The following is a 70,489-nucleotide window of genomic DNA, read 5'->3' as shown; positions in this document are numbered from 1 at the left end:
GGCAGGGGCGGCCAGGAACAGGCTGCCTGGGGAGCAGGATGGAGGGAGAGAGGCAGGGAGCCAGGGAGGGATTGAGGGAGGGAGGGAAAGCGAGAGAGAGGGATGGAGAGAGGGATGGAGAGAAGGATGGAGAGAAGGATGGAGGGGTGGGGAGAAGGATGGAGAGAGGGATTGAGGGGTGGAGAGAAGGATGGAGGGATGGAGAGAAGGATGGAGAGAAGGATGGAGAGAAGAGAAGGATGGAGAGAGGGATGGAGAGAAGGATGGAGGGGTGGGGAGAAGGATGGTGAGAGGGACTGAGGGATGGAGAGAAGGATGGAGGGATGCGGAGAGGGATGGAGAGAAGGATGGAGAGAAGGATGGAGAGAAGGATGGAGAGAAGGAGAGAAGGATGGAGAGAAGGACGGAGGGTTGGAGAGGGGGCTACACAGTCAGGCAGAGGCGAAGAGGGAGGCACATGAAATCTCAAAGCCTGGCTTGTGTGACACACATGTTACGGCCTGTGGGCTGAAATAATTAAATTCTCCCCCAAGTTCAAGTTCGCAGCGCTATCGTGCAGCCATCGGGGGTTTGCTAAATAGGATTGCGGTCCTGGTCTCTGCGGATTAGATGGTGATCGGTTATGTTTCTAGAGATGGCCTTTTTTTTTTTGTAAACACCGTGCCTGGTGATATTATTTGCACATCCATCCCCTGGTGACCTAAAATCAACCAGATAACAAAATCTATATCTGACTAATTAAAAATCATTAACTTCATAAAGTCTTATTAGTTTCATGAATACTGGTTTGTCTTTCTTGGCTCTCGTGAGCAAATCAGAAATGTTTGGGGTCTAATTCTCGCTTGCCCCATGGCCCATTTACTCCCTGCTGGAGAAATAAATCAGAGTCAGAAGGAGAGCACGGTAGGGCTGCACCCATTTCTAGACCTTTTCCACTCCCAGCGTGGCTCAGGGAAATTTTGGTGTAGATTTAAAACCCATTCTTGAATACGTAATGCTGTGCGATAGGCTGGGTCCTGCAAACTGCCTGAGAAAGCATTTCTGCCGACGTCAGTTATTGTGTTTTTTGTTTTTTGTTTTTTTCTTCTTTTTTTTTCTTCTTTTTTTTTTTTTCTGCAAACCGCTTGCTGCTCCGGGTCCATTGCGACAATTAGTGATAAATCACTGCTGGGAGTTTGGGCCGCCGGCTGGAAAGCTCCCAACAGCCAGTTACCAGGAGAGCGTGAGGACACACAGCGGCGTCATGCCTCATATTCTCCCTGGCTTTAATGACGGGGGGAGGAGGGCCTGGCTTTAGTTCCGCATATTCCGTGTCAGGGTGAAATAACGCTCCTCGCTGGCAGCACTGGATCAGCACGCATCCCAAATTTGCCTCCTTCCGCTGCACGTGCTGCCCCCATGGAAATCAGTGAAAGCCTCACACAGGCATACGAGGGCAGGATTTAGCCCATAAATCACAACCCAGATCATAAATACATGTTTGAACCCTCTCTTAATATGATTCATTAAGAAGGAGCTTTTACGGTCGGGGTGGTTTTAATTATCGTTGTGTAATTTTATTGTTATTGTTTCCATTAAACATTAACAAACGCTCCTTATTTTTGGTTAACAAAGATCTTTCTTAGATTGCACAGTAGTTAATGAAAACCACATAAACACATGCAGAAAGATACCAGGACTCTCATTCAATTATATATAAAACTTAAAGTAGAAGATCTATAAAAATCCAGATTGTAATGAATCATAAATAAATATGGAAAAACTAACAACTGCCTTGGGTAGAGTAGTAAATTTATAGCCCAAAGATTTGCATTTTTAAGGTCTGCATCACTGTCTGCATTATGTTCTCTCTCACTCACAGAAGATGCACGTTCTCAGCAGCCTGATCTCATTTTCTTCTCTTCTCCATACGAGCTCTGCAGCTGCCACCGCAGCAAGACTGAAGTCCACCTTTGCCCAGCATGGTCTCCAAGTCTCTGAAAGAGGAACTGAAACCACTTTTTAACTGAGGAGGGAGAAGTCAGAGGCATGGGTTTCCCAGGTTTTTGGCCACCGGCCACTGGCCCACCTCACCCAGTGCATTTCAAAGCCCCCCAGTGCCACCCATGGCAGCCAGAGGAGCCAAGGCTGTGAACGATGGGTTTCTCTCCAGCTGGGGAGATGCCTCAGCCCATAGGTACCTCTTTGGAAAACCTCTCCGGTTACACGCTGGGTATCAGCCCTGCAAGTGCTTGGTGACCTTCACCTGATGGTATTTTACCAAAAAAAAAGGCTGAGGATGACTCCAGGCTTGTTGGCCCACTGCGGCCAAGCAGGTGTGCAGCAGCTCATCAGGCCGAGGCTGCCCTGCTTTTTCAGACTGGTCTGGAAACAAATTGGCTGTGACTTCCAGCCAGTCGTTGACACCTGATGGAAAAGAGATGGATAAAAGGCAGCTTCGGCTGCTGATACGCAGTCCCCAACTCCATCATATACCCAAATTTTTTAACTTCACAAGTATGATCAAGAAGTTGGGAACTCTTCCAGTGTTAGCCCAATAAAAGCAAAGCAAATGGTTTGTTCTACAGCCCAGAGGTTTTGCTGGAAGCAGGGGGATGTCAGCAGTCAAGGAGTTAAAGGGTGAGCGAAGTGGAAGGATTTGTTAATGGCGAAAACTCGGAGGCATCTGCTCCAGCGCCACGGGTGTGTGTCAGTCCGTCTGACACCACCGTTGCCATGGTGGCAGAGTTCTCCCAAAATCGCACAGGGCGGACGAGGAGGATGATTGCCGGAGCACGACACGGGAGATGGGAGGTCGCTGCAGCTGGGGGCAATTTGGCCTTCGGGCTGGGGCTGGGTGCTGTTAGCGGCGGCCAGATGATGTAAAAATGAATCTCGTGAGGCCCGCGGTCTCCTCCAGCTGGACAGATGTTCCAGGGGCTGGAGCCAGCTGCTAGAAGACACGGAAATCCCTGGGAGTTTCACCCAACCTAACCTCATCTCCGACGCTTCCAGGAGCGCGGCGCGGTGCAGCGAGCCCGTCCCTGCAGCACGGCCAGGAATGAGCCTTGGGAAGCACGGCTTTCCCAGGCAGCACCGGAGTTCAAAACCCACGTCCGCGTGTCCAACGCAGCTGTCTGGGCGGGCAGGAGGCTGGATGTGGCTGCTACGGCAGGGACGCCCCTCGGCAGCCTGGGGAGGGAAGGGCTGGGAGCCCCGGGCATGCCAGGAGATCGGGCAGGATGGGAGCAGGGAGCCCGGGAGCTGACAGGGAGGCTGTGGAGCCTGCAAACGGGGAACAGCGAGCTGCAGGCAGGACCGAGGAGCCCATCTCCCGGCTCTACGGCGGGAGCAAACCCGCAAACCTCTGCGGGCTGAGGCTGGCCCGGCTGCAGCGCCCGGCGCCAGCAGAGGGGCTGACGCATCGCAGTGCGGCTAGCGAGGATTGCAGAACAAGGCACAAGTATGCTCGGCAAACCACAGGCTTAAAAATAAGGGGAAACACATTTCCTCTCGTCAGGAAGGTGTGAGATGATGGCGCTGTCCCGAGTGTTTCTTTCCTGGCATGGTGAGGATGGGACCGAGGTGCACCTGATGGCCAGGACAGAGGGACACCAAGCATCTTGGCACACCTGCCACGTTGTGGCAACTGATGCACCTCTATCACTCTTTTCCACAGAAGAAAACATCCTCCGCTCTTCTAGCCTTCGACCAGATGAAATAATTTCCTAGTCCTGCTGGTTTCCTATTGCACACGGAGTTAATAAAAGTTGACTCAAATAGGCGTGCTTTAACCCTCTGTTTTCTGTTTTTAATCCAGACCGCCAGCACCAAAAGGGGACAACATAAAGTAGACGCTGATTTATACACCAAGAGTCTTTTTAGTTTTAATTAATAGACTATTCATTTTTGAAGGATCATTTACAGGTTATTTATTGTGGTCTCCAGTGTCCAACTTCAGTATCAGAAAGATGGACTGCAAACCCTTAGTTATACTTGCATGTCCTGCATGTGTGAAGAACCCATAAAACAAAGCACATGCACGCTTCGGGCTTGTAATAGTTTGATGAAGATTTCTAAATTTTTCAAGCTGCCAGTTCATTGCAAAAGATGGATTACTTCTCCTAGGATTTCATCTATCTAATTATTTCTGTCCTGATTACGTAACTGCCCCATATTTCTCATCCTCCTGCTGCACCCTAGCTGTACCCAAGGTACTTTTTAGCATGCGGTTGGTATGTAGAAATGGCTGGGCTACGCTTGCAGAAGTTGCTCTTGGGGAGGGTACGTGGTGACTAACTGCAGGGGCAGCAGCACTGTTGTTTCTGCACGGGGCAGGAAGGTGAGAGCACACAAAAAAAGCAGGCGTTCAGTAAAGTGGTTTTGTACCCGATCTCTTTGCAACCCAAAGCTGCCAAGTGACAGGAGGGACAAAACCATCACACGACGGTGCCTACCACTCTGCTGGCATGCCTACAGGAGAAGACCAAGGAGCGCCCAGCTGGAGAAGAGCCAGCTCAGGACTGCCCTCGGTGCTGGTGTCCCGGTGCCACTGCTTCCCAGCTGGAGTGACCGTCAGCATTTCAGACTAGGCTCAGAAGCAGAAAGCTGAAGATGGTTTCCAGCCAGCCAGAAAGCTGCAGGACTGTCCGGGAGAGACCTCCTCTGCAGCACGGCACGGCACGGCACGGCACGGCACAGCACGGCTCCCTTGCGAACAAAGCCGCAGTGTGCGCTGAGCGGCGTGTACAGCTGGCAGCCTCCTGCCCAGGGCTGGAGGACACACATCGCTGTGTGTCTACAAGGAAGGTTTTGTCTGAGCCGAGGGGAGGACGAATGCTTTCTCGGCTGGAGCCTCAGAGATATGCATGGCTAAGGGACAGGAATTTCTGCCCCCAGGCTTCAGCTAGCAGCCAGGCTCCCTGCATACCGCACTGTAATCCACCCACTGAAGTTTTCGCATCGTAAAGTAAAATAAGACAGTAAGCAAGCTTTCTAGCAGTATGACGCTGCAATTGAGATTTCAAGTGTTGATAAACATAGGTAGGGCTCTTATTACTTTCCGCGAGCAGAAAAATTACCCCAAGCTTCAGCGTTTTTTTCCTTGCGAGGTGGGCACGCCATGTACTGAGCAACACGAGACGGTGCTCTGAGTTCCTTCTCCTCCCCTTCCCTGCTGGCTGCTAGCGCATGGCCTTTATCAGCACCACGGCTGGGTGATTCCCACAGCTCGGTAAAAACACCTGCCTTTCGCTCTCCGTGGACGGCAGAGGGTTGGAAACCCTGCAGTACCATGGCCGTGACACCCCCTGCCCCGTGCCACCATCCTCATGGGGGTGCCGGGGTCCCCCCGTGCCACCCGCAGCGCGAGCTGCCCAGGGGCAGGGGAAGGGGCTCCGGGCACAGTGGGGCAGGAGGCGGAGGCACGCTGCCCGCTGGCTGATCCCTCAGCCTGGAGGAGAGCCAGGACCTCCTCTCCGGGGCTTTGCAGAGCGCTCCCTTCCCAGCACGGGCAGCCTTTTCTTAACCCGGCAGCCCCGGGAGGCAGCTGTCCCCGTGGCAGGGCAGGAGGGAGACACGAGGAGGGCACCCCCCAAGCACGTGGCCCCGGGTCCCTGCTGGAGAGAGGCATCCGTCTGCAGCCGATGGCTGGGAGACAGCCGTCAGCGCACCTGTGGCGATCGTTTTTCATATATTTCACATCTCCCTCGCACGATCTATTTGTGTATTTCCCTGCCTGCTGCGGGCTGAGGCTGGGGCATGGGGAGCAGGGCCGTCTGGGGAGGCTTTGCAGGGAGGCTGATGATCCAATTAAGTCAACAAAGAGCCGCCGCGACGCGATCCGAGGGGTTCAGGAGCTGGGAGCAAGCAGGGAACCGCGGCAGAAGGCAAAGCCAAGCAGACATATGGAACAAGTTACGGCGGAGACGGCGGAGGCAAAGTGCGTAAATGAGTTCAAGAGATGCCTGGGCTTTTCTCGGGAGAAGGGAAGGACTCGAGGGGTCTGCTTGGAAAAGCAGGAAGGAGGGATTAAGATAAAGCCCAAAGATGGAGGCCTGCTGTGCTGACTGGCCTCTGCTTGTTCCTGGCTTTATTTATTTATTTATTTATTCGTTTGACTGTAACAGATATTAATGTAATTAAAGGATATGGGAACTACTGGAGAGATCTGCAGTGAGTTGAGGGAGAGCAGAAGGGAGTAGGAGTGGGAGCTACCTAGCAACCAACGTGCGGAAGCCAATAAAATGCACAGATAGGCAAAATTCAGGAAAAAAAAAAAAGAAAGAAAAAAAAAAGACCCAGGATAATGAAAGAAGAGCTCAAGCATCTCATCCCCAAAGTGAGCCAGGGGATGCAACACCAGCCCCTGGCTGCTGGGACAGATTCCCACCTGCCCCCGTCCGTCTGTCCCTGCGCCTTAGGCAATGACCTGGCCACCCTCGAGCCCTGGGCACCCCTCCAGTCACACTGGGTTTAGGGGCAGAGAAAGCTCAAGCAAGGCCTGGAAGCCCAACAGCACCTTTCTATAAGTATCTGTGACATTTCTTTTGCTCTGTAACCCCCTGGGACAGCAGCTTCCCCGGCTGGGAGCAGTTCCCAAACCCCTCCGGGGTGTGGGTCAGCTGCACCCCTTGCCCAAGGAGGAGAGGTCCGCAAGAGGTCCCTGCCGTGCTTTGACCTGCTTAAGAGCCTTTTGTACAGCTTGTTTGTAGATAAAGCTGTGCGATTTCTTATTTCTGGAACTGTGATATAATTTCCTTCTCAAGGACTCTGGTGTTACAGAAAATGGCACGGGGGGAGAGCTTGTCCACTGCCTGCGCTTTCTGAAAAGGCAATAGCCCTTCTCCAGCAGGCAGACGCGCAGTTTCCATTTTGAACCTTGCCCCCACAATGTCATGGGATGCAAAACTCATTTTGGCTTCAAATGGTGGAAGGAACATGGAGAATTTTCCCAGAAGTCTGAGCAAAATTGGACACATCGTCTTTTAAATTACCAGGTGATAAAAATAAATAAGCAAATAAATAAATAAATCTACCAAGATTTGAAATTTGCCTTGTGCGTCCTTGCTTTAAGGGGTGACTTTACTTACTAAACTGCTGTTGATACATAGCCACGCTTCCCACGTAGGCAAAAAGTGTTGACAAGACATTTCTGAGGAAATATGGCATCATTAAGGACTATATGACATAATTAAGGGTAGGAGGGTGAAAGAAGCTTTTGCCCTCTCGTGGCTGGTCGCAGTTAATGTCACCAGTGGTGTCACACACATCACCTTGCCATGCACTTTCCCCCAGGCCCTGGGCAGACGAAGCCATGGGACTGAGCTCTGCTGAGCACTTCAGGGCTGGACCTGAGCCTTGTATTTCCTTGCACCCCACCCTTGCACGACGCTTGGTGCTAACGCCTGTAGCTTCTGCTGTGGCTTCCCTGGGTGCACACGGATGGCTAGAAGTAAGCACATTCATGCTTGCAGGAGCAAGGGCTTGTTTTGCAGTAATGGATTTGTTGCAGAATTATAGCTAACTAGCTGTGTCTTCTGAAAAAAAAAAATAAAAATAAAAATTGGTTATGCTGGTTTTTGAGTTTCAGGCCATTAAAAATTACCCAGAATGTACAGTCACTCAGTAGCAGCTTCGTAGATAAGGATTTAATTATAAGCCCTGCACTCACTTATACTCTTTGAATACCAAATGTATTTTGTGATTGCTTTCAGAGCACGCTATTTTTTTTTCCCCAGAAATTTGAAGGCAATTGAGCAATTTTACAGTCTAGAGTCCTGATTCAGCAGCCTTCCCTGTTCAGCAAAGAAATGATGTGCTTAACTCCAATGGGACTTGGGCATATGCTTAATTGGGACCAACGTTTAAGATCACATTAAAATTAAAATCTTAATTCTTGTGCCATTTTCGAGCCTCTGTGCGGAACACAATTTTGTTCCATGATGCAAACTTTTATGCAAAGAGGTCTCAGTAAAATCTCTGCTTTGCGGCGGAGAGTCGTGTGTGCACTGCACAAAGCCCAGAAGGTTTAGCAGAAAGTTTACATGCGGTTTGTATGGAAAACACTTTGAATAAAATGCATGTATTACAATATATGGACGTTTGTATTGCATTTGAATACAATGTCTGCATTCAAAGAAGGAGGAAGAGAAAAGGAAACTTTGGAGATCCCCCTTGGGGGGTTAGCTGAGTAGTTCAGAGTGAGAATAGCTGAGAGTAGGCTCGTAGCTGAAAATCTTCCTCGTCCGATGACAGCTTCCAGTTTCGTTGTTATGTTTTTTTTTGTTTTGTTTTTTTTCAGCCTTTCTCGATGCTTTTTATTTTATTTTATTTTTTTCCTTCCCCATCCCACACTCAGATTCTTGGAGAAGTAGATACTTCGTGACAGCTTTGCATCACTGAGCTGGCCCAACACATCCATTTACTGCATTGGAGACCCAGGTTCAGGTACAAGCTCTGCTCATCTGGAAGATTTGTACTCAGTATTTTCCTCATCCTAATCTTTGGCTGATGGCCAGGCAGGGCTGATACTATATCCTCCTCCAAATTCTGGCTTTCAGGAGAAATTCCATCTTTTTTTTTTTTCCCTGTGAAGGTTTATACAGCAGCTGCTTGCTCCTGGGGAAAAAATCAGCCCTGATGAGCATGCATTGTCTCACGGAAAAGTCATTTTATTCAAAAATTTCTAATCAAGCCACAGCCAGCACGCAGGGCTTTGTCCCGTCCATCTGAGGGAGGCGTGATCCGTCTGCAGGCGCTGGGGACCGTGCTGAGCTGCTGAGACCTGGAGACCTGGGGGTGATGGAGAGCCAGAGCCCCACACCTGGGATCCATCCTCTGCTTGGGTTCTCATCCAGGGAGATGGGAGAAGGTGTTTGTAAGCGGGCCCTGGAGCATATGTGGGGCATCGTGATCACTTAGCTGGCGTGGGTTAACCCAGAGTGAATGCACTGAGCCCCCAGGGCAGCTGGCGAGGGTTTAGAGGCCCTAAGGGAAACATGCGGAACATGTTCCAGGCCCCCACTCTCACATCCTTCCTGAGCACCCTACTGTTGGGACCCCAAAAGTCAGAGAGCATCCTGAGCACCTGATCAGATCAGGAGAGTATTAATATCACCTCCCTCCGAGGACATCAAGCTCTGATGGGCTGCACTGGTCCACAGGGAAGGTGGGAAGCACCCGAGGGAGCCACATCACCCTTCCTGACAGCCCATTTGGGGACAATAATAGGTGGCAGCACAGTTTTGCTTTGGGAAGGTTCCTTCCAGCACGTTGCACTCCACTGTGCTGCGAGGTAGTGTCTGGATATTAAATAAGGAGCGCAGAGGTTTTCCTCGCCATTATAATAACACCGCAAACTGATGTGTTATTTATTGTCCTATCATTTTTGCCAAGGGCTTTAGCTTGTCTATTGGTCATTAGAAGCAGAAGCATTTGCAGAACAGTTTAAGAAACATCTTGCACTGTTATTCCTCAGCTTCCATTTCCAGGCGATCCACCTCGGGAAAGCGGTGAAGCTGCCTGCGCGCAAAGCGCTGCCAGATGTAGAAGCCAAACGAGCTGAGAAAACGAAACGCTTTTTGTCATTTCTTTCAGCTACAGTAATCGTACGTGTTACTTGTAACAATTGCAGGAATTAAATTTTCAGGGGGAAGCGGGATCTAGGTGAATTTCAAATCCCTTTTTGCCTGTTTTTTTTTGTTTGTTTGTTTGTTTGTTTTTCCCATCAGATCTAGAGCCTGTAACTGTGTCCAGGACTGGTTGGGACTCCCAATGACATGTCCAACCCCAAGATCCAGGCCGTGCCTGTCCCCTGCAGCCGCCTGTGCCGCGGCCACCGTGCTGCACGCCGGGGCCGAGAGCAAACAACCTCTGAGCACCGGGGGCTTGTGGCTTTTTCGGCTTGTGGCTTTTTCTTTCTCCCCCCTTGCCCATGGAGGTGTGCCAGCAGAATTCCCAGAGGCAGGGCAGGAAGGGAGGTCAGGGCCCATAGCCCTCCTGCCCAACGCTGGTACATGGCCCTGGCCACAGCAGCGAATGCTGCGCTTTGCAGCCCCTCCGTCTGTAACCACTGGCTACCGGCTTTTGTCATTCAGAGGCTGATGTCCCCCTGTCTGCACCATTATCGGGCTCTTAATATTTAGCAGCCTGTCGGGCAGCCGTAATTAGCTTCTCTCCCCAGCTCGCTGCGCTTTGGAGGGCTGCAGAAGGCATTTGCGAAGGTTCAAATGCGAGGCAGCTCAGGCTTAAATGTGCAGCGGTTAGGAGGAGGGTGAGAAACGTGCCCTTTGCGATGTGCCTGCCAGCAGCTATGAATGTTGGTGGCTGACCTGGGGCACAGCACGCCAGCAGAGCCCCCCCAGCCTCCCCAGCCATGCTCTGTACCTATGCTTGCTCCCCTCTGCCCGCTTCTTGCAGCGGCGCTGGGAACAGCGAGGACGACAACCCCATTCCCAGCTGCCTTAATTTCATCTGTCCCCAGCCAACCCAAAAGTTTGCCTCCCTTTCTCCCCCAGCCCTCGATTTCCCATCTGCTGTAGACCACCAGCGCTGGGGGGTGGCCATGAGCTTGTGCCTGATGTGGGAGCGTCGCGCCGTGACCAGGGGCAGACCCGCCTGCCAGGAACAACAACTGCGGGTATTTTAAGCAGCCGGCGGAGACTGGCTGAGATAAAATATCGCGCGGGGCATTCCCTGCCAGTACAAACAATATGAATCACAGAATTAGTAACACAAAGCTTCGGAGCCGTTCCCAAAACAGGCTGGGGCTCTGCAGTCTAAAAGCAGCGCAGGGCGGTTCGAGAAGGGCGAGACCGGCGGAGGAGGAGGAGCGCGGCCGAAAGAATCCAATTAGTGGTTTCGTCTGTGGGTTTTGCAGCGCTTTATGACCTCCCTGGATGTGTCTATCCTCCGAAGGGTGGCCTGACCCGGACCGCTGGGATGCTGGTGTTAATTTCGTTTCTATCTGACACAAGCCAGAGAGGCCAGCCCGGCGTGTGGACATGGGCTCTGAAGGCAGCGCGTGGCCTGGTTCAGCCATTTTTAAAATGAAGGCAAGCCTCCAGTGCCCGCAGCAGCCTGGCACATCAGATGTTGAATATCTGGAGAAAAACACCCTGAAATGCTCCCGATTTGCCCGTGTTTGCCAGCCCGTGCTGGCCCCAGCACCACTCTGCGGAGCAGCCTGCTGCAGCCTTACTTCCCCGGGCAGCTGAGGTGAGAGCTGCACGGATATTTAATGGTAATAACCCTCCCATTCAAGCACTCTGCAGACATTTACTGCAGGCAGCAATATCTCTGTTCTACAGATTGGGATTTTAAGAGAGACAGGGATAACCTGAATTGCCCGCGGTCCCAAAGGAGAAGCACGGTATATCAGGACGGCAGGCCTCGCATCCGTGCCTTGCAGACCTGTGCAAAGCCTGTTAGACAAAGCCTCTCTGAGCTAAAAGAAGTCTTTGAGGAGACCACTGATGTGACTCCCATCCTCCATACATTTGGCAAATCGCTTCTGACAGTCCCTGTGCTGCTTTTGAAACCTGTCCCAAACCCCTGCAACTCCAAATGCTTCTCGTCTGCCACAGGTGACCCCCAAACCTCTCATTAGGGATCAGAAGCGTTCTTAAAACTAGACACAAATGAGTCATTTATTTTGAAAATGCTGTCCCATAATGTTCTACAGGATCAATAACATTCACATAAAGAGACTTCTGCAGGTGATCAGCTCGGTGATGCATCATTTTGATAAAAAGATCTCCCTCCTGTGTTTGGTAAGAGGCAGCCAACGTTACTCCTGTCTGCCTGAGGTTGTTGAAAAAGGGAAATGTTGAGGAGGGGGCGATTTCCTCTACTTCTGGTTCAATTCAGGTGGTTTCCTGATGACCTGTTTGCAAGATCGCAGGCCTGGGACGGATGCAGTGCCTGCCACTGACTGCCTTTATGCCCTTGGGCTTATCACTTAGCCCACATCTCCTCACACTCATTAATTTAGGCTTAAGGGTGACTGGCAAAGGCCCCTCTGGCTGTGGGGTCTGCAGTGTGCTGGGCTTCCCCACGAGTTCCCCAGGTCCCCCACGCAGAGGCAGGCAGGGGGACCCAGTCGTGAAGAGTTAGCAGAGAATTGCACCGGGTTGTGGTCCAGAGCCCACGGTCAGCAGCTTGGGGGTGACCACGCTGGCACCACATAATGGGGTGTTAATTCAGGGAGGGAAGGAGCTGGCTGGAGCCTGGGAAGGCTGCTGGCAGCACGGGAAGGCACGGATGCAGCCCCCAGTCTGCTCTGCGGAGAGCTGAGATGTGGTTTGGGGTGTAAAGCCGTGCTAGTGTGCCGAGTGCTGCTTGGCTCGCACAGCAATCCTTTGTGTCCCTAATGAAGGGAAGGAACGGGGCTTTATTCCCAGGCTTTGTGTATAATCAGATGCCATGTCGTAAGGCTCTGGAAAACACACCAGAAATAATAATTGGGAAGAAATAAAAGGTTCAGTTCAAAACAGTGTGTGATTTAAATACGGAGCGAAAAGAAAGTGTGCAGGATGCGAGCATCCCGAGAAGGAACTTTTAATCCATTCGCGCCGAGCCTGCAGGGGGAGGGGCAGCATTTAAACCCGCATGAAAAACTAGTTTAGATGTAAATGAGAGATAATGGTCTCGGGGAAGGAAATAAGCAGGGGGATGAACTTTGTCCGCCAGGAGCCCGCCGCAAGCCCTGGCGTCGGCGGCGGAGCTGGAAGCCCCCGCTGCAGTAATTAGCGACGGGCTCACAGCCCTCGGCACCCGCGGAACAAAGGGGCATGGGCGCCGAGCTGGGAGAAGGGGAGGTGAGCTGGCACACCGCGAGGGATCATTACCCAGGACGCGAGGCTGCAGCCTGGGGCAGGCATAAAAGCCAGCTGGGGTTTGTGGGGTTTAATAGTTTCCAGAGCCCTGGCGGGTTTGGCTGGAAACTTCCCTCGGCGGCTGAGCCAAAGGGGTTGGGATCTCTGTCCCGCAATGCCCGTGAAGACAAGTGCTGCTGTTCTTTAACTCTCCGAGGCTCAGCTCATGCATCAGGAACAGGGAGACAGGCTGCTGGAGGGGTGCAATTTGCCCTGGGTGTGAAACCCTTTCCACCCCACATGCCTGTGCTCGCCTCCTGGAGAAGGAGGGGATGCGGGAAGCCCCAGGGTCCCCTGCCTCATTGAGGGTTTGATTGATCTGCTCATTGCTATCAGGCTACTATGTTTTAATTGCTCCCAGAGAACAGCTGCTCAGGACCGTGGCGTTGGATCCTGCTGAGGCCATCGTGGCTGAAATACCCCCAGACGGGACGGCAGCTTCTGGCGTGGCAGCTCCCCTGCTCCTGCCTGTGCCATGCAAAAACCTGCCAGCGCTCCTCTCCCCCATGCACGGTGCAGAGACATTTGCTGCGGGTACGCCTGATGAGTACCGTATGTTGCCACCTCTCAGTGGCCGCAGACAGATTTGTTGTAGATTTACATGCCGAGTGACCTGCTTTCTGGATCCTGTCGGAAAAAAAATAACTCCGCTGTCAGCCGAGTGATGCATGGGGCAGGCAGCCCTCAGGTCAGCACAAGCTTTAGGTTCCCAGGCCAAGGAATGCGATTTGGCCTCCTGCTTTTGTGCCTCGACAGCACCAAAATACTGCTGGAGGGTCCGAAAACTTTGCAGCACTGCTGAGCCAGTCTTCACCCCTCGCTCCGGGCTCTCATCAGGCTACACCAGCAGCTGCCTAGTGCCTGGTGAGACCCCAGAGGAGGCAGCATCCTGCTGCTGGGGCTCAGGGCTGGGGTCTCAAGCTTAGCCCCATCCCCATCCAGCCATACCAAAGCAGTCCTGTCCTTCTGCCCACATCCCCATGCAGAGCTGTGAGAGGCTCTGCGAGGGATGCACGGGGAGGAAAGCATGCCTCCTCCAGTGATCCTCTCCCCGTCTGGGCTGCAGCGATTTGGAAAGCAGGCAGCAAGTCTGCTCCTGCTCTGCTCAAGCCCTATTTTTATTAGTTTTGTCCAGCGTGTGCCAGGGAAAGTCCTGAAGCTGGCCACAAGGATCATTTATTTCTCCTCCTGCCTCCCCCAGGCTGATGCTGCCTGGCTGCCTGTGCTGCCCTGCTCTCCTGCTGCTCCTGCCCTGCAGCACAACCCATGCACACGTGTGTGTGTGTGCGCAGGGAAGGCAAACAGCCTCAGGCTTTCTGCGGTCACCTGCAGCTTCCCAGCGCCTCAGGCAGCTCTGCCTTTGTGGATGTCTGCCCCCGTCCGCCTGCCTGAACCCACGCTGAGCTCCGGGGTGGTGGCAGCGAGCCCAGGGCTGCAGCCCCACCGTCAGGACGCGGAGAAAGGAGGGCTGTGCTGGTGGCTTTGGGAGAGCCTGGGGCTGCGGCCTTGGGAAAGATGCAAATGGTCCTAAAAGAGCTGGGTGCTGCTCCTCCAGACACCCGGTCCCTGCTCCGATGCAGCGTGTCCCATTGCAAAGTATCCCATGAGGTAGAAGAGGCCCCTGGCTTTTGGGGACAGAAGCATCCTTGTTTCAGTGCAGGCCTTCATAGCAGGCTGTCCGATAGCTTGGAGGGGACCACAAGTTCAGAAAGGGATGGAGAAACCTGTGTGCCTCCTACAAACAGCAAAGTGCTAACGTGGGCAGCCACCGCCTGCCCGTGGCGAGCACACGCCGCTGGAGTTGCGGGGGGCGCAGCTCTGCTGGGCTCTGCCGGCTGTGGGTGGGTTTTTTTTTTCCAACTTCTTTCATGAAGAAGAAACAGCAGAAATCCCCAGCTAGATTCTCCTCTGACATCGCCCTAGCCACGTCGCTAGAAGGATGCCAGGAGCAGATTCTGCTCCGGGACTCTACTGGCTCTGAAACATGAGCAGCACCGGGAAAAGCCTCTCCGCCAGCATCCTCCCGGTGCTGCTGCAGCCAGGGGGAGCGAAATGCAGCAGAGGGGGAGAGGAGGATCGTGCATCCTACAGAGCTATTCTCATAATGACTCCTAAAAACCCAGGCTTAGCCTTGCACCCGGTGCTGTGCTGTGCAAACCAGGGCTCCAGGTGTTCCCGTGTCTGCCACACGAAGCTCCGCTAATTGCTGCTGAAGGCAGCATTACGGCTGGCTTTATTTTCCTTTCTTCTTTTCCATTAAAAGAAGCCTGGATGAGCAGCCCTGGTTTACACAACATCCCCTGCCCTTCCTCGTGTCATTTTGGGGAGTGCAGGCAAGTTTCAGCGGGGGAGCCAGGCCGCCCCGGCAGACACCCCAAAAATTCCTGAGCCCCAAAGCCCAGCACTCGAGCACAGGAGAAGCGTGCACCAGGATGGGATGAGCTGTGTTTGCAGTCCCTATCCCCCCTCCTGGTCCTCTCACTGTTTCACGCTAGCACAGGGGCATCCATAAAGCATCGCTTTGGGGCACTCCCTGCTCCTCGCTTTTTACCCAGCACTGACAGCTGCTGCGCCGTGCCAGAGCAAGCCCCAGGAACCGCTGGCCTTAAGCTGGCTCCTGGGGAGACCTCCCAGCCAGTAAATCTTCCGGCTGAGCGTGTCCCGGTGGAGGGGATGCTCACAAATCAACACCGCGGCGCGCTCCCTGCTCCCTGCTCGCGGCACGAGGAACGCTTCAGACAGATGGGGAGAGGAGGGCAGGGGATTTCCCCCGTGCTCTCGGTTTGCCACCCCACGTCTTTGATGGCTCTCTGAGTGTGGCTGTTATCGCCGTGCCCCTTCCAGAGGCAATTAGCCTGCTTCCCCCGCTGCTTGCACGGGCTGGGCACGCAGCAACGGGGCAGGCGAAAGGACGGCAAGTTCGCCCTGCTTGCAGAGCCACAAAATCCACGAGATAACCATCGCCCTTTTTGCTCCAGTTACCCAAATCGTCAGGGGGAGGCCAGCACAGCCCGCCCTGAAGGTCAGAGCTGCCGGGACGTTCCCGGCTCCCCTTGCCAAAAGCACCGCTGCTGAAATTGCACGGCTGCAAATAAACCCATCTTCTGGCTAATTACTAGGGAGCGGTTTAACCTCTATTTTTAGACAGGCTTGCAAGCTCGCATTGAAGATTTTTTTTCTCTTTCTTCCTCGCACACATTGTGAGTGGTGCTGGACCGAGCTCGGCTTCCAGCAGGGTCAGGGAGCGGAGGACAGCAACGTGCTTGCGTGCCAAAAACACTTAGTGATTGTAAAGACATCAGAAATGTTAGCCTCAGCGCTGCAGAGAGGGAGCGGCATTTTTCCGAGCCAGGAGCCTGTCCCCAGCTCCCCATGCCCACACCACGGCCGGTCCCCAGCCTGGGACCCGCTCCCACAGCCTGAATGCTCTCCTCGGGTTGTCCCTCCGGGTTTAGCACCGTTCCTGAGGCAAGGCAGAATAATAAAGAGGAAAAAAATAAAAAAAAAAAGAGTGAGATCTGGGTCAGGACATAGCTGCGTGCATTGTAAACCCTGCACGCCCCTTGCAGCCGCTGCACCCCAGGGCAGGGAGTCTCAGCTGCCTGCCGAGCACCTCGGAGGTCTCGGGGCTGTCTCAGGATGGCAGCCCTCCCCGAGAAGGACCTGAGAGGGCACGGCCTCCCCGCAGCAGGGTCAGCACCTTCAAAGGAGCCAGAAGCCCGCGGGCACGGCCCCCTCCCCATGCAGAAGGCAGAGCCCCCCGCCAGGAGTACGCCCCGTCCTGCTCGGAGGGTTAACCTCAGTCCCCAAAGCCGGTTAGGCAAATTAGCACGGTGTTTTCCCCAAGCTAATTAACTTCCCTTGCAGCAGGGCTAATTAGCTGCAGCACGGTGCTTGGCTGTGGCAGCTAGCCGGCCCCCAGGCGAGGGGCAGCCCCCGGGGTTAGCAGCCGGGAGACTGCTCATCATCCCGTGCCACCTCCACCCTGGGGTGCAGGGAGCTGAGACCCCCCCTCTGGCCATGGAGGCCACGAGAGGCTCTGGGATGCTCCTCAGGGCCAGGCTGCGCTTGTGTGCCTGCGGGAGTCCCTGGCTGGTTTTCCATCGGTTTCAGCGGCCAGAGAGGAGAAATGCCTTCAGTATTCTCCTCCTCCCCTCCCATCCCAGCAAACCGCATTTATTTTACCCTCCACTCCACTCTTCCGGGGATCGATGGGTCGTCAGGATGATGAGTTAGTGCCTGTAGTGACACTGGCACTTTCCATTACTGCTGATATACCTGGGGGACACCCGTCTCCCAAAGACTCGTCAAGGCTAGGAAATTCAGCAGAGGCTACCACCGTCGCTTGCAATGAAGCCACCCCAAATCCCTGGTCCTGCAGCACGGGCAGAGCCTCCCCAGACCTGCCAAGGCTCTCGGGGCACCAGCACAGCATTGCAAACGTGGAGCACACTGCAGGCTTGGACCTCGCTCACTGCTGCCTTTTTTCCTCCTCCCTCTCTTTCCACTTAGTGATTTCCTCGCTGAGAGCCATTTGGATAAACATGCCTAGCTGGGGAATGATTTCTTTCCCTGCATATCTTTCATAACTAGCAGGCACCAGGTTGGTGGTTAGTTTTTTTTTCTTTTGAGGTTGCATTATTATGACATTTTAATTGGCTCAGGACTACTCGAGTCTCAAAGCCAATTTGGCCCCGGCGTTTGCGAGCAGAACTGTTTTCTGTCTCCATTTTGATAGATACCTTGCGCTGGCCAAAATGGCCTCACACTAAATAAACCAAAACCTCCTCTTGTTTTACAGCTCATTGCCGAGCCAGTGCCTTCCCTTCCCGGCTCCCTTTCAGCCCGAAACCCGAACCGTGCCTGCTTCCCCGCGCTGCCTCTTCCCTCTCGCCTTTGTTTCGCCACCGCGCAGGAGCCGGGGACGAGGCAGCGCACTGCATAATTGTGGTATTTCAGGAGAAGAGGAGGCTGCACGTCACAAAACACTAATGAGCGGGTTGATGGGGATATCGGCGAGGGATGTGGGGCCAGCGGTGTGACAGCCAGCCCCGTGGCGTGGGCAGGGGCTGCTCCGCTCCGGTGCAGCCGGAGGACGTGTCGGGGATGTGCCGCACGCCTTGCAGGCAGCGAGGCGGCGTGTCCCTGCGTGTGGCAGCACTGATCTTTAATTTGTCACCCTCGCAAGGAGCTGGCCTTGATTCTGCTTGATGTTCCGGTGCTCGCCCCTGCATCGGTGCACCCCAGCACCCCCAGGAGCCGCCCCGCCACCGTGTGCCTTCCTCCCACCATGTGCCTTCTTCCCTCCCGCTGCTGGGATTTCCCCTCAGCACACCGCTGCTAATTGCCAGGCGTTATCAGCAGTGCCCAAGGAGACAGCGTAAATGAGGAACACGGCACCCACCCGCCTGCCCCAGCCCTTCCCATAGCCAGCCCCGCTCCCCAGCGCATCTCCATGTGCTCCGGGATCGCTGCTGGAGGGCTTTTGATTAGCGACGGCCAAAACAGCCCGTTCCAACCACCCCGATGGCTCTGATCCAGCCGCGCAGCACACATCAGCACCAGCACACCAGGGACATGCATAATTTATCCAGCCCACCGCTCCGGGCCTGGCTCACACAATTGCCGTCAGCAATAGCGAGGCGGCAGTGCGCCTCGCTGCGCGGCGGAGGCGAAAAGCTGCAAGCTACCTCCACGCTGATACCCAAACCGTGCGTTTTTCCCCCCGCCTGCCCCAGCCGTGCCCGGTTTGGAAGTGTTCTCGGTGAAAAAAAGGTGCCAGGTCCCCAGTCTGAGCTATATTTTTGGGGCTCCAGGAGGGGGAACACACACACAGCAGGGGAGGTGGGCGAGCCCTGCCGCGGGCTTGGGTGGGACCTGCATGTTGATGTCTGTGATGTATCGCCCCAGGATCTTGTGTCAACATCTCCCCCAGCATTTCTTCCTTGTTTTTTAAACAACCTGCCAGGTGTTGCTGCAGTTCATGACCTGAGATACTTTTTTTTTTTTACTTTTTTTTTTTTCCCCTTCTTGACTTCATGCTTTCAATATGATTTACAAAAATTGCTTATAATAAGGCTCATTCAGCAGCTGGATAATGGTTGTCAGGAGTTAAGAGACACCGTGGCATGTTTAGCACAGAAGCATATTGTGTATCTGGGTCCCAAAGCACTGGGGTTTTAAGGCAGTTTTTATTAAAGATGGGATATGCAAGAGTACCTACGTGGAGAGGGCTCTCGGGGTGCCAAAAAGGGCTTTTCTCGCAAGTGACATGGGCTGGAAGATGAAGGAGGGGCAGTAAATGGCCTCAGCAGCCAGTACACGGCTATAAATCCAGATTAGGGGAAGAGTTCAAGGTCTCAGAAAGGCTGCGTTAATCCCTTCATCACCTTGGCCTTAAATGCTTGAACCATCAGCTTGCTCCCCATGCCCTCTTTGGCAGCTACTGGCTGCTGAGTGGGGATGGGGATGGGGATGGGGATGGGGACAGGGATGGGGACAAGGATAGGGACAGGGATGGGGATGAGAACCAGGACCAGGAAGGATGCAGCAGCTGGGGGAGCGCAGATAACAGGCAGGATGAAGGGGTGACATTTCCAGCAGCACCAATGGGGAGGTTTTGGCCAGGGCCAAGAGGACAGGGCAGGTGCCACATCCTGCACATAGGGCATGGAGAGCTGCACCTTCCCTTCTGCTCCCTGCTTCCTCCTGGCAACACATCAGCCCCTGCTGCTCCTTTGGGGTGGTTTTATTTATTTTTGTTACACTAGGAAGAAGTGATGCTTTTGTGGCCAGCAGCACTCGGGTTTGCCCTTCTGCCAGACTCGCCGTGCATAAGCCAGCGCTAAGCCTGTGGGCTAATTGGCTTTATTTATTGTCTCTTTTGTATTGTGCACGGGTTTATTTGTTACTGCTGCTCCTTTACTTATTTGTTCGGGGCAGGCTTTTTGTTTTTTTGTTTGCCTTCCTTTCGGGAGCCTCTGCAATTGTCCCTCTCAGCATGAGCACGGGGCTGGGTGGTGATTTTGGGCACTGCCCGAGCTTGGGATGTGGCCAGGGGAGGCTGTGGGCAGCCTGGTTTTCCAGGGTACCCCGGGGGGCTACCTGCTTTTACAGGGAGCCCCTGGGGATGCTTGAGGGGGCCAGGCACCATGGGGCTGTGCTCTGGGGTTTTGCAAGCAGGGCTGCCGGAGGCTTGTGGTCCTGCTGGAGCTCGGCTGCACAGACTGCTGCGTAATCTGCAGTAGGAGCTTTTCCTCCTGGCAGGAGAGCTGGTGGATGCCAGCCACATGAGCGTGTCATCCCTGCAGGCCTCTGCTTCTCTTCCCAAACTCAAAATCCCTAACAATTTTGCAAATCATTTTTTTTCCTTCATGTTTTGTTATTATATATTTTTATTTATCTGTTACTAGCAGAATCCTCTTGTGTTTTTTTTCTTCCTTTTTCCAAAAAGTGAAAAGAATGTTTCATGTCTCCTGAAAAAAAAAAAAAAATATATATATATATATGGTCCTGTTGTTTTTTCTTTTTCTTGTTTCCCCCCAAATGGGGGTTTCCATTGCAGCTGTCCCATGGCTTCTTGTTCTCCCCAGGGGGCAGAGGTGCGGATGGAGCTACCCTCCCAGAAGGCTGTACGAGGAGCAGCATGCCCAGCCCCACCATTACACTCGCACAGAAGTATCGCCCAAGCCCTTCCCGAAGTCTCTCTCATCCAAAAGTAAGAAATACGCTCACGTCAGTCAGATGTCTTCCCTTTCATCCTCCGCTGCAGCATCTTTTCAGAAAACTGGGGTAATTAACACGGCTCTGCCTGGTCCTGGCTATCACTTTGCACTGTGCTTTCTACACGCCAACAGCCTTCTGCCTGCTTTCTGTAGAAGGAAGGGGAAGAGTGAAGCAAGGAAGAGCAAAAGTAGAGGTACCCTAAAAGCCCCTGCCAGCCCAGGGCTCAGCAGGGTACTCGGGGCTGTCTGCCCTGGCAGCCAAATCCCGGGAGCCAAGTGATGGGATTAAGGAGTCAGCCAGAAGCACCGTCCTCTGGGCATGATCAGCCCATGCTAACGCGTTCCCTAATCCCAGGCACAGCTGAAATAATCTAAGCAGGGATTAGCCAGGTCCATCTGGAGTTAAACTCCCCACTCCCCATTTATTTTTGGTAGGAGGGGGTGAAGAGACCTCTGCTGCTCCAGCGCCCCATCTGATGTCCCCACACCAAACCTCTTTGGGGATTCCCTCTTACGACTGTCCCACCACCCTCTTTTGGGTGTCCCATCATGCTTTGGCCTCAAATCCTCTCTGCAGCACCTCGCTGAGTCCTCAGAGACCTGGACAGGTGATTGGGATGCAGAAATTCAGCTTAGCAGATGCACCTGCCAACAGTTCCCAAATGTTCTGGGTTTAGGACAAGTTTAGCAACATAGGGTGGCATTTTTTCCCATAACAGCATAGCAAGCTATTTTTCCACTTCCATCAAAAAAAAAAATTAAATTCTGACCCTCAAAGTGCAAAGAAAACAATATCAAATTGTCTTTAAGAAATCTCTTCCCTAGGATTTCTTGGTTTAACCTAAATTTTCATTGGGGTAAATCAGTGACTAGCTGAGGGAACAACCTTTGTGAGCCTTTCACGCAGCAATATTTGATGGACTTGAAAAGCTACAGGGTTTGAGGAGCAAAGAAATAGTTTATTTCATATGTCCCCTTTTTACTTTCTCAGTTTAATGCTCACACATGGTGGGTTTGGACACAGCACTGAAGGCAGCTTCGTTTAAGGGACTAGTTGCTGCCGCATCTGGATTTCTTTAAGTGAAACTATCAGTGAAGTCTTGTTGGGTTTGCAAAGCTATGATAATGTTCCCATTATTCTTAGATACTGTGAAAGTTTGTTTTTAAAAAATATTTTTTTTTCTTCCCAAAATTTCATAGTCTACCTTTAAATAAGAAAGGAACGGAAGAGCATAGGGAATGTTAAAAGTTTAAGCAAGCATTCCCAGACCTTTGGAACAGCTGTTGCATTTTTTCTTAAAGAGAAGAAACATCTAATTTTCAGCCTCTCAAACATTTTTGGATCATTTTAATAGCAACAGCACCGTGGCAATGACTCACCTTATTGCATTTGGATACCTCTCTTTGTCACCTCTAATACAACGCGCTCTGCGTTTTGGCTGAAATATGACATTATCACAGCCCCATATCTGCATGCATGGATCTGCCTCCCTGCACAGAAGTCATACACTGCCAGAAAAACCTGGGCAACGGGATCCCTGGGAGCTGCTGTCTCCCTGGGCCACCCCAGTGGTTATGGGGCAACTTCAAAGGGGGCTGGGAGGTGGCAATAGGCAGGAGCAGGTGCTGTTGGCCCCTCGTGGGTACCTGGGCACCATTAACCCCACAGGAGCCTCGTCTTTCCCTCTCTCCACCTTTGTTTCATGATGCTGGCAGCCGTCCAGGCTTGTCTTATTGCTTCATCATTAATTTCCCACTGCAACAGGCTGGTTAGGTGAGTGGGCACCTCTCCCTTTAATGAGGAGCCGCGTTTCCATGCTGCATCCCAGAAACTTCTGCGTAGGCTATAAAAACAGGGATGGGTTGGAGAGATTGATTTATTTTCCCCTAGAAAGGCCACTGTGCCACTGGGCTGCAAAATGATTGATCAAATGACCTTTTTTTCCCATTTACTGCCCTTCCCAGAGACCCGTCGTGTCCGTGCACCACGAAAACTGCCGACGGAGACTGGAGCAGCTGTGCCTTGCCTGCGTGCGAATGCTGTGAGCCTCCAATTGGTGATGCTTTCAATCCATCTGTGTGGATGAAGGGCAGGGTTTAAATACTCCCTGATCTTCAGCCCATCCATGTGCATGAAGGTTTAAACACTCCCCGGTCTTTGGCAGCTGTCGAGAGGGAGGAGGCAGGGTTGGAAACCCCTCCGGGTGCAGCCTCCCCTCGTTCCGTCCCCTCCCCAGCATCCCAGGGGATGAAGTGGGGCACCCGATCCGGGAACAAAATGCCCCTGGGTTTTCCAGGTGGTGCCTTCCCACCCTGGGGAGCATGGTTATTAACGAGACGCGCCTGAAGGATGCTCTAAAATAAATGAAGAGGGCTGTTCCGCTCCCACAGCTGATTACAGACGTGCTTTTTTTTCAGACAGTGGGAAAAATAAAATAAAATAAAATAAAATAAAATAAAATAAAACACTTGGAAAAAATTCTCTAATTTCGCCCTTTTTGCCAAAGCAAGCCTCTGTGTAATAACACAAACACGGTGCTCGTTGCTCACCCCTCTCTTTGGGACACAGAAACTCAGCAAAAGTGCGTAAATCAATGGGGGCCCGAGGTGGGAGTGCAGCTGTCCTGACCCACCATCCTCCCCACATCCCCTCCACAGCCTCAGCACCGTACAGGCGGGGGACACGCGGGCCCAGAGGTAAGCCCTGCTGGGAGCTAAAGCGGCACAGCATCCCGCGGGTCACCCGTTAAGCATTTCAGCCCGGAGCAGATCTCGCCTAAGCCACTTTTTTGGAGATAAGCTTATCTAGACCTGACAGCTGAATTTAACCCTGAACTTTTGATCTTGATTTTTAGCCTCGGCAAGACTATCCATTTCCTTGAAATTATACGCACCGGATTTCGGCCCCCCCACCGCCGTGGTGGCTCAGCCACCCCTGTGAGGGGGACCCATGCGTGGCAGCATCACCCGGTAATGCCCGTGGTTTCACAGCCCTGCCTGGGAGGCAGACAGGCCCCCAGCCGTGGAAAGCCTTCAATTAATGACAGTGGGTCTCCAGCGGGAGAGGAGCTGGGATTTTACACTCCTGGCGATAACACGTCTGAAGGTAACGTTGTACGGGAGTGGATTATAACCCGGGCACTTTGCTATGCAGGCGTTTGGAAATTTGTTTTCAGTACGTAGAAGCAGCTCAAAATGCTCCTTCTCCCCACATGAAAAATGCGCTTGGTAATAGCATTTCTATTGCTGGACAAGCTCGCTGCCTCCGTGCTGTCAGCGCCGTGACATACTAGCCAGGAAGGGTTGTGCTAATCAGTTCTCCTAGCATCAAATCAGCGTCTGCTATATATGATCAAGGAAATTGAGGAATCTCAATGTTTTTGCAATATTGCTTAGTTGGCCATGAAATATGGGTGGTTCCGTGAGGAATGGCTCGCTTCCCTCTTGCCGAGATAAAGCAACTTTGGCTAACGATGAAGCATTGCTGCATGATGAAGCCAGCTAATAGCAGCGGCCTGATGAGGGCAGATAAACAGCAGCACCCCGGCAGAAGGGAAGGGATGCATAAACAGCTTTGCAAATAAGACATTATTAATATGGTTGAACTACAGAGGGCAGAAGGGATTTCTTTCCTCCTCCTTCACTCCGAAAGCAATATTCATAAAATGTCTAGATTCCCACGTTCAGCCAAGAAATTAAATTATTAGAAATTTCACTGGATGTTTTCCAGCTCAATCTTTGTTCAGCTAGCACACCCGGCCAGTCTTCCCGGGCATCGCGGCTGTCTGGGACTGCCAAGCAGATCGCTGGGGACAAGGGGCGGATAATAGGGCAGGGAGAGCACACCCAGCGCTGGCGGAGCAGGGCTGAGCCATCTGATGGCTCAGAGGGGCAAGGACAGCCTATTTTCTGGCAGCCCTGAGGTTTTTAGGGCAACCACAGGGCGGTCAGCTTAGATCCATGCAGAAAAGTGCAAACCTGTCCCCGGGACCAAAGCACATAAGCCGTTTTCATGTAACGGCCCTGTGATATAAGCGGCAGCCGGGGATTTATGCTGTCTTTGAAGTAAATTGCATCCCGGTGCACCATAGCATGAAAGTTAAGATTTACCATTGCTGGGACACCGAAGACCCCGGTGGAAGCAAGCGAATAAATAGCGCAGCGCTCTGCTCGCTGGCTTCTGCCGCACAAATCGACTTCACAGACCTCCCTCGCCTCCTCGCCCCCGCTTCCCCTCGCATTGTGTCGGGGAAGCAAATTGGTCACATCTGCATCTGGCCGGGGAGGAACAAATGTGCTGGCGAGGCAGCGAGGAGCTTTTTGAGGGGGGATGCCTCAAAGTAAAATGAAAGGCTAGCCATCAAAGGTAGAAAACAGGCCAGCGGATGAAAGGGATCCTTTGCTTAGCTTTGGTAAGACTACGAGGTATAAAAAAAAAATAAAAAGGCACACAAAAAAAAAACTGGGGCATCTGGAGATGCATCCTCCCCCCTTTTATCCCCCCTTTTCCTTTGCTCCTCGGAGGGGAGGGACGGGCACGCGGCCGCGGTACCTAGGAGCCTGGTTTCGTGCAGCAGGGAAGCACGTGCCCAGGTCCCGTGGAAGATCCCCGCCATCGTTACCGTTAATCACGTCCAGTTAATCACGTCCAGGGGCGGGCGAGCGCTCGGCTGATTTGCTGAATCATGACACACGGGCAATTACCCTAAATCAGAGCAGTGTCTTCCGTCCCCGAAAGGCTCTGTTATGCTTTACCAACTCCTGGAGGGAAGGGGAAAAAACCCCAAGCGGCCGCACCGCGGTGTCGGCAGGAGGAAGCAGCCAGGTGTTCCTCTGCCTGCTCCCCAGCGCTCTTCCAACCTTGTGAAAAGCCCTGCGAGCTCTGTAAATCGAGGCTGCTGAGATTTACAGCTCCAGGCCCTGCAGGCAGCTCGCTGAATTTACCCGGGTTTTCTCCGAGCCGGCTGCTTTGAGCCTCATGGACAAAGCCTCGCAGGGGCTTACAGGCCAGGCACTATTTGTCCTTCTCCTCCTCTCTGAATGCAAACACGTGTACTCCCCTCCCCTGAGCACCCCAGTCCTTCCTGCACGCTCTGCTGAAGCAAAGTCCTGCTGCCACCCTTTATGGCCTGGGGAACACCAGCCTTTGCCCCTGCCCGGCACGGGATAGCCCTGTAGCACCAACGTGGCAAGGGATGCTCCCCTTGCCCACCGGTGAAGATCCAGAGATGCTGCCTATGGGATCAGCAGAAACCCTTGCTGTGCTGCTCTCCAGTCCAAAGCCTTTCCCAGACCACTGCTTATTAGGAAAACGCCCCAAAATAAGGGGTTCTGTGGGGATGGGATGGATGGAACAACATCTGGGCAAAGGGAAAGAAGAGCCCCTTCTGCTCTGGTTACGCCTGCTCCAAAACAGGCGGTCCTGCCCCAGGAACAGCATCCATTTACAGGATTACAATGTTATCACACATCAAGAGGCAGGCTAAGGCCTATTTTTCACATATGCACAGGGGAAAAGGCAAGGCGGGGGGAGGCCCTGAGTCTTCTTGTTTAGGAGCCAAAGACTAATGTGCCCAGCAAAGCAAAATTAACCCAAATACCGTGATTATGCAGAAAAAAAAATCCTGCCTGAGAATGTCATCTCACCAGCGGTACCCTGCAGTTTTCCGCCAGTGAGAGTTCGAGAGGTGGCATGGTAACAGAGTGCATCAGGGCAGGCATTTGACTGGAAGCATTAAATACCTCTGAAAGGTGAATGGCCAAGGTCTTCCGGATAATTAAAATGTGTGCAGTCTTCATAGACCAAGGAAGGGACAGAGCTATTGTTTAAACAGGTAATTAGAGCTGTATTTTAAGCAAACTCGGGGCGGTAACGAGCTGTCTCAGATGGGAGCAGCAGCTCTTCTGCTCCCAGTTCCAGCATGAATAACTATTTCCCCCCACAATCACTGCTGGGGGTGGCGGCAGGGTCCCAGCCCCACTCCGGGTGATGGCATCGGCTTGGAAAAAAAAAACTCTTACGTGATTTCACATTTTTCACTCCCTGTCTCCTTCCTTCTGCGTTCAGGTTCAGGAGAATTGGCCGAGCCACTTTTTTTATTACAGTAGTAGCAGCAAGAAACAAAACGGGACCCAGCCGAGCCCCAAAGGAAGGGAGGAAAGAGCATGGGGCAGTGCTCCCACACCCCCCCCCCCCCATCCTCACAGGAACAGCAACAGGGCACTGATGGGGTAGATGTGCTACAGTCTCTTTTTGGATGGATGCATGCCCTTCTGCTGGGCTGAATCCATGCCAAAGTAGGCAAGGAGAGATGCAAACCCTCCTCCGTGCCGAGGACGGAGCCTGGGAGCCGTGCTCACCTCGCTCTCCCTCTCCATGCTCTTCCCTGCCCTACCCCAATCTCACTGCTCATCCGGCTTCCACACCTGCTGGGGAGGGGGGGGGAGAGATGCCGACTTCTAATTAACCCCCTTGTATACAAAACCAGAGAAAACAATCAGACCCGAGGGAAGGCAAGGAGGCGCCTTTGCATGATCAGCACAGCCTTCCATGAAAAATATATAAGGGATAGACACCAGCGATGGGGAAATGGGAAAGTACAAAGAGCTGCGCTCGGCTGCCCGGCTCCGCAGCCCGCATTACCTACCTTGCTCTGACAGGCCAGAGAAAGCCTAAAACAAAACACTTTGAACTGCGATGGGCGGTGGGAGATGCCTGAAAATTGGGCTTGCGGGTAGTGGTGGGGTGGGTGCACGGTGCTCCAGCACTGTGAACCCACTGGGAAGCCAACTGGGAACAGCTCCAGGCCACGTGTTGGGCACGGTGATGTTCTTGTGCTCCTTGTGTTGGCTTCAGGAGGCAAGGACGGGGTTCTGTAAGGAAAACTCAGGGTGAATTTTTGGTCTTTTGCTGTAGATAAGCGATAGTGTTGCTCCAGAGCATAAGACTGGTGCTGGCGAATGAGGAAGGGCCAGCCTGTTTTGAACTTTGCATCCCTCGCCCCTCTGGAAGCAGAGCTGGAAGACAAGGGACAACACAGTAAAGAAGGGCATCCTCACTCACCCTTGAACCAGTCACAGCACTCATTTACCCAAAGTCACCTCTTTCACAGCCCAGGGGGGCTTTGGCTGAGCCCCCAGAGTAGATTTGTTTGCTTACTGATTTTCTTAAATGACAAGTTGACTTACAACGATGGCCATACCTGCAACATGTAGAAATCTTTCTCCTTTCTGTTAGAAAGGGTGAGGAATGAAATGAGTGAGGGTACCTTATTGCTGTTTTTGACTCTACACACAGCACTGCTTGAGGTTCAGAAATCATTTATATTTCTTGTGAGTCCTCGGGATATTGGGTGTTTTTGCTACAGTCCCAGCTCCTGGAGTCCTGGGATGATGTGAAATCTCAGTGTCCTCTTCTCCAGCCCTCCTTCTTGGCAGAAAGCTGTTAAAATGCTAATGATGGAGTGAAAGCATGGGGAAAAAAAAACTCATCTGCATGGTCTTTTGTTAAGGCAGGGTGACCTGTCCCCAAGGACTGGGGCTGCTTGCCCAGGACACCAACAGGACCCACGGTGAGGGTGAGAGCCCGCCAGGACACCAAGAAGTGAGAAAGGACGCGGGGTCAGGCCAGTCCTGCAGGAAACGCCCCATCTCCTCCCTTGGGAGCATCCCTTGGAGCTGCCTGGTGCCTGCGGCAAGCCTCAGAGGCAGCGGGTGCCCGCGGTGGCTGCCGGAGCCACCTCCAGCCGCGGCAGCCTGCCAGGAGGGGAGCCAAGCACGGCGCAGGCAGGTCACACCGCCAAAGCATCCCCTTCCTCTGCCCCCGCAGAGCCGGGCAGGGCTTTTCCCCAGAGGGAGACAGCGAGGAGTAAAACATTTCCATCCCCTGACCTCCGCCGTGTGCTGCCTGCTAAACAGCGCAGAGCGCGGGCAGGAGCGCGGCGCACCGGTGACTCATGCTGCGAAACCTTTTTTCTTTTTTTTTTTTTATTTTTTTTTTATTATTATTTTTAAAGCAGGAGCACTGATCCATCAGTCAATTACTTGAAGAGCCACTCTAATTTGGCACCCAATTGTTTCCCCAGCTGCCGCTGCGCCTGATCGCTGCCGGCGGCGGCAGGAGCAGAATGCCTGCGAAGGGGAAAAAGCGCAGAGGCGCCGGATAAAGGAGGCAGGAGAGGAGCAGGCGGCTGCCTGAACGGCCTCGCCGAGAAAATAAGCACTAAACACGTCTGCAGCAAAACCATCTCGGGGTCGCAGGCGATTGCTGGATAATCAAAACGATGTCGGGAGGCGGGGGCCACCCCTGGCCGTGCAGCCGGAGGGACGGCGATGGGAGGGACGCGTCCTGCGGCGCAGCAGCAGCCTGCTGGGGCTGGCCTGGGCGCCGTGGCTTTCTGCCAGCCACGGCCCTAGCAGCCACGGCTCGGCGGGGAGCGTGGTGTGGCATTTGCAGCTTTTTCCGCCGTGGGTCTCAAATTGCTCCACAAAGGTTGCTTAATGGCACTGTCCCCTTCCCCTCTTCCTCTTTCCTCAGTTTAATACAAAAAAAAAAAGGAGTGATTTGCCTCAAATCACGCAAGAAGTCAGCGGCAAAGCAAGTTCCCCAACCTCTTTTTCCTGTCCTTTAAGCCCCTACGAGCACTCCCTTTTTCCAAGAAATCCAATAATAGGAACCGTACCAAAACATCTGTTTTTGTGTCAGGGAGGAGTTTCGACTGAAAAAGAGGAGCCTCGATTTCAGCCGGTGCAGTGCCAAGACGCCCCTCTGCTCTCCTCCTGATGCCTTTACAGGCTGGGACGGGGATGAGAACAGCTCCAGCTGAGGGCAAAGCAGTGGTCTGCTTGTCTGGAGCAAGCCCATCCGCCCTGCGTGCACTGCAGAAGAGACATCTCTGGAAGGAGAGGCTGTGGCAAGAGGGCAGAGGACGGGCACAATATTCATGCCCTTTTCTAGACCAGGTCTTGGGCTGACACCAGCTCTGCAGGGTTTTGAGCCTCTCCCCAGAGGGCATAGACTTAGTTATGGCACACGGCTCTCTTCTGCTTCTTGGGGGGGAAAATAAGCACGTGTGCATCTATACATGTGTACGTGCACCACTGCTACCTATAGCAATGCACCAGGCTCTCAAAAGTCATTCCCACGAGTTTCCTCCACCTGGACCAGGCTGAACGTTTCCTTCTTGCTCTGCCAGGACATTGTTTAGACCTGGGACTTGTGATTCCCCAGGGCAGATCACCCCACATGCTGTTGCTCGAAGGCATCGTGCTCCCTATCAGCGGGCATCTCCTGAGGGTAGAGGGATCCCTGCTGGAGGGGAGCAGAGGCAGACCTGGACTGCAGAGGCTGGTCACTCTCCACCAGGACAGGAGAGAGATTCCCAGCCAGATGGAGCCAGCAGACAGCACTGTGAAGTTGTTGGCCAACTTAGGATACGATGTTGGCTTCACAGGGAAGCTACTTGGCTGCCTCTCCCTGAATCAAGATTCAGTGATGCCAGGAGACAAGCACAGCGGGGAAACTGAAAGCAAAAAATGGCAGAGTGGATGGCAACTCGACATTAATTCATTTTTACCATATGTCTGACTATTCATTACACTCCGCCATCCTGTTCTACAAGACTCCTGGGGGCCTTCCATGCCATTTTATGGTTAGTGGGGTTTTTCCTAGCTCGCGGCGCAGCGCTGCCACGCCGCCTCTCCCAGGCTCATCGCTCGGCGGGTCCTGCAGCCGATGCAGCTCCATCCTGGGCAGGGACAGCCACGGGATCCGATGTGCTCCATGCTCACAGCCCTTCCCTGCACACCCAGCCTGCCAGCTCGCCTGGCACAGGGGAGCCGTCCCCCGGGGGTGGCACCTGCTGTAAATACGCTCTGGCACCTGCCTCGAGACCCCGCCGTGCAGCAACGATTTTTTTTTTTTTTATGGATTTGCAAATTATCCTGCTTTTCTCCGCGGTCTCCCCCCGGAGCATGCTGCTGGCACGGGACCAAGGCCCGGCTCCGGCAGCCAGCGTGAGTCACCCCGGCACGCCTGGATCCTGCCCGGCTGGGAAGCAAGCAGCACGGCTTCTCCACACACGCTGCTTGCAGCGGCGGCGGCGGCAGCTGTTTCTCCTTGTAGGTAGGAGGGTTGATTCAGCATCCCCATTGCCTGCATCCAGCTGTCCAGCCCCCCTCGCCCCCCTCCCCATCCCCGCCGTCGCGGCTTCCCACCCTCGCTCCCGTCACACGCACGGAGCGGCAGCGAGCTGCCTACACGGCTGCCTGCACTCTGCACACAGCATCTCACGGGCTGAGCTCTCCTCCAGAGCCTTAATGGGACCCTGTTACGCTGCGAGCCCCTGAACAGCCCCTCCTGGGTCAGCATCTTCCCTCTGCGGGAATCCAAGAGTGTTCGGCACGGGGGTCTCTATATACATCGGTAAGAAAGCACAACAGCAGGTAGCATAATAATAAAATCACCCTATTACTAAGATAAAACAAGGAGAGGAATGTAGGCAATGAGTAGTTCTTACATCCCTCCAGATGCTGGAAGCCCATTTTCATGCAGCATCCTACATACCCCAGGTGAACAGCCACAGCACGCTGCCAAGATCCCGTCGTGGAGGGTTTTGGTCTCCCACCTACACCATGGTGCTTTTTACCTCAGGCAACAAAAAAAATCCTCTCTCTTCTGACACCAACCAGCATGAGGCACTTCGACACATTCTCTTATGCCCCTGTGCACATGGGTCAACACATGAGCTTCTCCAGCCCAAGTATGGTGCCCAGCAGGGCAGGCACAGCTTGCCCGAGACTCCTCCAAAACCACGTCCTCCACCAGGTGCCCAGTACACCTCACCCCTTGCTCTCGAGCACAGCCGTGCTTTCTGCCTACCTAAGGGTCATTTTATCATGCATATTAACAAGCTGCTTAGCGATACAAGCGGTATGCATGTACAGGGTAATCGCCGCAACAGTAAGCAACGCCGCAACTGACAGCAGGGCAACGCTGGGGTGCGTGATCAAATATGTAGGAGCATTAGCATCGGGACTTATTCCCTTAAAGATACACCACCACCTCGCCTTTGCAACATTATCTAAACATTTAGTCATTTGTATGAGCTGTTTATTCTGACGGAGTGCACATATTTCAGCTTTATCATGTTCATGACTCCTCTGCAATAACAATTTTAAATGTAATCGCAAATCACAATTGGGTCGGATAATAGTTTGTATAAACCCACCTACTTCAAATCCAAGAATGCTCCAAATTGGGAAGAAGTTTATTAAATCTGCACTGGTGATGTCTGAGCACTGGGTGTAACACATGTGGTTTCCCACAGTAGCCACTGTCCCTCTGTTTACATTCCCGCAGGGCGGGAAGGGCTGCATTCCTCGTCCCCCTATTCATCAGGGAGGTGTACAGATATCATACACGAGGATTCGCTCCAGTTTGTAGGAACTGCCTCTTCTTTTTTAATGCGAGCAACATACGCATTCTTTGGTCTTGTCCTGGGCTACAAAGGTCATCGTCTTCCCACATACACCCATGTCCAAGGTTCCTGCTCCCAGCATCCCGGGATGTCCACGAGCACCTAATTAGCACCACTGGTGGTGTTGCTCCATGCACGTATCCACCACTGTCACTGGGACAGAATTTCTGGGAGGACCACCCCTCGTCCATAGCAAGCCCACTTGGTGCATCGATCCAGCGGACCCACAGGTATGCAGCAACACTCACAGCACCCTGCCTGGCTTTTCAGTATTTGCCCCATTGACTCTGCGGGTGGTTCCAGCTATGCGATGCTGGGCCATTGGCATCCATCTAGAGCAATCCAGCCTTGCTTCAGTGCTATCAGGGCCACGAGATGTGTACTTGGACAAGCTGAGGCCAGTGCTAATTGCTCCTGTGGCCCTGTAGGCACTTTGGTGGACCCCTTTTCTACAGCAATCCAGGTCTGCTGAACCAGCTGCTGTTGCTGTAAATCAGCCTTCTGCAATTCAGTTATGGCAGATGCTAACCCATGAATCTGTTGGGCTGTTAATTGGCCAACTGATTGCAGCCTGGTTTGTGATACCTGAAAGTCTATTATATTTAGGATGGATCCTCTGAGACCTAACATTCCCGATATGTCTCCTCACCTCCAGGGAACACATGACTTGGGGTAAAGAGCAGATAAGGGACACACAGAGGTTTATACATACCTGTATTGCAGTCCCAGAAGATACGGCGGTCTCCTTCTTCCTCTGCACTTTCCCATGTAAAAAGAGCTGCAGTTAGATGTTCAAACACTATACGTTCAGTAGCATTAGCTTGTTCTCATTCACAGTTGTACCCACTGTTGGTTTGGATCTGAAAAGATGTATTGCATATCATTACTCAAATATGCTTGGCCGTGTCTAGTGCATAGATTACAAAAATAACTCAAGAGATTACAGCTACTGCAGGAGTGGTTTAATGCTACCATAATTGGCCATCCCTCAGGGAATACTGATATTGTTGTGGTATCATTTGTCCAATGCTATGTGATACCACCTCTTACTCTCTGTCAGGTCCGTATCCCCAGTTCTCTATCACCCGCACAGTGCAGGCTTAAGATGTGACCTTGAGCCCCCACCATCCATTGGGTGCCTCTCACAGTTCTGTACCTGCTTAAACATTTAGTTCCCACCACAGGTCCATTGTCCTAAATGACATTCCTCAAAAAGACAACATTATGCTGACACCCAACAGAGTCACAGAATGGTTGAGGATGGCAGAGACCTCTGGAGGTCTTCTGGTCCAACCCCATTGCTCAAGCAAGTCCACCAAGAGCTACTTGTCCAGGACCATATCCAGAAGGCTTTTGAAAAGAACAGCTAGTTGTCAGAAATGGGATGCCAGGCTACATTGGTGTAATCTACAGGTCATCATCAGATGTTGCTACAGGCTAATGCAATGGTGAGATTTTACCAGGTGAGATTTTACACATTCTGTAACATACATACACACACACACATGTATATGTATTTGGTCAGCCCTGAAGTGGTCAAGCAGTTGGGCTTGATGATCTTTGTAGATGTCGTCAAACTGAACTATTCTGTTCTGTTCTGCTCTACTCTATTCTATTCTATAAATCAAGCATTGTAGGACATATTTAGGGATATCAACAAACAGTTCCAAAATTAAAAATGCAGCCCTTGGCCCTTGGGCTAGGACCTCCGCAGGGAGCAGTTTGCCTGATGAAGTCAGGCATTAACAGGTCTGTCCATCTTGTGCCAAGATTCACTGCTCTTCATTTTCAGTCAAAATGGTTGGCATTTGTGGCCGTGCCTTAACAATAATTGCTGAGAAGTGTCAGGCTGGACCCTTCCTTACCTTACTATTCAGATTTATTAGCGTGTCAACACTGTTGGATACCTCTGCAAGGTGCGGGCAGGTTGAAAGACTTCACAATTGTTCTTTTAGCAATGCATTAGTACGCTCTGCTAAACCAGCTCCCCGAGGATAACAAGGTGTATGATAAATCCATGTAACCTTGTTTTCAGCAGACCATTTATCATGTGAAATGGGAACCATTATCTGATGGAACAGAAGAGGGAATATCTAACCATTGGCTTCACAAGCAAGGCCCTTTACGGTGGCTTTCTGGTCACCATCTGGCAATATCTACCACCGCCAGCACATATTGCAAACCCTAACTTTTGGGGAATGGTCCAATCTGCCAGGTATGGCCTGGGGTCAGCCCTTACTCATTAATCCTTCCGCAGGGCTAATGTGGTAGTTTTCTTGCTTTTATTAATTTGCGGGTTTAGATCAGCACTCTTTCAGCGCTAAAGACAGGAAGCAGAGGATGCAATCATTTTGTCCATCATTCTAATTTACTTTCATAGTCTATTTTTCCCTTTTAGTTGCTTGCACATTTCCCATAAATGAGAGGTAGGTTTTCCATCAATTTTGTCTTTTGGGACTCCAGCCTGGAATAAAGCAAAGAACATCTCCTTTTAGGTAACATTTTTTTCTTTTGCAGCTTATCCACAATCTCCTGTCAAAATTTTCAGTTTGGTGTTCTCCTAATTGACCCGATGCTAGAATTACATCATGGACTGATCCCCCCAGGGCAGCTCCCACGAGCAATATGATGACTCCCCTTTAGATTAAAAGGTGTCCCTGCTAACAATCGGGATTGTATTCCTGATGTAAGTACCTCTAGGTTGGAGGTTAGTGAAGGTAGGGCTGTACACACTGTTGAATAGCCAGTTGTCTCAAGTGGTGTCCCCCCTCATCTGGATGCTTCCATGTCACCATTTTATTGTCACAGTCATATGGGGAGTAAAGCACTGCAGCTTTACTGCCTCCCATAACTAGTCCCAAAGAGAATAAGATACTTTTCCCTGGGCTCCTTTTGAAAATTGCAGCACCATTGGATTTTGGGAAACTGTGGGCAGAAGAATCACTTCTGGGTGATCCAAGCTGTACACTATCCCCTCTCTGGCCCCATGCTAGCAGTGACCATTGCCCTGATCTTCCCCCGAGCTCCAGCCAGTACAGAGAGGGACCTTCCTTTTCTTTATGTCACATATGTCCTTCTCTGGATTTTGTGTCTACTACTGACCAGACTGAAGCTGAAACCGAAACAGTAGTGTAGCTTTCAGTTTCCACCAAGGGAAGGTGCAATTAAAATTATCAGAGTTGCTCTAAATAAAATGCAGGGTCAATTTTTGCTTTCACAGACAGTTTTATTTCTTCCCTGAAATGAGAGCATTAAGATCCTCTCACGTGGAGGCTGTAGTTTCCCCATGTAACAGCGATGATAAAAAACTGCTTCGATGTGCTATTTGTCTTTTTAAGGGTGCCAGGTGGGTCCACTTGTCCGAGGAGTCCTGTGGCTACCCATGGACCTAGCACAGCAGAACCGGTGAAGCACAGACACATGCATTCCTCAAGCACACTGAGCGATGGGGCTGTGTATGATGTGAATGACCACACACCAACAGCTCACTCCCCTGGTTTTGACACTCCTAGGACCTGGAAAAAAGCCGCCGAGCAGCCGTGTGGGACAAGTCTCAGAGGCTGCATGTGCTCCCAGTCCACTGCAACTCACAGTCCTGTGGTTTTGGGCCATTCAAGGCCCAAAGCAAACAGATGCAAATACTCGAGTGGAGAACTGATGCTTTTGGTGTTTGTCCATCTCTAAGGCTCCTTGGTAACCCACTTTTGGAAAACCTCCCATATCCTGCTTCCTCTTTGCCGAGGCATCTGATGCCTAATAGCTGCGCTCCTTCATGGCCAATTTTCCGAACAGTTGGTGTTTTGCTGCTTTCACTTAAGATCCCCATTCAGCACTGAACTGGGGCAGGGTTGAGGGGAGAAAAGTATTTAAAGAGCAGCGCTGATTTCATGCACACAGATGCAGTCCTCTATGGCACAATAAAAAAAAAAAAAAAGGGAAATAGTCTGTAGATATTCCCTTCTGTTTACCTAGCAATCCAGCAGCAGATTTCCCTTTGTGCTGCGTGTGATTTTTGCAGCCTTGCCTCCACATAGGAATGGCTTTTTCTTCTGTGGGAAAGGAAGCGTCCCCGTTGCACGCTGCAGGAGCCTGACTTTTTTCTTTGCTTGTTTTTGCATTCACCTCCCGCACGGCTCCCGGAGGCTCCGTGCCTCACGATGGCAATCCTTTCAGTGGCAGACCGGAGGTACGAACTAGCAGCGCTTCCCACGAGAGTCAGAAAATCACTGCTGGGGCTCGGGGGCTGTGAGGAACTCTGCTGCACGCAGCCAGGCAGAAATCTGCCCACCCTTCCCACCGGGTGGCATGTGAATTACGGATGTGCCCAGAGAATGATTTACTAATCCAACATCCTCCCTATTCCAGTTTGCAAAATGTCCATCAGCAGACTGCAAGCATCTCACGTTTATTTCTCCCGGCTTTTACTCCTTAATGAACGAGTTTCACCGGGAGGCACTGTGAAAATTCCACGTCTGATTTGGTATTTGTGGTCATGTTGGCACATTTCCTAAGGAACCTGAAATCATTTATGTTGCTTTATTGGCTACCTGCTGTAGCTAATTAACAACGTGAATTAGCAGGGAACAATCCCAAATTCAATTTCTGGAAAAGCACCTAGTTCACCTGTAATTTTCCCCGTGATTACAAGATACCAAATCACATACACAGCGTAATGTGTACGATGCATACGATATGTGTGTGTGTGATGCACATGTACGAAATACAAAGCTAAGCATTATCGCAGATAAGAGCTCACTGACATTAATCCGCTTCAAATCATTGTCCAAACTGCTTCAGAGTCAAGCATGCGTTCAGTGACCTTGCAGAACACGCGGTTCCTTGGCTGACACCACACAGAAATAAGCGATGAATACGGCCTTGCCAAAATAGACACGTGGGAAGGGTGGGCTAGAGGCGAACCCAAACAGCAAAGCCTGTAGGAACGGACCATACATACCACTTACTTCTTCCCGTGAAGTAACGGTAATCAGACTAATTGCCAAGTACCTGAGCGAGACGTTGTGCCAGGGCTGCTCCTGGGGAAGGTCCTGCTTCTGGGGGAGCCACGAGGAGCAGCCCTGAACCAGCGGGGATGGGAGGTCAGCATCAGGGGTATGTGCAGAGGAGGCCCGTGGCAGCAGGAGGGAGCCCTGCAGTCCCCGAGGGGGACCTAAGGGAGGGCTGGGAGGTTGGGATGCGGTGACCAGCGTGACAGGGTGCTGGGCAGACTCCGCATTGAAAGCGTCTCTGCCAGTTCCTTGGAAACGACCGAGGACTGAAAGCATCAAAGAAATAAAGCTGTTGCCAGCTGGAGGAACAATAGGCGAGCCGGAGCTATCTTTAGCCCAGGGGATTAAATTCAAATTGCAAATGCAAAGGCCTCCCTGCAAGAAAAGGCCTCGCCGTGCTACCCAGCGGCAGCGTGAGCGCTGAGCACAGCACAGCCCCGCAGCCCCGGCTCATCCCCTGCCCGAAGGAAGGACGGAAGGAAGGAAGGAAGGAAGGAAGGAAGGAAGGAAGGACGATAGCCCCCCTCAGTCTGCAGGCAGGGGTTTTGAGTCCCCTTCACCCATTTTCAGCCTGCACTGAGGGCCGTGGAGCACCATGGACTGCTGAACGTGAAGGGCACAGCCAGCCCCAGGAGCACAGCAGTGGTTTTGGTGCGCTCAGTGGACTTGCACTAAACCCAGCAAGGAGCCGGGGCACTCTGCCACCGAAAAAGCCGCTTTGAGCCTGGCTCCTGTGAGTATCGAACTGGAAAAAGCACCACGCTGTATTGAAGGAGCTGGAAGTTAGGGGCTGCAGGCACAGCAAGGAGAGAGCGCGTACAGCTTTTGCCTGATAACTTGCCTAATGAATTGCAGACTTCTAAGCTGATTTGTTCAGCTGGGGAAATCCCACAAACACCTCACACCCGAGTGCTCGGAAATTGGTTTAATAGCCTCAGCGCCCGTAATGAAACACCACCGTGGAGCAGAGGTCCCAGGTCACACCTCCACGTGCGGCTGCGTGTTACGGAAACCAACTTCCCTCTGCTTCCACCCAAGGGTTTGGAGGAGTTTTTTAGAGTCACAATAAAGATTTTTAATGGCAGAGTAAATGATGGTTTCAGGAGATCAAGTGTGCAGCCGTCCAGCCACGACTATGTGCAAAACCTGCCAGCGTTGCCGTGCGTTTTAACTCCGTGCTGCAGCCATCTGAGCTTTTATGTTTGTTATTTCATTTTTAAGCAGCCATTTAGCAGTATCTGGAGGGCATTCGCCACTCTAATACTTAGCCTGGATGCACGTGAAAGGAAAGGCTTTAGCAGGTGACTGAGCTCTTTTAGTAAAAAGAAAAAATTCCTGCTCCATCGAGGTAGCTGCTGAGGTGCCGGAGCTGGAGGAGAAGGCAGGGAGAGCTGCACCTTGGCTCCGGCTCCGCATGCTGCAGGATGTGAGGAGAGCCTGGCTGGATGCACGATCCCTGCCACAGCAGCGTGCCGACAGCCTCCAACCGCTGCTGCCGCCCTTGGAGGGGTCAAGGCAGAAGTGCCGGCACACGGGGGGTTAATGGCGAAGTTACAACTCCAGTTGTTAAAATTCACGAGGTGTAAAATACAAATTGCACGTGGTAGATGAGCTGTCTTTAAAGTTTATATAATGCTTTCTCCCCCAACCCCCGTTCAAAGGGCTGCTGGCGCAAGCTAATGAGAGCTCACAAAAGGGGGATGCGCAGCCTTCACGGGACACAGATTACACGGGGGGCTCAGCCGGGGCCGTCCGGGCTGTGGTTACAGATATATGGCAGCAGGGAGCTGGGGAAACCCACATCATACGTACGCATGTGCAGTCAGGTCAAAATTAATAGTTCGTGCTCACTTCTTCCTCTCCTCAACCTCCTGAGTTCTAAAGGTATTAAGCACTGCCTTTGAAGTTTATGCTCTTTTGTTTGATTATTCCCACAGCTCAGTTTAAGTAATTTTCCTATCAAAAACCAAAAAAAAAAAAACAACAGCAAAACATTTTTAATAGTTCCCAACACAGTAAAGGTTTTGTGCTTTTTTTTTTTTTACAACTAACTCCAATCCCATTTTTTATGCACACCTTGTGACTTGGCACACAAACACCTTCCAGAACCAAGCTGTTTGCATTTTTGGTCATGCTGTTCCTCCTCCCTCAATCCCACTCCTCTCTCCATCCTAGGGAGATGGGCAGTAAGTGTAACAAGGGCAGGTATTCCCAGCCAGATGGAGTCCCCAGCCCCATCTGCAAGGGTTCCTCCATGCCCTGGCTGACCCCGTGTGTTCCTGCCCAGAAGTCAATCCCCGAGGGGATTTTACTTACGTAATTCTTTACCCACCCAAGAAAGAGCTAGGGATCAGAGATTCAGTACAGAAGAAAATATGTAAATATCCAGAGCAACTAGAATGAGCATCAGCTTATGCATAGCTGACTGAATTGAACACAAACAATGATTGAGAATAGGATGGGCTGGAAGAGGAAATTTAAATATTTATCCTAAATGCTCTTTCTTTGCATTTCTTGAAATAAATTATTCCCAGCAATTGCAGGCAGAGATTGTTGATTAATTCCAGCTAAGGCAGAGAGACGGGAGAAATTGCTGTACATCATCTGTTTCTGAGTTTCAAATGGGGCTTTTCATTTTTCTTTGTAGTCTTCATGATTGGGCTTTTCGACTCCAGAGTGATCTGTGGGTGGTTTGCAAGGGAGTTTGCTGCTTGCATCATATGGGCAGATATAGAGAGCGAAGCACCGTCACACGTACCGGGTGAGGAGGATTATCTTTCCACTCAGAAGGGTTGAAACACGGGCTCCGACCTGGCAAGAAGGTACCAGGGTGAGCAGCACAGATGCCCTGAAGATGGCAGGGCCCTGCTCAGAGGGACCCATGCTGGGGCCATCCGCACCCGCATCCCTCTCAGCTGCTGGCAACAGCAGCGAGCGCCGGAGGAGAGGCTGAAAGGAGGCTGCTGTCACAGCTGGTTGAGCCCCGGCTGACAGAAAAGCCCCGGGGCCACTGGCAGTCGGGCATAAATTAGAGCAGTGGTGGAGCTGCTTTCGTTTATCCGCGGGCACCGGTCCAGCCCCAGCTGCTTCACCAGCGGAGGAAGGTCTCACAGCAGCCCGTCCCGCCTCGCCTGCCTGGCCGCTTCCCGACTCAGCCTTCCCCTCCCTGGGCTGAAACGGGTCCAGCTGTCTTACGGTAGCAAACCACGAACTGGTAGGGCCGGTATCCCGTTGGTTTTGGGGAGGCTGCAGCATCTAACCGGGTCTCAGATGGAGGGGACATCTCACGTAAGGCACCGTCATTCCTCGGTGTGAATTCAGTGAGGGAGCTATGGAAACTGTCCACGCAGCTATGGAAAAAGGTGCTTTGTAATTCTTTTTCAAGCCTCGGGTCTGGGAGCTGAGCCTTGCGTGCCCTCTGAATCGCTGCGAGCAGCTGTGCTGCAACGCACATTAAGAAAGAATGCAACGGCTTAAAAAAAAAAAAAAAAAAAGCTGAAGAAAAAGCTGTCATACCAGCTAATCCCTCTCAACCCCAGAGAAAGCCTGCGCTGGGGTCTCACGTGGCTGCTCCCTCCGTGGCCCTGGGCCCACCACCCCATGCCCGCAGCACAGCGGCCACACTCGGGGGCGCCCGGCCAAGGCACCAGGCAGCTGCCATGCACCATCCCCGCTCCCTCTGCTAGGGGATTTTCTCACGTGCCGGCCCAAGCCCGAGTCCAAATTACCCCTGTGTGGTCCCAGGGCAGGACCTCAGCGCTCAGCGTGCGGCCGTGAACGCAAAGCACGCCGAGCACCGCCTTCCGAGGGCAGCCAAAAGCCGCGGCAGGAGAGCGGTGCCTGCCCTGCAGCAGCACGCCAGGGCTCTCCCCAGGCCACCGTATGCCGGGGCAGCTCTTCTGACTGCTCCTAGCTGCGGGCAAAGCTCAGGCACGAGTAACAGAGCAGCACGTCTGGCTGGCAGCACACGCCGTACCCATCCCGAGCAGCAGCTGGGAGGGAAAAGGAGCACCTTCGCCTTCCCCGCTGTCACCAGGATTCAGCGAGAGCCACGCGGGGATTTGTAGCAGAGCCTTTGCATGCAGCGCTGTTGCACACTGCAGGCAGGAGCGCAGCACACGCTGACACAGATGAAATAATTCCCCAAAAGCCGAGGCTTTGCAGTACAAAACAGATTCCCCGCACGCCCCCGAAACGTTACCGCCTCTTCAGTGAACGTGGAAGCCTCGCTGATTTCTCTGTTTAAAGGCATTTCTAATGCTTCCCTCTGATCTAGTTTTCTCTCCTGTAATCAGCGAGAGTGAGACCTTGGTTTTTTTCTGGAAATCCAATCAGAGGCATCTCTGCATCTTCAAATACTCCGTTAGATGTGGAAGTCCTCCCTGCCCGCTTACACCAAACAATGGTCACTGGGGAGCGATTCCTTACAAAAGCGTTGGCAGCACCTAGCAGAAGGAAAGTCTTTTTATTTTGGCCGGAGCTTTGAAACACTGCGATAACATCAGCAGCACATTAAGGCCAGAGCGTTCCTTTCCTCGATTTTCAGTACTCATCCCGGTGCTTTTGATGAACAGCCCGACAGAGCCAAGAGGCAGCAGAAACTTCCCCACAGGAGGGTGGCACTGGGCGCGGGGGCTCGGGAAAGCAGCCCTGTGGGCTCGAGGAGCCAGGATCCCCCTGCAGCAGCGGGTGGAAAAGGTGCCCGGCAGCAGCCACGGCCTCCCCAGCAGTGCTCTTCACGCAGCCAGCATCAGTAGGGCTGGGCACAGCTAGCACCGGCACTGAAGAGAAACAAGAGGCTATTAAACCACTAGCAGAGCCCGTGGGGAAAGAGCCTTGCCGGTTCAAGATACACAGAGGGATTTTAAAACCCAGGCTTAGGGATAAAAAGCAAAAAGAGGTTGCCGGGAGGCAGTGCCTTTCAAGAAACCTGCAATGGAGTGACCACCTGAGGTTAATCCGGGCAGAGTGGGTGGCAGGCATAAGGAATTACTTGATTGCGGGGGACGGACCAGCTGAATAAGGGATTTATTTGTGAGAAGGGCAGAAAAGGAGGGTTAGGGGAGCAAGCAACTTGGTGGCGAGCCTTTTCACAGTGAGTGACTCACCGCAGTTTCTAATGAGCAGAGGGGGACTCAAGCTGACTGCCTTTTTAAAGCCATTTTGATAACGCCGGCCGCGACGCAATCAGCTATTTGTTTGCGCCTACTGGCAGGGACAGCAAGTCGCTAGCCAGCGTAATCCTCCGGCGCTGTCAGCTCATTCAGAGGTGTCAGCCCCAGCATCTAAAAAGGCCCGGACCACGTCCCAGCAGCCAGCTATTTAAATGCCTCGCGCTCTTTTGTGCTCTTTCTCTGCTTCTGCCCTCTCTTCACCCCATTCTTCCCCACCCTGGGCTGGGGAGGGGGGGCGGAGGCTGCTTGCCCGTCGCCCGCAGCCGGGGATCCCCGGGTGACCTTCGCATCGCCTCGCTGCCAGTTCACTGAGCTGCCCTTCCCGATCAGCATCACCGCCAGCCAGCGCGCTCCAACGCCGGCAGATTAGTTATGGGGGGGGGCAGAGCGCCGGGGGGTTGCTGGCAGGGGGGGCTGAACCCTCCCCGGATATTTTAGGAGGCTTGCCCACTCATTTGCAGTGACGGGGACGTGTGGGAATGCCTGCTTCTCTGGTAATTTTGACGAGAGCAGTCTTTCTTAAAATAGCACGAAAGCACCGCAGCGCAATTAAGCGCGGCCCAGAGAGCAGCCCTGAGCTCGCCGCCCCAGCCAAGCGCTCTCGGCCAGGAACGCGGAGAGCCTTTAAAGCAGCACGTTCACAGACCAACGCCGCTTCCCTCCCGGCTTTTTGGGGAGCTTCAGTTGCTCCTCCGACGCTGAATCATCCTTTTTCCATAGGTACTCCAGATCACTCGCAACCTCGACAATCCCACGGCCCCGTCTGGTGTCCCAGCACGCCAGAGCCGTCACTGTCACCCTCTGTGCACGCAGCCCCGTGTCACCGGGAGCTGCTGGTGGGACAAGAGAGACCGGGCCAAACCCCTGAGAGCACAGGGACATCATCTGCCTCTCCCTCAGGGCCACAGATGACAAGGCTGCTTGTGCTTTGCCAGAAGCCCTGATGCTGGATCGCCTCAGAGTGGGTGGACGCTGGGAGTGACAGTAGACTTTTTATTAGATGCTTTTATTAATTATTATTTATATTGCTGTCACTTCTTCTCCCAGGAGTTTCTGCAGCCTCGCCTTTGGGTACGAGCCATCTCTGGCAGACATCTCACAGGAGACGGGGGTCTTTGCGTGATAAGGGGCACGCTCCATTTTCTTCCCTGAATTTGCTGCCCATATTCCATGCTGCAAAACAGAAAGTCAATTGCTTGTGTGCCTCGCAGCTCCAAATCTGCTAAAGGCATGCAAAATATACCGTGCCTTTACGTGTATATTGGAATATATAGTGTCCAATCTGCCTGGAGACACAGATACATCCACGCACATTTGATCTCTGTACAGAACTGCCCACATGTCCCCCTCTGGCTCCAGCTGTCTGACAGCTCCTGTTATACCCCGTCCTCACCCCTCTGTGAGAAGGGTGGCTCCAGAATGACCCGCTGAGCGCTGCCATCTCGGGGCAAGGCGACTGCATCTGCCCTGCAGGCTCGAGGAAGGGTGGCAGGCAGGACATCAGTGGCCTGGGCGATTTGTGCTGTTTAAGGCAGCTTTGGTGGCTGCTGATGCCAAAAGCTCTGTCTAAAAGGTTGGTTTGGATTCAGTGCCGCTCAACCCCATCCGCAGCCCGGGAGAAAAGCGCAGCTGATGCTGAGCTGGGCGAGGGACCCCGCGGGGGGAATTGCCAACGTCACCGAGCTCCCGCCACGTGGATATAAATAAGCCTTCCCGACAGCTGCTGGGTCCCCACCATTTTTCCCTGCGTGATCTTTGGTTGCTGTTAACATCCCGGATGACTGGAGGTCTAGCTGGAAGGGAGCAGATGCTCCGCAAGCGGCACCAGAAGCCCCTCACCCTCCCATCACAGGCGGCGTGCACCTCCCAGGGACACTGCCTGCACGTGAGCCGGCTGACAGCAAGGGTTTGGACGAGGGGCAGACGTCCCCCTCCTGAAAAAATACGCCCTGCCACCAACTCTCATTAACAACGTCCCGCTCCTGTGGTTATTTTTAAAATGAGGCGGAAAAAACAGGCTGAAGTTACGTGTTTATCCATACAGCTGTGGAGAATAACATCGTAAAAATAACAAGCAAGCTTGTTCCTCTGGTCGTGCCTCCCTCCCTCTCAGTGAAAGATCCTCACTTCAAAGGGAAAATGTGAGCCCCCCCTCCCCCCCTTCTGCATTATTTTTTCCCCTGAAAATGTTTTTCCTCTGCGTTTCCAAAGCATTGCCCAATTAATTACTTCTAGACAGCATCTCGCAGCACGGCTGAGCAATAACGAACAGATCCTTGTGGCTCACAAGCTGGTGGCTTAAAAAAAATGACTTTTAATCAGCCGAATGAGCACAGGGGCAAAGCCTATTGAACTCGAGCGTAGCAGAGAGCCCAGAGCAGCACCAGGAGCAGAGCGTGGCTGCTCGGTGCTCGGTCTGGCCAGCGGCAGGAGCCTTCTCCCGGGCAGATCCCTGGAAGAGAATCATCAGGGAGCCACCTCGTGCACGCCGCTGCCAATCCCAGGCTGCTCATCAGGCAGTGAAATGGTTTGTGAAATGTTACGGCTCCGTCCCTCTCCTGCTCGCTCCCTTTTAAAGCCCCGTTTTTCAACCTGAGTGACTCCGATGAAAGCAGTCGGCACATGCTCCCCCTCCTCCACCAGCGCAAGGAAAGGTGCAGCAAAACTTCAGCTCTACCGACAAAAACCACGAAGCAGAAGTTGTGCTTGCCCTCCAGTGTCCCTGCTGCTTTCTCATTACAAACATTTTGGGACCAGCACTATCTTTTTACTCTCTGTACAGCATTAAAGCACAGAGATCATCAGCATGCTTGCAATTTGCTCCCGCAGCCTGGGTAACATAGGAGTAATAACAATTCCCACTCCATTTTCTGGTCCTGTTCCTAAACAGGATGGATGGAGACTTTTGTGAAGCGCACAGCTCTTTGTTCCTAGGTTCCCTTGAGGTCTCAGACATTAAGATCCTTCAACATCTCCTTGCTACACACTTCAAGCGCTTTTTCTCCTAGCCAGAACCTGCCATCAGGAACCACATCCTGCCTCTGTATGCCTCTCTCTCTCGCTACAGAGCTTTGTTTAAATATATATATATGTATACTTAACTGTGTACAGTTAAGGCCCAATCTGCTAATATTCTGGCAGTTAGCAACATGCCTCTCACACAGAAAATGCCTCAAAGCGCTGTGCAATTTTACTTACAGATTGCATCTTCCTTAATCTGATCAGTGAAATAATATTTACCATACTGGGTTCGTAGGAATCCTGTACTTGGGGTGAACGCTGGGAAATCTTTAGCAAAGACATCGTGCTGCCTTGCTAAAATTTCAAAACTCTGCAAGCGTCGACCTGTGTGTGGGTTGAAGATGACCAGCTCGTGAAGACGCTGTTACGTTTTCCTCCTCTCAAAATTTCAGTAAACTTTGCTGGCAGCTTCAGAAAAAAAAATGCAGCTGGCTCCTCCGATCACCAGTGAATCACCTGGCCCACACATCAAGCATTGCCTCCTCCGGGGTGGAATGCAGCATGAGACGTTATGCAAAATTAATTAGCGTTGCACAGGTTGATTAAAAGCACTTCCTAGGGCAACAGGCTGTTTCTGCCTCTCCTTTTTTAATTATTTTTATTTTTTAACAGAAAAGGAAAGGAAGAGAAGGGATGAGATTCCCCCATAACTGATGACTACAGAGCAAACCTGTGACTTCGGTGAGAGGTTCGTACCAGCTGCTGTTAAAGTTAATCTCCACCCGAGAAATGATAGCTCTCCCGAAAGCCATAGCCATTTCACTCCAAGAGCTTGCTGTGATCTCTCCCGTGTTTCTTGCGCTAGCTGGGCACGACAATACCAAGCCTTGGACCTCCAGTTTGAGAAATTGCTTGTATTGTCTGCAAGTGTCACAATCACATTATCATCCATAATTGGCAGTGTACGGAGGAACTTCTTGGGGCCCTGCTAGCTCGCCACGGTCTGTCCCTTCTGCTTTGACCATGCTTGATGCAATACAGGGAGTACAAATGTGGCTTGATTGGATTAAGGCCTTTATTTCTGTGAGGTCTGCTACTATTCACAGAGGTTTAATTAAATTTGTGACCTCCAAGTGGTCAGGGAATGTGTGTCAAGTCAGACACACAGGAAAACTGATTCACGCTGCAAAAGCTTTGGAGGTGGACAATGCCATTTGAATCTTTCATGACACTGATACCAAGAGAAGGGCCGCGGCAGCATCAAGTGGTGCGGTTCTACTGAGCCTCTGGGCTCAAGCTGGGAAGGTGCAGGAGCCCAAGTGAAGGCCAGAGCTTCTTTTTATCCCCACCTGATCTTTACTGCTTAGTTGGTCCAGTTACACCAGGGCAGTGAAACTGAGAGACTGCATCTGTGGCAGAGCCCGTGGAGCAACAGCACTGGAGGGCTTGGTGCTGCCTCTCCCTTCTCTCACACCCCAACCCACAGACGCTGGCAACTCCCTTCCTTAGAGCAATCCCTTCCTTTATCCACTCCCCTCTCGGTCTCCTGCTTGCCCCACACACAGCAGCTCTGCCCTGCTCCAGCGCTTGGTGGAGAGAAAGCCATGCATGGACCCCTCCACGCAGATAAGGCCCCTCCATGCAGATAAAGTCTCCCTGTTGTTGGAGAGAGGGGCAGGAAACACAGCAGCACAGCAGATCCTGCAGTGGAGACATGCCAAGTGAGGCACGAGATGAGTCTTGTGGACTTCGTGGCCTCGGCACCTAGTAATTTTGGCAGCGCTGGGTAGGGCAGACTTTTCAGATTGTAATGCTGCCTTGGTCTAATTGCATTGACAAATGCAATTTGTCAATGAAAAAAATTGCTACTTCAAACACTGTGGGAACACTGGTGTGAGTTTGCCAGTACTTTCCAGTCCACTACTTTGGAAAATGGGTATGTAGTCCCCGTATCACCACTGGAAGGAACCTCTTTGTCTGGTTTTCCAGGGAGCTGGTGGGCCCTCTGTTGTTGCTCATGGCAGCCTGGTAGGGACTTTTCCAGAAACACGGATTTCACTGAAAGCAGAGACAGAACAGGGATGTTGCCTCCAGGGAGACGGCAAGAAGCCTCTCCTTTCTGAGAAAACATCTCTTTGAATGCGAGAGAGGAGAGAAAGCAGATGTGTCTCAGGGATGAAGGGAGGGAGACGGTACCTCAGCATGTCTTTAGCCTAAAAGGATAGACGAGTTGTAGGCAGAGGTAGTATCTTTCATTAAACAAAGCAGTGCAGCTGGGAAAACAGCACGGCTTTTGGGAACGCAAGCCCTTCGTCAGGTCTGAAATAGAAGCAACAATCTCTCCGAGGTAAATACGGGTAAAGACAGTTGGGTTTATGCTAATCCATTGGTTGATATGAGAGAAATGATAGCTGGTATCTGCAGAGCAGGGGGGGAGTGATAGGAAGAGGCAAATATTATCAAGGCAGTGGTGCTCAGTCTGAAAGGAACAATGGGGCTACATCCTGCCCCCAAGCCAGAGAAGAGCCGGGGGCACTGGGTGGTCTGCAATCCAAAGTAATGAGAGCCATTTATGCTGTGTCAGACGGGGACCAAGTGAGGAGGAGAAGACCTGCACCGCCACACAACAGCAAATCAGTTAGCACCAGGACGTAGTCACAGCACGGAGGGTAAAGGTGGAAGCAGAGGGACATCTGACATGAAAGAGGGGCGCCGTGACGGTGGAGGAGGGAAGCAGAAGATGAGGAAGCAGAAGAATGGAGCTGGGGAAGACAAGGAGTGACTGATAAAAGCACAACGGTGGGGGATGAGAGAAGACACACAGAGGGAGTTGTAAACAGTTGACAGATTGGGAAGCGCTCTGTAGGTGTTGAAAGGAAATTATAGAAAAGAGGACACACTTTTCTAGGAGGGAGGGAAAGACACTGCAGCTAAAAGAGAGCTCATAAATACTGCAAGGAGCGAGGGGAAGACACCTAAGCAAGGATCCCACCAAAACAAGGCTCCTGTCCTATCTGCCAGTCAGGTGTTTCCTCTAACAAAACTGGTTCAGGGATCCAGAAGGAGCAGGTCAACCACCTATAACAAGCAAGAAACATTTAAAATGCCATAAAAAAAAATAGTTAAAAATGAAAGGCAAGAGAAGCCTGAAAAGGAGCCCAGAGAGGCTCCGACTGAAGTATTTCCAAATGCAGCAGGATTGGACCATCAAGAGGGCTTCTTTTCCAAATGTAAATAAATATGATGAAAATACACACATCCTGCAAAACAGCAAAGGATACTGTACGGTTTCAAAACAGTGTCTTATATCTGCAGGCAGCCCCTCTGCATATTTCTTTTTCCGTTGCTTCAAACTGCTACGGAATTGCAGACACACAACTTGGACAAATGTCATCTTATTAGAAGACATTCAGGATGTGTGTCTGTCATTTAGGATGAATTAAAATCTTGGAGATGAAATTGCCTGCTATCCTGAGGCACACACTGAGGTATATCTCAGCTTATTTTTACTCTGGTGGTATATGCTGGAGACATTGTCTTGTTCAGAGTGTCAAAAAAATCAGTCTTAACTTTGGCAAAATTGTAAAATAGCAATATTTTGTGTATTTGTTGTAACATGCATGCTTCTTCTCAAGCTTTGGCTTTGTGTCCTTATTGGGTTGGAGTTTTTTTTAACTATGACCCTAAATCTTACTGTCCTTACCCCTTAAATACAATAATCATACTTAATGTGGAGAAGGACACTCAGCAAATGGTCCTAGAGCTTTAAGATTTCTCTTCAAGGGCGTTATCAATAGTCTCTTGGCGAAAGAGCTCATGGCTTTCCTTCTGTCTGATGGTGCCCAAGTGACTCTGTAGTTTAAGCAAATAGCTTAGCAAATGTATTTCTAAGCAATCATCCTCTACACCATTCTCTGCGCACCAATGCCAGAGAAATACAATAAGTGCCCCACTGCTCAAAGGATCCAATATATCCTCTTCTGTCCTCCAAAGCCTGCAGTTTGTAGTAAATGGCCAGTGCTATCAACTCAGTACCTGCCCTTGTCCCCTCTACGCATTGCTGAGGTCTTCACAAGGAAGCTTGTAGGACAGTGGTCAAGGTTTGGAAAAAAGCATGTTTGCATATATCAGGCACCCAGCACCGCCTGCTCAATTTAATCATTTCCCCAACTTATGGCAATCAGACAGTGAGCCCTATAGTCCACCTTAGCAGCCACCATGGCTTTGGGTCACAAAAAGAAGGGCCATGATCATGCTTGGTCCTCTGATAGCATCCTGCCCAATTCACAGAGCTTCTCACCTGGGCCACCTGTGATCTTGGTCCGTTGCATCCCATGGGTACAGGCAAAACTCACTGCCATATCAAGATAATTCAGCCAACAGCCACCGTCTCCTGGGGCCATCTGTGTTGAACCTGCAGATCTTCCTCACTACATAAGGGGCCGGCCGGCCATCAGCCTGTTTGCCAGCTGGGCCTCCGCATAGCTACCCCACGTCCGCAGCAGATGGCTGGATCCACAGCACGTGTGGTAGCTGCCAGCACCTTCCCCGCGAGCAGGATAAGATCAGATGGACTCACATGCTGCCCTTCCTGGCGCTGATTCCCAATGGACGCTTCAAGGTCAGGGATGGCTGAACAGAAGTCATCCCTGCTTGGGGCCATGAGGGTGACTGTCTTCCAAGCTGGTTGTTGTGGTCTTTCCTTTTCCAGCATCCCTGTCTCAGGAGCCTTCCCCTGCCAAAAAGCAGAGTCTGTGTTGCAGGAGCAAGCACAAGAAGGTACTGGAGTATCTCATGATGAAACCAACCCTCTCTTCTTGCCAGTGCCTTCCACATACTGCTCTTGTCACTGACTTTTACTGAGATATACCCTTTTGCCTGTCTGAGAAGCCTGCGTGTCCAGGTGCACAGGAAATTGCCTGGTCCCCAGTCAGTTCCTTCTCTCTGCACTGGACAATCTGAGCAGATCCTGGGGAATGCTCCACATGGTTTGGGACATGGTGGTTCGAGTTCATCTTCCATGCTGGCTGAACCCAAATGCAGAATTAAATCCATAGTAATTCATTGTTTCTACTTCTTGTTACAGCCAGTGGCACTGGCAAAGGAGACCTCGTTGCTGGCTGCATTTCTTTTACACTTTTTACAGGTTTCTGCAGCCAGCAATGGCTTTAAGAGAGGGTTTCTCCAACCTGTGAATGCCCTTTTTGAACTGTCATATCTCCCATTTCACAGAGTCTGGCAACCAGTCCCCGTATGAAACCACAATATATCCTTTTCCCTTGTTCAGGGGGACTTGTTCTTTAATATATCCTGTCATGAAAATCTGCAAGGTGACAGAGATGAAAGGGTCATCATGCCAGAGTGTGAGTCACCTCAGGTTGCTGACATTACAGGAGTATAATCCTGTCGTGTAATCTATTCACCTGTGTCACTCCAACTATTTGACTTAGGGTGTGTGAGTCTGCGGGACAGATCCTGGCTGCAGTATCATTGTGTATGAGGCTTGTAGCCACGTGGTTTTTCATCATTGTTGCTGGATAACATTAAGATGGGTGTTAAGACATTGCTTATCTGAGGTTTTTGAAGGCAAATATGGCCTTCAGCAAGGAGAGGGCTCCCTGTGGCTGTCCTATGCTGTGTAACATGGTGGAGAAGGGTGACCTCTCCCTCAGTGCCTTTCTCATGTGACCTGCCCAAAAGGAGGAAAACAGTTCTCCCCAATGGCCTACTTTAATGACTTTCTTTTTCTGTTTTTGTTTCTGAGAAAGTTGGGAGGTTACATTTTTCTTAACAATCAGCTGAAGTCTGAGGCCTTCAGTCGGTGCTTACTAAATCTTGCCGAACTTAAAGGGCCTCGCCTGACTAAAACCAAAATAAAAACTGATTAGAGTCTTTAAGATTTACATTATTTTCCCTAATTGTCCTATGATTGTGTGTGTCATTTCCCCTTTGATGTATTTTCCGCCTGTTGGGTGTTGCAGTACCTTCCACGTTCTTCTTACAACGCGTCCAAGCCAAGGAGCCCAAGCAAAGGCCTACGTCTAATGTTGGTCACTCTCAACTGCTTTTGAGGCCTCTCACATGGCTTGTGGCTAAAGTCTTGAGCATGGAAATATGGAGGTTAGCCAGAGACGTGGTGACCCAACTTCATCACCCCCTGCGAGGCCAGCGGCCTTGAGCTGGGCAGGCACTGGCAGGACATTGTGTTAGCAGCGCTCCCCTTCACACCGGCTGGTGCTGTGCGGGCTGGGCCTGGCAGGGCCAGCTCCTGTAGAGGGAGAATGCTGAAAGGGGAACAGTATTTCCCTCTATCAGCTGTCCCTTATCCTCATGAAATCTGCCACGTGCCTAGTTGTCTGTGGTGTGGCAGATGCTCCTCAGCTGGGAGGTGCGGTGCTGTACCCCAGCATGACTGACAGCAGTCCCGGGGCCCTGACTGCTGATGAATACCAGCAATGCCCCACACGTAACGAGGACTTTACCTCTTCCCAGCTTGGAGAAGAGGAGGCCTGTGAGCAGCACCATCGCTTATAAGTAACTGCGCCTTTCAACTTCAATGACACGTCGCGTCCATCCTTGAGCTCTTCCAAAAACTCCCTCCTGCGACTTTGCTTTCCTCGTAACTTGGTGTGACATGCATCGGCAAGGAGGCAGAGGAGGGTCTCCCTCGGCATCCGCTATGCCTCCTGTAAATGAAACGGCTGGAGTGGGGGCAAGGAGGGGGTTGTGGCAGAGAAAATAAATCACACCCTGTGTGTACGATGCCAGCGAGGCTCCGGAGCGGTTCTATGGGCCTTCGCTAAGGGGAATTCATATCCTCCATCGTTCAGGGACATGCTGTCAAACAGCGTTGCTTGGCTTGTGCCTCATCCAGCGGCCTCGCGTATTTCCCAGGCCACCCCACTCCAATCTGCTTTCACAAAATGTTTTTTCCCTTTTGGGGAGGGGAGGAAAAAAGCAGAAAAGCAGACCCAGGAAGCACATTGGAAAGACCACCCGAGGGCTGCGGGAGGAGGGCAGGCAGCAGGTGAGCAGGAAGGACTGGGGGCAGGCTGAGCACACCAAGGGCTTTCACAACACAGGAATTCAGTGTCTTCCCCCCCTTGCACCCTCGTCTCAATTTAGCATGTATTCTCCTATGGTGTCGTAATTACTAGGATTACCAAATGAATCTTTTGCTTCTGTACACACCGGGCATTCAGCGGAGCTCTAATAGTTGTCATTAAGTTTTCAGGGAGGTGGGAGAAGATAGATTGAATGCATGCACTCCAGCGCTGCGCAGAGCCCATTGATGGCTGCTGAGTAATGATTTTTTTCTAATTGGTGGAGAGCAGCGGCCCTAATGGATGGAGCCTCTCTGTGCATTTACACTGTCTCCTCAATCAATAACCCTCGCTGCGCCTGGCACGGAGGAGTTCCTGAAAGCCCCTTTGCAATAATGGATTGCTGGAGGTTACACAAACCGCTGCCTGCCGCTGAGTCAGCCCTCCGCCAGGCACCTCACGCGGGACAGGCGCAACGGGCAGGGATGTCCTGCGGCCCCCGGCACCCCGCAGGCAGTGCGAAAGGGTTTTGCTGCCTGCAGAGCCCGTGCAGGCTTGCAGGAGTGGGGACAGCTGGGAGGCTTTTTATTGGCTTTGCCTCGGGAAGTTTGGCTTTTTACAAGGAGGCTTTGTGGTTCTGTTCCCTCTCATCTTCTTAAAGAAAAACCCACAGGCCAGATCTTGAGTCTTTACTGAGGCCAAAATCATTGAGAGATCAGGCCACACGTCCCAGGCTGTGCAGAGCATGAGTCCAGCTGAGGGAGAGCAAGCTTTGACCCTCTTAAGCCATCATCCTGCACCGCACGTGCGCGGGCTGCTTGTATCTGAGCCTTCAGCATCCCCGTTTTCTGCTTTCCTCTCTGATGGATGATAAGCAAGTAACAGGCGCAAGGAGGCTCTTGAAATTCAGCCTCACCAGTGCATTTTCAAGAAGCAGACAGGTCTGACAGGTCAGGGGGAGACATGATAAAAGGGACGTCATAAGGTATCTAAAAAGGGAGGCTTCAACAGTGTGCCAGCCCAGCTTACCCTTCCCCCCCAAAGAAGAGCCTTTTACTGATAAAAAAAAAAAAAATGAAAGGGATTTCCATGGTTTGCTGAGATGTACAAACGACCAGGACTTGGCTTCTTCACTGTTACTCTGTTTCTGGGAGGACCACGTCCTCACAGAGTGACATCCTCACTTCAGAGTGACAGCACATTTTCACCGTAAACTTCAAGCCCCCCAGAAAGGTTCCCCTAGCTGGGACCTTTTAGAAGTGAAACTGCCTCAGATATGTGGTCTGGATCCCAAAAACTCACAGTTACACCCTGTACCGTGTCTGCTCTTCTTGATTTGTTATCAAGGCTTTTAAGCTTCATTGCTTGCCTGAGCTTTACCCAGCTACACATCCCAGGACATAGCCACAGTTTCTGGAAGGGAGGTTCATGTGGGCAGGGGAGGGAGGGCCCCGGGATGGCCCTGCTGGCATGGCTCACTGCTGTCAGTCCTGCTATAAATATGGATGGTTGTGATCTCCTCCGGCACTGAGGCATTTGGCATTTTCAGTTGTCCTCCGCAATGCTGCTTGGGCTCCTCAGAGCTTGTAACGCTCCCTGATCCTTCTCCCTGAGACTGAGCATGAGTTTAAGTTTTGTTCCTGGCTCGCCTTGACTACAAGCTGAAAACACAGAAAGGTACGACACAAGTGTGGGGATCTGGCCTCAAAACTCAAGACCAAGGCTCAGGCCTCGACCCTGGCACGTGGAACGGCTGCATGGGGCTGTGTTGCAGGGAGCATTTAGGTAGCATGATTTGCTGATTCCTCCAGGACAGAGGGCTTAGCACAGAGCAGGTCCCAGCATCCCAGCATCGCTCCTTGGGAACATGGCAGGGGACAGGAGGGCGAGCTGGGTCTCTGCTGTGTCACACACATCCCTGCTCAGCACAGTACCACTGAAAACCATCCCCCAGGATGGAGGTCAGCGGAGGCTATTTCTACACTGTCAGGTACACACCTCAGTTTCAGCTGAATGTGTGGCAAGCAAGAGGGTTGTAGAAGAAGTATTTTTCTTTGATCTTGTGAGGGAATGACTACTGAATTGTTTTAGGAGGTGGAAGTCTGACTCACCCTCACTGTCACTCCTGACTCTTCCTCTGAGTGCAGGGAATGATTTTCTCTCCCTTTTGCAGGGGGGATCAGTCAAACATAAGCCAGTTTCTCTCTGAGCAAGGAATGTCAGAGAGAGGCAGGTGGCTTTGTTCACCTGTTTTTCAGCAGCATCTCTCTCCAAGATGCACAGAGGTCCAGGCTCACAGAAGGCGAAGACTTGGAGGATTTCTGTTGACTGCAGTGTGCCAAAACCCAGACGGGAATAACCCCCCCCATGCTCTGTGAGATCCTCCTGAGATCCTCCTGATCCCTAGTGCCTGAGATCATCCCTGAGATGCCCAGGGTCATCGTGTCACAGGATGAAACATCCTGGTTTAGGGTCCTGGGGCTGCTCTTTGCCTGGGCCAGAAGTAGCCCATGTGTCCTAGATGACAGAGTGCACACCAGGAGGATAGGGTGGGAGAAAGCACGAGGGAGGCACAGGCAGAGTGCCAGTGGGCAGAAAGGGGATATTAAGAAAGAAAAAGGGGCCAGGGAGGCCCTTCTGTAGGACAGAGGATCTTGGAAAGGAAACTCGAATAACTGTGACCATAGGGCAGAGCTGCAATGGCAGAGATGTGGAGCAGGAGCTCTCAGGGCAGCTACTAAACTGAGCTCTGCAAAGGGGAAGGCTAGTAAGAAATTACCTAGATTAGGAAAAGCTCCTTAGCTAGCACAGAAGAAGCCAAAGCAATGGCAAAAGATAGCATTCAGGAGCAGGATCTGGCCCAGCTGTTGGCCCTGACTTGCCAGTGCAGATGGTGACAAAGGGGAAGGATCTGCCTCGTTCACTCTCGGTCATAGCTGTGTTAACTCATCAGTGCTGCAGGACTTAAAATAAATAGCTGGATTTTCAAAGCAGGACCATGATTCACCTCTCATCGAACACATCGTGTAAACTAGAGAGGGTCTGGGCCCCATGTCCCATCCCAGCAACACTGATCCTTGTGGTGGGGCTTGCTGATGGTCTCGCAGCACAACTGTGGGGAAATGGAGCACAAGATCGGGGATCCACAGTGCAGCCCGAAGGAACCCAGCCGTTAACTTACACTGCTGCTGCTTCACAGTCCACTGACTAGCAGGTGGCTCAGATCAATCAAACTGGAGACATTTCCATAAACCGTACTTTCTGCCTAGCTTTTGGAACTGGAAAAAAAACTGTGGACACCATCCATGTGCTCAGGCAAGGGGAACTATGGCAGCCAAGGCAGGAATGTTCGTGCCTCCCTTTTTCTGCCTCTGTTTTCCTGCAGCACACCCTTTCAGTGCAAGGAGCTATGTGAGTGCCTGCCTATCTGAGAAGCAAGTCAGCAGCGTGAACCAACGCAAGATGCCCTTTCTTGCTCATGGCGATGAACCTGTATTCTTTGTTTATTCTCAGCCCTCCTTAATCTAGAGGCAGTCATCTTCACCTCGGAAGCATAGCTTGCTCTTTGTTTATAAAAAGCACAACCTCCCCACCTGCATTTGTGTTTTCTCCCCTGCCCTGACAGCTCCTCAGGGACTCCAGACCTGTCCTCTGCAACTTCTTTTCCTCACTTAGCTTCTGCTTTAAGAAAGCAATGTCTGCTTTGGACTTTATTATCAGGCAAAACAGGCAAACGAGGATCTTCCCAAACTATCCCTCAGAACAAACCCCCAGTTCACATAATTTCAGCAGAAGAGCTTACAGTGAATGATGTGGGGATACCCATTTCTATTATGGAAAAAGAAAAGAAAAAAAAAAAAAAAAGAAAAGAAAAGAAAAAAAGAAAGGAGCTGTCTGAAAGAAAATTGCCGTGAAGGAAATGGAGTGGGGCTCAGTTTCTCTGACAATCATGGTGATACAGCTTGCATGAGAATTTATTTCAGTATGCTTCTCCAGCACACACCAGACTCCTGGGGTGTTTCGGATCTCATTTCCTAACTTTCCTGATTGGAACTGTGGCATGCATTTGCTTGACTTTTTCCTTTTACAGTATCGTTTGGGGTCTTGGTTTCTCACAGCCTTCCTGCCCTGTGTGCCTCACCTCTTCCCCAGCCCCGCCATAGCCGGGAGAGATAAGGAAATGCTGAGCCCATGCCAATGACCGCGGCTCCAGTGAACTTCAATTCATTTCTGCCCTTCTCCCAGCAGGAAGCACTCCCTTCTGAGAGGCATTATCCCACCCATGGCTATTTACAGCAGTCAAGAGTTCAACTGTTTTTCCCAAAGCATGTTCTGATTATAGTTCAGGGTAAAGGCTCCCCAAGAAAAGCAGAAACATCTCTTCCATACTTTCCAGCTCCAGAAAAAACAGCTGAACTGGTCTCTCAGATGGTCTCCAGAGTCTCCAAGATCACGGAGTTAGTTGTAAAAGGTGCCAAGGGATAAATATGCTGGGGGAGTTTCAGATGCTCTCCCTCGACATGCACAGCAGCTCACATGCTGGCCCAAGGACAGCAGCATCCTAGGTTCACAGCTGGCCTGAGGGTCTAGGTGAGGGTCTATTCCCTCTTTCTCCCCACAGTATTTTAATTTGACACAAGAGAGTTTCGTCTTCCAACTGCTGCTTCAGTTCAATCTCTCCTTTCAGGCTTTTTTTCATCTGATTTTGGGACACCACCTGTTTGGAGCAAGAAATCCCTGCATTCGATTACACACCTTGGGCAGAAGGCCAAAGTGGTGCTTAATAAACTGTCACCTCTGCCAAAAGCAACAACATTAAATCCTGTGAAATGGGCAATTGCTGCAGTGGAGATAGCTTGAGCTGGTGCGCTGGCAGGACGACAGCCAATTGCCTCTTGGCAACTGCCGAGCCAGGCTCAGAAGCTTACACGTAGCTGCGAGCTCTGGCAGCGAGTCTCGGAGGCACCGCATGCCCAAGCATCCCGAGGGCAGCAAAGTCCCTCACATCAGTGCCTGCCACCCAGCCCGTGAAGTGGCATTGCATCAGCTCCAAGAGCAAGAAGGGAAAGAGAGAGAGATGTTCACTCAAACTGGCAGCTGCCTTTTGTTTCCCGATGGCAGCTGCCAGCAAGAGGCAGGCAGGGCAAGGGAAAAACACACAAGAGCAACATGCTAGATGCAAAGCATATTACACGCTAGATTTAAAATAAAATAGCGTGCATGAGGGGTAAATATTCAGCATAACGCATGGCGACTCAGCCCCACCACTCTGCTTCCAGTTCCTAGGAGCTGTGGCGCTGGGCTGCGCTGGCTGTCCTGGAAGAAAATTTTATAGGACGCGAGTGCCTGAACATTGGCTTTCTTCATCCGCTTGAGGCAGGTGAAAGAAGAAATATCACTTTGGTGGAGAAGGGTGGTCTGTGGCTGATCCTGTACAGTGGGCTCGTTGTTTCTCTCTCTCTTCTGACAGCCTGCTTGCTTCCTTTTCTCGCGGGAGTGCCTTTCAGTCAGTTTAATGCTTTTGGCAGGGCAGCGGCTCTGGAGCCCGATCCCCTCCCTCAGCAGAAGCGGTGCTGGCAGCAGTGCAGCACATCCCTCTCCTCCTGCACATCACCCCCAGCCAGCAACCCCAGCACCACCGCCAGCCATGGGGGAAGCCCTTTGCCAGGGCAGAATCCACTCTGCAATTGCTGCCAGGGCATAGTTAATCCTGGACAGGGTCCGTATCTGACATCCCTGACCCTTCGCCTCCCCACCCATCCCAACGCCTTTCCTCACAGAGGCATGTCGGTGAGGGTGGTCACACCTTCCCCACTCTGTTCGTGAGCACAGGTTTGGGCGACATGGTAAATTCGGCTCTGGGCTCCCTGGTACCAAAATGCTTTGGCCACATGGCGCTCACTCTGCTGGTTGGAACTTGTTTTAATGGCTCTGACAGGCCAACTTTGTACCAGCAGCTTCTTCTGCCAGATCAGATATTGCTTACCCACCCCACTTTAACTTCATGCCATGTTCAATATCGTCTCCCTGCACCGAGCTCACTTCATGCCAGATCAGGTATCGTCCGTCTTCTCCCAGCCACAAAGCACAAAGCTGGCACACGTTCCCCACCGAGCGCCCCGGCTAATCCACCAGAAACACGATCACACACCTGCACCTGCTCCAGGCTGCAAGGCTCTGCTGCTCCTTACCAGGCAGCACCGGGCACCCCAGCACCACAGGAGCTGGCACCCAGGTGCCCCAGCACCGGCCAGGGCAGTGACAGTGCCTGGAGGCTGTAAAAAATAAAAATAAAACAAATAAAAGAAACAGGTTACCGTGTTTTTCCTGCTGCCTCCACCTGCCAGAGCTAACTAAAATTAGTCAAGCCACGCGAAGAAAACGCCTTTCCTTCATTTACTTGTTCTGATCGGGGAGTGTAAACACACCTGAAGTGGGTCTGAGCTCTTTCTCAATGCAAGGAAATGTTTCAGAGGGATGAATCCAAGGAACCTGGATTATTTTGAATGTGTACGAGAGAAAGAAACATATTGTGTGAAAGCGAAGTGACACTGAATGTGGCCATGGAGACAAAATGTGGGGTTTTTTTCAGCTCCTGCATGCAAGAGCAGCATTTCTCAAAGACAGCTTTTTTTCTATTTCACCATCTTTCTGTTTATTTTAAGTGAAGCCCTTTTTTATCTCTCTTTTTTTTTTTTTTTTTAGGTTTAATCTTTGTATAGAACATACTCCGTGACCCTGACAGAGGAAAAGAAGCAAAGTCCTACATCTATGAATGTGTTTAGAGACACCAAATGATCAAAGTCAACCCTGTGTGAGCAGCAGCTGAGTTACCCCTATTATCTTGCGCTCCCGGGTTTGACAGACCGCATCACTCAGTGTGTTGATGGATCAGTATTTGGTGCACGATGAATATTCACGGTGCATACTAAATTAACCAGGTGAGAACACACAGGTTTGTTTTGCATGTTAACTCTGTGTTAACGCTGCCCCTAAGTGGTTAAGTTGGTTTATTGCAAGTTAATTAGCCCTCATTTCAGGCAGTTATTTATTTATATGTCAAAGGCTGTCATGTTTTTCCTCTTTCAGCTTCGTGAGTAGGCCTCGCGTCTCTTTCTAGTTTGTGTTTGCATCCTGCTCTGTGTGGGTTTCACACAACCGCAACATTTACAGTCAACTCGGCTTGGAAAATATGCATACAGGGAAACATGGATGCCTACTACATGTTTATTGCTCGATCCAAGAGAGGCTGTGATCCTGTTAGCAGGCTCCTCTCCCCCAGCTCGTTTTAATTAGCATTTCAAGGGATGCTCGGTACAGCAAGCTGGTGAAGTCTGAAGTTCTGACGGGCTGCTTTTTGCCTCTTTGCTCCTGAATTAATGGGGTACTTCGCAACTGTTCAGCGCCTGGGCACTGCCTGCCCTTTTCCAAGGTGTGTTGATGTTTCTCCTCGTGCTCCCATCCTCCTGGGTGGATCACTGTGGCATGCCGAGATCACACCTTCCCCTCCCAGGGCAGCTGCTGGAGGACAGGTAGCTGTGGGCACACCACCTAGCGCTGCCCGGGCTTCCCTTCTTCTCCGTGTGTGCCCACAGGGGAGGCAGATGAGGAAGAGGGGTGGCCATGTGCAGCTCGCTGTCTCTAAAGGGCTTTGTGACGAAACTGTGAACCAAATGGCTGCGGAGTTTGCCAACATGCTGGGCCTTCGAGGTGCCGTTTGAAATCACCCACCATCCTTGCTTTAGCTGCTTCTGGGCTGCGGCTGCCCTTTCAGGGACCGAACTGCCCCACGGAGAGTATTAATTACGTGGCCACCATGGCCCTCCAAAGTCCAAAGAGGTGACTTCTTCAGCTCCTCATTTAATAGAGTTGAGTCCCACAGATCAAAGCAGATTTTCATTTTGAAGTGCTTCTGCTCCCTTTGGGATGGTGTGCAGTAGAAATGCACATTGGTGCCGACCCTGCCTCATCCTCCTCAGTGGGGTCAGGGTCCAAACAGGCAGGGAGAGTCCGCGGCAGCAGGCAGAGCGGTGTGGGCACGCTGGGCTTGTACCTCTGGAGACCTGGATTCAAATTCGCAGTCGAGTCTCTAGATGAGCAAAGGAAACCTGGTCAATATCGCCATGCCAGCTTCCTGCGTTGCACCATGCAGCACAGCTATCCATCCCTCCTCAGGGTCTGTCCGCAGCACAGGGGGAGGAAGGTGAGGAAGAGCACTGGCAGCGCAGCTCAGGACACCTGGATATATTGGCAGGCTCTCTTGTGATTAACCCCATGGATTTATCAGCCTCTTGTTTTCACAAGCTCTAAAATTCCTGTCTAAGACACCGCTAAAAATGAAGAGCCGTGAATCTTCAGGAGGGTCTCCAGGCTTCGGCACAGAGCACAGGTGGCTTTTCCTTCATGCCACCGCTGCCCTTCACCTTGAACGAGCGACATTTGTCTCCCATCCCCTTTGCTCATGAGCATGCAGACCGGAGTCCGGGGAGGCGTCTCGCTGCCTCCAGCTCTGTGCATCCATACGTTACCTCCTTGCAACGCATCCAGCGCCAGGGCTCGGAGGGAGATGTCCAGCCCTTGCGAAGCTGATGCTGGGGGGCTCGGGGGGGTGAGCAGACGTCCTGCCTTCCCCAATGCCCTGCCGAAGCTGCTCAGGGTGGAGCGCGCTGCTCTGCGGAGGAGCGAGGGCTGCCTTCATCCCGGCCTTGCGCAGCACGGTTGGACACGGCGTTAAGGAGTCCAGGCACTGGGATGAGAAATCAGACGCTACGGGCAGTGGGAGATGAGCTCGCTCATCCAAAAAAAGGCTTCAGGAGGGCATCACTGAGGGCACCCCTACAGGATTCCTGCTTCTCTGCTTCCTAAAAGCCTGCCACCACATCTCTGCAGTGCTGTGTTTCTGACTAGGGCTGAGAAAGTCTACATGAAAGCTCAGGGACTACCTTAAATACCCCTAACCAAGCCTTCTTAAAACTCCTATTAAAATACAAACACCGCAGTCAAGACGGCAGGCTGGAGATCTGCCCAGTGGCCAAATAAATCAAAATATTACACTGTTTGCAAGCGCCCATTAAAATCTGACAACTGGCTAGTTCCCAAGGCAGCATGGATTTGAAAGATAGAAACAACGTGACCCTTCCCGCAAAGCAGCCCGGGTTTATTGCCTGCCCTTTCAAAGCAGAGCTCTTAATGCCGTCCTTTTCCCAGGGGCTGTGGAAAGGGGTTGCCAGTGGCCGCGGCTCCCTCACACCCGCAGCCAACACCGCCAGCCCCTGCCAGGGTCCCTCTTGCCCAGAAGTGCGGCTCAAAGCCTCGTGCCAGGATTGAGGCCAGCACAAAACCCAGCCATTTATCTGCATTCGCTGCCTTGGTGACGCCCGCGGGCACTTTCTGTGCTCTTGATCTGTTTTCCTAAATACGTTAATAAATGAAATGAAAGACAGAGAGGCTGGGGAAAAAAAAAAAAAAAGAAAAAAGAAAAAAAAAGGACAGAGAAAACGAGCAGATTTTGATCTAGTAAGCAATTTAAATCTGGGCTGGCAAGCTGCATTCGTTCATTCATTAATTCAGTCGTGTGCTCAGAAAACCCCAGCAGGACTCCCTTCCAGTGCAAGAACTTCCGACTGTGAAATAAACCCCGCGTAACCAGATTAACTATGAGGTATGTATCAGCCAGGTCTCAGGCATTAATTCAAGTATACTTGCCGTGCGCTGCACATCGCCAAAGCCTGATTTCTGGATCAGGTGTTGCTTGCTAGCAGGCATAAACTCTCCGAAGTTTCCTGTCTTCCGCCTCCGCCTGTATTGCTGCTCCCTGCTCAATAAATAAAAAAATATTATTATATGTGCTGTCAGGGAGTCTTGATTCAACTGTTAATAGCAACATTATCAATACCTTGTCTTTCAGTCTCACATAACTCAAAAGTGCTTGAACGGTTTTGTTCTGGCATTACGAAAATGAATCATTTTTGGGTTGAGCCCAAGCATAGAAAATCTCACCTTAAGACTTCAGCATTCGTAAATTCAGAATATATTTAGCGTGCAAAAACTGATGGGCGAGATAGAAATCTCTGCATAAGCTTAGTGTAGTCTTCCACCTAGCAAGTCTGCGCTATACTGAATCACCAGATGATTACTGTCTGTGTGAATAACTTCAATTATAGCATTATTATGTTATTTATCATTTGACGAATGAAGCAGGACGACAGCCTGTTTGCATCAGGTGCTGTACAAACATTTGGATGTGCTCAGACAAGATCCCGAGGACTATCCATAAAGTCAATGGGACATGAGGGGGAATCTTCAGACAAGGGCCCCTTTCCACGAGCAGGCTGATCTATGACCGCTATAGCAAATGCTGCGGTCTGGCTTACCAACAAACAGCCTCGCCAAACTCCTGATTTTCTCTGCATGCTCCCCTGTGGACCAAGCAAAGGGAAACAAAGTCAGCATTAAGTCTGTTTGTACAGTCAGAGGCTATGAATGCATTTGTTTTAAAAGTGGAGAGTGAGAGGGCTTGGGTTGTTTGGATTTTTTATTTTATCTTTTTTTTTGAAATCTTGATCTGTCCAGGCTTTTAAACCTTTTTTTATGATTATAGCCATCTAAAATATATTTTACGATGCAGTTGAAAGTCATGTAGAGCCTCTACTGCAATTTCAATACTTTATTTCAATTCCAATTCCTCATTTGCTACGGGGAATCTAATGCATGATAATGATAACGCTTCAGTCGTGGACTGAGCTGGGATCATCCCGTTGTTAGTGAGTTGTCCCTTCTCTCCTCATGGAGGTAAATGTTAAAACAAAACTCGGTCCCTGTGTTCTTCACTATGCAGAGAAGTTCATGCTGCCAGGACCTTTGTCATACCTGCTCCACAGATGAAAGTCTTTACTTCCCACTTTTATCAGTATGGCACCTTTCAGGGATATTAGTTCAATTTTATGTTTTCAGCGAGTGCCTTTGCACACAGCATGTGTGTGTGTACCTGCTATCTCTCTGAAGTATGGAAAAGGCCACTTACCCACTGGCCCAATTAATTCCCAGGCTTTCACTGAGCTGGAATTTGGAAACTCTATGTATTCTTTTAGTGTGGACTGCAAATCCCACTCTTTAAATTGGATCTTTCTATGCAAAGTCCTTGCTAAGTCATTGTTTTTTCTGGTGACATTCAGCCATTCAAGAGCCACGTCAAAGAGAGCAGAGATAAAAACACGAAAAAATGGCTTTTGTCCTTCCTCTCATCTGGCTGTCAGGGAAGAAGGGTTCACAGCTTGGAAAATTTATGTTCATCAGAGTCCTCCAGTGCTATTTATCCAGTTCTATTCCAAATAATATCCATGAAGATTTTTAGCTTGTTAGCAATGAAAATGCTTAGCTGACATTGATTTTGGAGCTACATGGTGCTGAATACAAGCTGGTGCTTTTGCTCTTGAGCCATTGGATGTAATGCAAGAGCATGATCAGATGCTGGCTGAGATGAGAGTCTCCAAGGTGCATGTATTAACATTGCAGTGAAAAAAGCAGCCTCATCCCACCAACTTTAGAGAGTATCTCTGGCTTTTTGGTTCTTAGACATCTGTGAGCATCATCTTTTCTCATGCTAGTACAATCTGCTTTCTCTTTTCACAAGACTTCGAGGGACAGTGAAATCACTTCAAACCAATTTTATCACGTGAAAAAACAATTAACAGTGTTTCCAGGAGAGGAAAATTACAGGTATTCATCATGGATTCTGCAGTCACGAGCAGACCACAGGCACTTTTCCCTCTGACAACAGTATTTAGAATTGTATAATATTCTTTATTGTAACTTTTATTTCTAAATTCCATGAGTGAGGGATGCACAGTGGCTTTTAGCTCTGGGTTACACATCTATGTGATAGATAAAAGACAAAGGGCCTCCTAGTCTCAGAAATACTTTCCCTCTGCCTGTGCTGAAGTCATACTTTTTTTTTTTTTCTTAAGCTGCATAGAAGGAGCTTCTTCAGCTTCTCCTTACAGAGCAGGTTTGACAGGTCACGAATGATTCTTCCAGACATTTTAAGCCCATTCTGCTTTCACAACAGCCTTTGCAAAGCAGACAAAGAGGAGAGAAGGAAGTAAACGCTCCCGTTTTCTGCCTTATCTCCTGCCATGAGCCTTGCCCAAGAGCAGGACGCAAGCTCCCACCTGCAGCCACATACATCTTCCTGCGCTTGTGGTAGGGCTCTGCTCACCTTACGAGCAGATGTGGGAGTACATTTGCTCTCATTCACACCAGAATAACTATTGTTAGTATAGTTTCAACCTTTTTTGAAGTCATAGTTAATGCGTCCCTCTCAGAGCTGCTACTTTAAAAATATAGTCCTCCTACTCTAGAAATGTGACCAAATGCTTTCTTTCTCACCTCGCTGTATCAGAAACACCCAGGCTCTAAGCTCACTTCGCCCAGTCAGCCAGATGCTCTGTAGAACTTGTTGATATCTCCATTTAGTGTGCCAGCTGCAAACTGCATCACAGTAATTTTTTCCCCAGCCAACAAGACAACATCCACTAACTTCACTAGTCAGACTGGTGCAAATAAGAGCAGAACATGACTTTATCTTTTAGGCCGAGGAAAGCAACATCTTGCTTCTTCTGCTGTAAGGCTCTTTCTGCTGCAAGGGTAATGTGTCTTGTGCAGTCCAAATCCGCCAGCTCAGCTCTGTGGCCCCCTGGATTTCAATCCTCAGATTCAAACACAGCAATGGTGGTCCAACTTTCCTTATGACTCCTCTTCAGAATATGGCTTAACAGGTGGGGACTTTATGAGAACAGCTGATCAAATGCCTCCTTCATTATTCAGGCTAATTTCTTGAGTTCCCAGCCAATAACAGAGACCTTGAGTGGAATGGCTCAGATCTCTAGCAGAGCATGATGCAAACCCAGACTCACATTTCGGCTAATACCTGAGGACCAGATTAACAAAAATCTGTCTCAACACTGCTAACACATCCCACAGCAGAAGTCATCAACAACCCCAGTCTCAAGAAAGGCTGTGTGTCATTTCCTTGAAGGGTAGATGAGGACAAAGTGTATGCAGTGCATCCACACAGTACCAGGTTTACTGTGATTGTGCAACAGCAGGAAATGCCACTGAGCCATTAGTGTGTTTCAAAATACATTATGAACCACAGAACAGACACTAAATAATTTCTGTGCTGGATCAGAACAACAGAAAGCGGGTATTTGAGTAGCTTATACAGACTGAAAAGAAGAAGACATGGACCAAAACCATTAGCCTAAGTTTACCTACTAGTGTGCTTTGTCCATAAAGCATTATAACGTTGCAAGATCTGACGAACTTCAGAGAATCCAAACAGACTCTTGATGTATGGGTTTGCTTTTGAAAACTTCACTTTGGAGGCAAGAGAGATAGCCAGATATGTCCTGCATCTCAGGCTAATTGTACAAGAATATTTATTCCATTCAGTAAGTGTGCATCTGGTAGTGATGATTGCAAAGCTTGTAAGAAGGCTGATACTTCCTAGCAAGTGACATTTTTATGGTTAATAGAAACTGTCATAGAAACCACTTGGAGGGGGATATGTACAAGCTTGATTTCCAACTTAACTGTAAATCACTTCAGATTAGAATTAGATATCATGACAAAATCCTTCATCCTGTAAATTTCCAGAATGTAAGCAGCAGTGGCTCTGGGAGAAACTGTGATAAAACTAGAAGAAAAGTTTCTCATCCGGTTTTGACATCCAGCGTGCCTGAGATCATGTCTTCTCCGTAAATGATACCACATTACAAATGTGCCTGCTCTTTCATTTCTGGCTATTGTGTTAATAATAGGAAGTAGTCCTTCTTGTAGGCCAGGGCTCCTTGAGCAAGAGACTGTTCAAATGTGGAAGAGAAAGATGGGCGTCGTGCCAGAGACATCACAGGCAGCCTCAGACCTACAGTGCTGTAACAGTCTGAGTCATTCCCTGTGCTCCTACAAATACAAACGAGTACAATCCCAAGGCCTAGCGGGGCTTACGCCATCAGCCTGTTGAGATGAGTATGCAAGGGATGATGCTAAGGGCGAGGTGAGAGTTTCTCTGCCTAAATATTCTTATTCCTGTGGTGTTCATGCCACTGATCTCCTGAGAAATGCCCCAACAGCCTCACAGCAGTTTTGTAATCACTGTAATGGTCAAAGGACATCAGTAAGGCAAAATCTGTGTGTAGAGACAATACCTTTTGTTAGACCAACTGATTATAGATGGGAAAATCAGGCAAGCTTCTGGACACAGATGTCCCTCTTCAGATCTCTAAAAGCCACTATTTGTAGTGCTGCCAAAGAAAAAACAATCAGCACAAAATGACCACTGTTCTCCTGCATATTAGAGTTCAGCTTCACCCTTCCAGCAGGGGACTGAGTCAGGGATGGTTTTGCAACACCCACCTTTCAAAGGAGCCCATTTCCCTCTGGCAAGTGCGGGAGCACTCCCAGAGCCCTCTGGCAGTTGTATCTCCATGCTGTGGGTCTCCATTCCTTTCCCCTGCTACAGAGGTGCCCCTGGCCCCTCTGACTTTACCCCCCTGCCTGCCTGGCTGAGAGATCTTGTTCCTTTTGGGCCTCACCCATGTATGACACGGAGAGGTCACAAAACCTCCTTTCCCCAACTTTCTTATTTTCACAGAGATGGAAAAGTTCCACGAGAACATGGGGCAGTTCCTTAGAACAGTGTCTGTGCTGTTCTCAGCATGGGATGGCAGGGCCAACTTACTTCTGCAATGGTAGTAATAGCACTCCAGCACTCAAGACCCAGGGCAATTTCACCCGGGAAACTCAAATTCTCCACAAATAGGAGAAAGACCCTTGAGAAAACCTGGTATGAAACCAGTGGAAGATAGAAACCTACGCATTAAAATGTTTGAGATAGAGCACAGTTGCAGAGCCAGATTATATTCCAATTTGCAAGGGTCCCAGTACCCTCCTCCCATGGCTGAAGGACATTTCTTGGCTGCTCTCTTTCAGCTGGGCCCTGCTCCCAGCAGAGACAACAAATAACCGTTTCAACTGAAGTGCCACTGCGCTGTACAGCATCGCTCTGCAGCCCTCGCCAAAGCACCAGTCACACACTATTTACCGCAAGCTGGAGAATTCACTAAATCTGGCCTATTTTAAGTCAAACAGGGGCAGTTCCAGCCCTCACAAGGACAGCCCTGCCAGCTGCCCCCCCTCTTGCACAGTAGGGAGAGGAAGGGGGCATCCATGTCTGATACCTGGGCTGAGAGCAGCCACGGCAGCGTGCTCACGCAAGGAAATAGGTGGCTGGTGGGGAGTTACAATGGAAAAGCAATTGCACTGCACCTCTCAGAGGGTACGGGCACGTGTAAAAGGCTGCTAGCAGCCTGAGCCAATTAATTTCCATATTCCCTTTCAGTGAGATGTGGAAATGAAGCGTGTTGCATTCAGCATGGGATGCTTAGTATGGGGGGGGGGGGGGGGGGGGGGGGGGGGGGGGGGGGGGGGGGGGGGGGGGGGGAAGGGCTAAAAAAAATGAATCAGCAATCAGTAAATTCAGAGGAGGGGCAGGAGGAATGGGTCTGAACAGATGAATCAGCATTGGTTTCAGGTGATGGAGGGAAGGAGGCATTTCTGCTCCACTGATTTGTGCAGCCTGATTGAAGTGAGCCCAGCACTGGCATTGCATAGGAATGGGAACTCTCTGATAGGCTGTGAACGCTATGAAGGGAAAAAATCCAGCAGTCATGCAGACAACGTCTTCATTAAGTACATTTTGTGACCTCCCAGCTGATTGGACATTTTTTGACTGACTTATAGTAATGTTATAGACGTTTGGGGTTTGTTGTTTGTTGGTTTTTTAAGCATATGGCGACAGTGTGTGGGGTAATGAATTTTAAGCAAGGCTGCATGAAATTCAATCACTTAATCTTAAATTACAAGCCACTGGCTGCCAAAGCAATTTTTGAGATGGAAATTCGTCTGATTCACAGATTCCTTTGCCTCTTTTAAGGAACAAATGAGTAAACAAACTAAGAAAATGTTATTTGCTTTTTCAGAATTTGCTAGCAGGAAAAGATTAAATTTCTTCAGTGGTATTTGGCAGTGCCTGCTTTCCCCTCTGTAGCAGGTATCTGGAAGAATATGATTCATGATGAACAGATATCATTTCCAACATTTCTCTGTTGTATAGCCAAGAGTTGAGCCTATTGTTTTAAACATTGCAGGGATGCTAATTAAGGTATACCAGAGATTACAAAACTTATTCCAGCAGCCTTGGAAGTCCTAGAGGAAGCAATGGGCCAAAAATATTTTTAGAGGATATATCAAAGAGATTGGTGATACTCTCAGAGTCCTTAGTCAGCCAGGTAAAACCTCTCGGGATTACCCAGGGATTACTCACACAAGTAATTGTTGCAGACTCAAAACTCTTCTGTGCTCACTCTCCAGCAATCAGGTTGTTGTAGGAAGAGCACTCTTAAAAAGAGACAAATACCAAGGCATGAGTGCTAGACTGGGTGCTAAGAGGAATTAGACCTTCTGAAGACCTGGCCCTGGGTCTCGTGCCCACACAAGAGACACAAAATGAGTAGAGGGTTACTCTGGTCTCACTCCAGTACAAACTGAGAGTCTGTGGTACTGGTTTCATACACATGGACGTGACCCGAGTCCTGTCTGCAGCCTCCCCGCGCCCTGCACACAGCAAACCTCCCAGAGGATACGGACCCAGAAATAGGCAAGAGGCACCTGTTCCCCTCTGGGGATTTGTGCCTCGGGGAGCAGCATGCTTTCCTGCTTCGCTTCATGGGGCTGCGGTGTGGCTGACCAGTGCACCAAGGACTGCAGGGCAATCTGGTGTCCTGGTAATGGGGCTGGGTGAGTGCCACCGGGTCAGGCAATATTTCACAGCAGCACGTACAGAGGAGAAGAGGGCAGACACTAACCTTCAGCATACTTGCTCCCTTGCGTCAAGTCCCTGCAGCTACCCATTTTCTGAATTTCTACCTTGAAAGAAAAAAAAAATGTTTTGAGGAATAAACATCACAAACCAATTCATTACAGGAGATTTTTATTCATTTGTTTACTTTCTAGATACATCAGACCCGCCTGAGACAGTCATACATGGTCATTGTAGTGTAAAATTATTCTCCCAAAGAAATAATTACCAAGCAGGTAATCTTCTCTTAATAAACAGTATGTGGTCATGCACTTCCCTAAATTTTATTCAACCCAGAAAAAAAGGCTGCAAAACAAATGTGGCTTTCTTATTTCTCTCTCTCCTCCTTTATTTTGTGAATCAGGACATCCATGCATTATTGAGGCCTGCTCAACATGGAGCTGCCTTTAAAGCAGACTCTCTGCATTGAGGATTATGTGTGGATTATTGCTGAGAGATCATTCAGAATCAGAGCTAAGCATTTACCCAGAAATCATTTGTAATTCCAGTTGCCCCTTATTTTGGCTAATAACGGCTGTAAGGACAATTGGATCAGCGCTGTGTACCTGTCAGCTGCGCCGAAATTCCCAGTACAGTCCTGAATTGTGTGCTGCACGATTACCAAGGGAAGCTCAGCGCTGCCTCTTATCTATTTTGTAAATCCTCTTAATGCGGTTGCTGCCGGATCCCCCACGCACTACTGAATCAGCACCTTCTGTCAGTCACTTGGAGGGGAGCTCTGCCTTCAGAGGAACTGATTCAGCAGGGCCGGGGACCACCACGCTGCCAGCACCAGCAGCACCAGCATCCCGAGAAAGGGGGAAACGCACATCAGCGAGTGTGGATGCGGAGGCAGGAAAAACAACGAGGGGGAGTAAGGGAGGAGGGAAAGAGCCAGAGGGTGAGGGAAAGGCTACAGGAGGGGGGAATAGTTCAGGGAACAGAGTGCCTAAGAGAGTTGGTTGTATGAGGGGAGGAGGAGAGAGGGGGAGAACAGAGGTAATGGAAGGAAAGAGGAGTCTGGAGGGAGAAGGGAAGAAGGGGGAGCAGGCAGACGAGTGGGCGCTGAAAACTCCAGACAAAGGCGTCCAGCAGCCACCTTCTTCCTCTGTTTTCCGTAGCACTGGTGGGGAGCTGCCCCTCGTCAGGCAGCCCCTACCCACACCGCGGCAGAGAGGCTTTCTGCAGAGCGACGAGGCGAGCTGTGCTGATCCGTGTGGCTGACACGGAGGACGGCAACTGACCACCGCCAACATGAGTAACGTGACGTGGTGTGATGCAGTGAGATAGGACGGGACGTGACGTGACGTGACATGAACAACCAGCAGC

At 51.1% G+C, this 70,489-nt stretch overlaps 3 long non-coding RNA genes across 6 annotated transcripts in view; 1 reads left to right on the top strand and 2 right to left on the bottom strand.

Annotated features, from left to right (window-relative positions):
- Window positions 1–19,500: 19,500 nt before the first annotated feature.
- Window positions 19,501–37,949, bottom strand: LOC106042133 (uncharacterized). 2 transcript variants are annotated; one of them, XR_010825899.1, is made up of 5 exons: window positions 37,063–37,949; window positions 32,768–32,915; window positions 27,226–27,451; window positions 20,589–22,743; window positions 19,501–20,329 (listed from the first exon to the last, which is right to left on the bottom strand). It is a non-coding gene; the product is annotated as an uncharacterized lncRNA (long non-coding RNA). The 2 variants fall into 2 exon arrangements; XR_010825898.1 differs by having other exon boundaries at window positions 20,589–20,725.
- LOC136786654 (uncharacterized) lies at window positions 20,339–23,044 on the top strand. Its single transcript, XR_010825900.1, has 2 exons — window positions 20,339–20,571; window positions 22,544–23,044. It is a non-coding gene; the product is annotated as an uncharacterized lncRNA (long non-coding RNA).
- Window positions 37,950–58,595: 20,646 nt separating the features above from the next.
- LOC106042162 (uncharacterized) overlaps window positions 58,596–70,489 on the bottom strand; it is a 15,262-nt gene continuing 3,368 nt past the window's right edge. Inside the window, exons 1-7 of one of the 3 annotated variants that reach the window (XR_007159934.2) lie at window positions 69,727–70,489; window positions 69,168–69,228; window positions 68,627–68,700; window positions 66,450–66,545; window positions 62,616–62,660; window positions 61,948–62,056; window positions 58,596–60,331 (exon numbers count right to left, since the gene is read on the bottom strand). The exon at window positions 69,727–70,489 is cut by the window's right edge and continues 3,368 nt beyond it. This is a non-coding gene — a long non-coding RNA (uncharacterized lncRNA). Of the gene's footprint in view, window positions 60,332–61,947; window positions 62,057–62,615; window positions 62,661–66,449; window positions 66,546–68,626; window positions 68,701–69,167 lie in introns of all 3 variants that reach the window. The other 2 variants (XR_001210944.3, XR_001210943.3) reach the window with 2 other exon arrangements.

The sequence above is a fragment of the Anser cygnoides genome, chromosome 1, assembly GCF_040182565.1.
Source record: "Anser cygnoides isolate HZ-2024a breed goose chromosome 1, Taihu_goose_T2T_genome, whole genome shotgun sequence".
NCBI classification, from domain to species: domain Eukaryota; kingdom Metazoa; phylum Chordata; class Aves; order Anseriformes; family Anatidae; genus Anser; species Anser cygnoides.
The sequence above is the reverse complement of the archived record's forward strand: the minus strand, read 5'-3'. Positions and strand labels throughout refer to the sequence as shown.